Source organism: Helianthus annuus, chromosome 11 (genome assembly GCF_002127325.2).
Source record: "Helianthus annuus cultivar XRQ/B chromosome 11, HanXRQr2.0-SUNRISE, whole genome shotgun sequence".
Taxonomy (NCBI): domain Eukaryota; kingdom Viridiplantae; phylum Streptophyta; class Magnoliopsida; order Asterales; family Asteraceae; genus Helianthus; species Helianthus annuus.
In genome coordinates, this window is record NC_035443.2 from 186,901,882 (window position 1) to 186,973,970 (window position 72,089).

Here is a 72,089-nt window from a genome sequence, read left to right on the forward strand (position 1 = left end):
GAGCTTGCAGGCGGTTGAAGCGGCGGTGAAGAAGTTTTATCGATGGCTTCACAAACTGCAACCCAATCAGTTCCCTGAAGTACGACTGTGGCGGTGATGGTGGAGGGTGGAGGAGGGTGATGGTGGGTGGAGGTTGAAGATGAAGGGTGGAGGATGGTGATGAAGAAGATGCTCGGATAGTCCCTGTGGTTTGGCCTTTTAAAGGAAAGGGTATTTTTGTCATTTCACATCATTTTAACAGAGAAAAGTAACTGAAGTTAGACCCAGGGACTATCCGAGAACAAAACGGAAAACCTTGGGGACTATTCAAGTAGTTTTAGAAAGATAGGGACTATAGGTGAAAAAAGGTGAAACCACAGGGACTATCCGGGCATTTTTCTCTTATATAATCGTTTTATAATAAATAATTAGAGGAAACACGTTACATTGTGTATGAATATTTTAGTTGGTACGTGATGGATACATGCCATAATGAGTTATCGATATAAATTATTACAATAAATGTGGGAACGTGGGTTTGATATGAAAGGAAGAGAGAAGATCGACATTAACAAATAAACAATTCAAAAATAAAATATTTTTCAAATATAATAACATTATTTGACAAAGGTGTGAAAAGAAACTTTTTTTTTATTATGACGTTTGAATATAAGTCCACTTGTAATTAACAACTAAAATTAATGGATAGAGATAAATGTTATTTTATTCTCTATGGTTTAGGCTATTTTACCTGTTTAGTCCAAATATTTTATTTTTTTGCTTGTAAGTCCAAAAAGGTTGCACCATTGTCATTTTAGTCAACCGGATTAACTTCATTCATTTTTTCTGTTAACAAGAAAGGCAATTCGGTCATTTTATATGTAATTCTATTAACTATAGGTGCAATTCAGCCATATAAAACGATTGAATCACCCTTCTCGTTAACAAAAATGAATGAAATTAACCCAATGGACTAAAATGGCAACGGTAAAACTTTTTTGTACTTACAAGCAAAAAATAAGACATTTGTACTAAACTGGCAAAATGATCCAAACCACAGAGACTAAAATGGCATATAACTCTAATGGATAAATCTAATCAGAAAAAAAGGACTTCATTGTGGGATGACTAGATCACTTTCCCAATTTGGACTTATTTATTCGAGTAAAGTACTAAGTATAAAATAGCAAAAGCGAAACAAAATCAACCACGGCGATTTTGGCAATGGGTGAGATAGCGTGATTGGTGAGATCGAAGACTAAAATTATATTGTTTCATACTTTATTTGTAGTTTTGTAGAAAGGCTAAGCTTGTTGAATAAAGTTTCCTTCAACGAGTTATTTTCACTAAATTATATTGGTTTCATACTTTATTTCTAGTATTGTAGAAAGGCCAAACTTGATGATTATAGTTTTCAACGAGTTATTTTTACTAAAGAGGAGGGCATAATACACATTATATATTCTTATGTTCCTCTTAATTTGTAACTGCTTTTAGATGCATATTAGCCCTTAGATCAAGTTGAACTGTTTGGGTTATATGGTTTGAACGTAATGTTTAATATTTAGCAATAGAAGATTTCCCACGTGTATCTTTTCATTTGAATTTTTCTTCCTGCCCTAACCTTCGATGGTTATAATTTTCTTCTCCACCAAATGATATTGTGACCACCAACCAGAATGAAACCTGCATTCACTGTTGTTTCAATTAGGGATGAGCATTTGGTACCGGGTACCGGTACCAACCGTACCGGGTATATTCGGTACCGGTTCCCATTTTTCCTGTTTTTCGGTACCGGTACCGAACCGTACCGGGTATATGAGTTGGTGTTTAGAAAGTGATTACCCAGCATTAAATAATCAGAATTAGATAATCAGTTGTAATGAAATGTCCAGGAGATAGTGTTTGAATCTGTATTTTGCTGCTTGATATTGGTATAATCACTTTTGTCATTGTTAATTGTCGTTAAATTCAGATTATTGAAGGAATAGTAGAGAAAATAAACTTAGAATAGAATGATAGTATATAAGTTGCAGGCACAACTGGTATGAAACCAACTATTGAAAAAAGATCACCAGACCTCTATATATGCAGTTATGAGTATTTTGAAAGTGATTATGGGCTTATTGCATCTTTAACGCACTATAATTAGTTTTCAGCATTTGGATAACCTGCTTCTTTGACCCGTAAATTGCCGTCATGATTTTCTGATGATCTGCTACTCTTTTTGTGTGGTTAATGATATTTTTTTTCACTTTTACATTCTACATTTTCATTATTATGATAGTTTTAATAACATCTTGTGCGGTTATTTGCGTAAGATACTATCAAGAAAGGGTTGACTCCTAAACTCAGAGAAAAGTCAAAGCTTTGTATACCTGAGTCATTAATTGCAGGTGTGTTGTTGCGAGAATGAGCTTCACCATATGTGCTTACCTGAGTCATACCTAAGTCAAAACCCGACTCATGGTCTAGGTAAAAAAGTTGACCTTTTTATTTACAAATGAAATAGCTTTAATCTAGAGGTGGAAAGTTAGACCGTTTACTCGCAAATTGGTGGCTTGAGTTGTGTTTTATCCGAAATTGGTGACTTGAGTTGTGATTTATCGTAAATTGGTGGTTTGAACAGCCTGAAAGTCGGCCAAAAGTTTATTTTTTGTATATACATCTTTTAATTCATTTCCTTAATAAATATTGATACTATTATCATAATAATATCCTTTTTTGTAATCTCAACCAACCATAATGTAAGGGGCTTCTGCTTAATTATCACATAAGTCCCGCAATATTATTTTTGCATGAGTAAATTCTTTAAACTTTAAATCTTAATTGCCCTAATAACTATACAAAAAGCGCTTTTTATTGTAAATGTCCTGACTCGCCTATCTTGTCACCTTGTGTTTTTTTTTTTTTTTTTTTTTTTTTTTCAGAGGGGCATGTACAACATTCTTGTAGACGCTTTTTTAAAGATTGTAAAGGAAGAGGGGTCTGCAGAATTCTACTAGGGCCTCACACCAAGTTTATTTTAGGTCTCCTGTATGTTGCTACAAACTATTTGGCATACGATACATTTCGGAAGGCGTAAAAAAAAGTTGTGAGTGATGAAAAAATGGTTGATGACATGGCGGAACTTGATTGGTGCTTGTGAGTGATAAATTCTATCACTAGTGAACCACCCCCCTCCCCTTATAGTCCTGAATGGTGTTGCCAATTATAAGTAATGTTTATTTTGTGATATATGCAATTATATTTATGTTTTAACCTCACTTGTATGGTTAATCTTTCTAATCTACACATGTTAATCAAATTATTATACACAATATTAAAGTTATTACATATCTAAAATTATATGTTTAGTGTGAGAGGTCCCAAGAAAATTATTGGAAGCCCACTTACCATAATCCCTTCATAGACCAAACCAAAGAAACAATGAAATGTGAGCATCTGTAAAAGATAAAATTATTTATACATGGATTGTGACCGGTGAAGCAATTAAGAGGAGTTAATAGTATGTGGGCTTGCAAATGTAAGCATCGGTGAATGATAAACTATTTATGTGACGTGTAATACTATATTGTTAGTCCCTCCTTGATTGACTTATGTAGCTCAACACATGGGAGCAAGGCTCACACCATTTGAAAACAGGGCTAATGTGTTTCCATGACCTGTTCGCCTAGACTCGTGACGCATGATTTTGAGGGTTAACTCAGTTAAAATCCAAAAGGTGTTGACAAAATAGATTATGCAATTGGCCAGGGGATCGGATTTCACTTGTTAAATTGATAACCACATCTTCCAGTTCATGCTGATATTCATGGTGTCACTTTCTGTTTCCATGGGAAGTTCAAAGTACCCAAAGCAATTGGCTATAATGAGGGTGACTTGTTAGAAAGAGTACAATATTAAAGGAACAAAACCAAACCTATTTATTTAGAAAATACAAAGCACATGAAAAAAGAATATTACCCATGACCCATTAGCTGATGGATGACCGGTTGACCCGTGACCCGTTATCTTATGGATCGAAACCATTGCAAGGTATGGGACTTGTCCCACATCGGTTGTATATGGGCAATCAATGTGGGGTTTATATACCAAATGGACTCTCTCACCCACCAGACTAGTCTTTTGGGTTCACTTCTCTCGTTTTTTATGTAACACGTTAAACCAACCGATTAACCCAACATACCGTTCGGCCAATATTATCTAGTGTTGGATGATGCAGGTGGCAGTTGGTGCCAATATTATTTGCAGTTGACTCATTTGCAATATGTTGGGTGTTCTTGGATGGGGGCTCCGGTGTTATTGAACAAATTTTGGGTTAATGATGGCAATTGGGATAGTCTTGACACCCTGCAACTCATTATTTTGTGGAGAAAATATGGCCACATTTTGATAAAGGTCAAAGCTGGTCAAAGTAGCATAATGACTGTGATTGACCATATTTTGTTGTTGATTAATAGGGCTGCAAATAATCTATTTCTGGAAAAAAAAAATCGAAGAAAGTCAAAGTCAGAATTTGGTCTTAGTCCTAATGGGCCAAATTTGTATACTATGTTGATGCTAGAGATTGTGACAATTATAGAAAGTCAAATGCTTCTGATAGGTCAAAGTCTACAGCAGCTTGTGATAGTTAGCAGCTGCTGAGGATGTTGATATTCTGGGTAAAATCCTAGGATGTCAAAGAATAAGGCAATCGATCCAACAAAAATGTGGTGTTGTTCACTGTCAACTTTATAACGGGCCTTTACATTGGCAGGTAGAAAGGGTTCATTTGATAAAATGTCTTCCATCTATCTATTCTCTGGGTGTTTCTATGAGTTATGATGGGAGTCGATGTTGGTCAACCATTACTCGAAGGTCAAAATCAATGGCAGTTGGATCACAAGAAATGATGGTGATCTGTGTGACACGTACCATGCTGGTAATCAAATGCAAAAAGATCACTGATCCGAGTCGCGTGTTTCTTTTGTAGTACTTTAATTAGTTTCAGTTGTATAAACAAATTCTAAAATTGATGAAGTGGTAAATGTTGACGCAATTGGAAGTCTAATGTGTCTAATGGTGTGTGTAAGTCCAAATAAAAACTATGTTAGTGTGGTTAACGAATACGTTGCAAATATAGGAAAGAGGCATTGGGAGGCTATTAAGTGGATCCTTATATATTTAATGGTACTAAGGCTAGAGGGTGTGGGATGGAGCCCCTAAGGGCATTATGAAGACACGTAAGCGACATGTAGGATCCACGTCAGTCAGGGGGTTTTATCATGCCCCACTTTAACTTGCAGGGTGTGGGATGGAGCCCTCATCATCATTACCTAATTATTTTATATTTATATATTTATTTTTTAAATTAAATGGCAATTTTAATAACTAGATGTTAGACTAATGTCAATACTTGTTAATACACGTTGCTGTTTTGGTTAAAAATCACACAAGGATAATGCAACCAAACTCTATGTAAACGGGGTATGATGCTTGGTTAGTTGAAAAAGTAAAGGATCACTTTAGTAAGAAATATGCAAGTGACACAAAGATTTATACGAGGAAAAAGCCCTTGATCAATGTATGATCTCCGGCATAAAAAACCTCGGGTGATGGCAACTACCGATCACCAAACTTCAATATAAGAAAAAATGGTTACAACTTCGGATGATAATGAGCTGAGTACAAGGATCACTATAGTTTCGAGTGTCTAAGCGTGTGAGAAATGTGTTGTGTGTCTTCCGAATGGGGAAGAGTGTTATATATACAAGTGTGAGTGGCCTATTTTAGGTAAACAAACTAATAATCAGCTCATTACCCCTTTAGAAATAAAAGTAAATCTAGCCTAAATTATAGCCCTTAAATCATGCCAAGTTTCCATATCCTTCACAACGTTCATCTCTGATTAAGCATATGCCAAAGTTGTAAAGACGCGTCCCTTGATTGTGATGCTAAGAGCGGATCCTGCTAGACATCCCTGCAAAGTGACATTAAATTCAATGAAAGCAACTGTTAGCATGAGGATCCTATGATGGTCCGTGATCCTGATCCTGGAACTCTGCTGAGGATCACTATCTGCCAAAGAAACAAGGATCACTGGTTAGGATCACATGTAAGGATCATGTATTATAAAAATCCAGCCCTAACAATTGCCCCCAAAATATAAGGAGTTATATTGTAAATTAATGAGTTATATTTTTCTTTGATCTTATCTGCAACGGGCAACTCGGATAACTAGCCGTTGAAGTCGGACTAGCCGTTGCAACTTTTTACGTCATTGAAGTGACAATCCTGCAGATCATCATTATAAATAGGAGATAGAGTTAGGATCAATTTGCATTTAAATTCAAGAGCTACTCCCTTTATAATCTCGTCCGAAAGATCGATCAGGTATTCTTTCTTTTTTTTTCTTTCCTTCTCTTACTCTGTTCCTATTTCTTTTTCCATTCTATCGCGAATATGTTGCTCCGGAATTCTCCTCACAAGGATCACAAGAAGAACAGTCCCTTGAAAGGTCAAGGGATCATCAAGGACTCTCCCACTGAGAGGTGTTGCTTCACCGATGCTCACATCGATAGGATCCGTCACTGTTTTCCGGCGGATGCTATCTTCAAGTCTTTCACTCCCACCGCTTTAAGCGATTTTATTTCTGACACATGGGTAGCTTTTCCTGTTACTCCGTTCACCATAGGATATTCATATCCCTTTCCAGCTTTCACCCAATCCTTCTTTTCTTTGACCGGCATCTCTTATATCCAAGCCATGCCGATGATCTGGGGGGTTTTGTATACCCTTGAGAGGATCATTGAGCAGGAGGGGATTGACTTATGGATGTCGGAGCTGGCTGAGCTATATGATCTCACCACGTTTGGTTCCTGTCGATATCTGTTCAAACGGAAAGCCGGAGAGGATCATCCTGTTCTTAAGGTCACTAAAAATGATACAAATTGGAAGCGACGATTCTTCTTTGTTAGGAGGGATACCATCCCTAATGGGAAGGATCTGCCCAAGGAGTGGGCCACTCATGGTAGGATAGAGGATCCTGGAAGGATCACCATCAGACTTGCCCCTTATGATAAGGATCACTAATGTCTTTTTTGTTTTTTGTGCAGCTATATCTGTCACTCATCTCAAGTTGACCCCTGCTGCAAGAGAGAGAGAGTTCTAGCCTTCAGAAAGCTTGATCCTGAAACCAGAAGTTTTCAAGTCACCATCCAAGATTCACAGGAAGTATCTGCCGCATCTGCCACAATGTCAAGTAAGTATCCTCATTAAAAAATAGTTCTATGTAAGACTGTTAAATTAGTTAGGGTACTTATCTTATTTTGATTGTGTAGGCGCTGAGAAATCTGCTAAGTCTGCTAAGTCTGCCTCCAAGTTTGGTATTGATGATCTTGCCAATGTCAAGTCTTCTAGGAAGAAGACCCCTGCTGCTAGTCCCTCAGCTTCAGCCCCTAAAGCACCTGTTAAGGGTAAAGGAAAGAAGAGAAAGGCTTCTGAGGATCTCCAAGGATTTCCCCTGCTCCGCCAACAGTTTCTTGATTACGTCAATGAGGTAAGGATCATTGCCCTTGCCTGCGTATCCTCCTTAAATATCCTGCTTGCATATCCTGCTTCCTTGAGGATCACCTGGTCCTGAGCTTACCTTTTTCCCTTTTTTGCAGAAACTTGCTGAAATAGAGACCTACCTTGGCCACGTCGAGGATCAGGATAGCCAAATCGCCGACCTCCAACAAATGGGCGTGTTGAAGGATCTTAAGATAGCTGATCTTGAGAAGGAACTCCGGGCTACAAAGGATGAAGCTGCTCAAATGCTGATCAACATGGATGGCGAGAAGCAGGAGATCACCCAGGATGCCAAGGTCTCTGCCGCAATTGCTATGTATAAGATACAACTGCAGATGGCTGCGGAGGCTCAGGATCCTGCCTTCGACAAGAGCTCATGGGACGTGGAGGGCTGGAAGGCAAGGCTGGCAGAGTTGGAAGATGATGATGAGGCCGAGGAGATCCCTATGCTCGAAGGTGGTGATGCTGGCAAGGATCAGGGTGGAGAAGCTAGTGGAGCTGGTGGTGATGGAGCAGCGAAGGTTTGAGCTGCAGGATTGGGCGATGATGGATATTTCGAGACTAGGCCGGAGCCCAATTTTTTTAAGTGGTTTTTGTGGTTGTTGATGTTTTGAAACAATTTATGGTCTGTAACTTAAACAATAGTTTTTAGGGTTAAGGATCCTGGATCCTTTGGACAATAGGTAGGATCGCAAATGGTGGAGGGATCCTCTGTTTGGGGGATGAAGCCTTTGTGATCCTGCCGCTTTTAATTTCCTGCACCTGCTATGACCGCATAGACAATGGACACCCTTTGCCAACCCATGTGGACGGGCCACGTTTTGCTGGTAGAAACGTGGGTTGGCAATTTTGACAACTTTTTTGAAAGGGTTTAAGATCCTTTTGTTAATGAAATAACTTTAATCTTTCCGGCTTACCTTGTTTTGTTATCCTTTATTTATCCTCTTATTGTCCAATTGTTTTAGAAACAGATTTGTTAGAGTAACAAAAGTTGAGCAAATCATGTTTAAGAATATCCTATCATTGAAAATTTTCAAGGTAGTTTATTTCAAGGATCATAGGCTTTGTTGTCAAAGTGTGAGGGTTGTTCAGAATAATGAGTATAATCAAAACAGTCAAGGATCATACCTGAGGATCCAAGTTAGGATCCCAACCTTTAATTAGGATAACCGTAAGTAAGACTTTGACGGGTAGTAAGGATTAATGATCCTTAATTGTTTTGCCTTCGAAACCTGCAAAATGGAATATAACTTGGGACTAAGCCAATATATAAAAGATAAGTTACTAGCTGGGGACAAGCCCAAAGGATAACTGGGGATGATCCCAAAGGATCACTGGGGACAAGCCCAAAGGATAACTGGGGACAAGCCCAAGGATCGTATGTAAACTGGAGTATGGCCCTTACTGGCGACTATCCAGACTTAGTGACATGAAAATGTCAAAACCTTAGCTAACGTGAAAACGTTAGAAACCTTAGGAACGGATGTATGGTACGTCTACCATTATACGTAGGATCCTGGGTATAGCCAGTACGATGAGGTTGTCAGCCCCAAAAGTGGGTACTGGTCCCAAAGACGTGAACTATATCAGGATCATCGTGCGCTACAGGCGGAAACTGGGGACAAGCCCAAGGATAACTAGGGTTGAACCCAAGGATCTGAGGTGCTTTTGAAGATCTTTAACGATATGCTGAGGATACCTGGACTATCATGACTCAAATTCTCGTGAGATCAGGATGAAGGATACATGATCCTTATCCTTAGGTAAAAAATAAGGAAATGTAATAGTTTTAAGATAAAGATTTTACCAGAGTGAGGATCATCGACATTGTTGGGATCCTTCGGGGATGCCTTCAATGTAAGGATCATATGTATCAGAAGGATCCTGCTTACATGAAATACTTCTTTAAGTGAACAGCATTCCAGGCTCTTGGTAACAAATTTCCTTCCATGGTTAGTAATCTGTACGCCCACTTTCCTGCTTCGGCTTCAATCAAGTAGGGGCCTTCCCACTTTGGTGCCACTTTCCCATCAGCAGGATTGATGGTATTTTGGAATGCTTTTCTCAACACCATATCCCCGACTTGGAACTTCCTTATCCTGACATTGTTATTGTAAGCACCAGCCATTCTTTGTTGGTAGCTGTGTCTTGGCAAAATTTTCACAAACTTCATTTTTTCTTGAGTTTTCCGCAACGAATCACCAAAAAGCTTTCCAAAACTACAATATTCAAATAAAACACAATTAAGTGTCAATTCCAACGAATTTGTAACCAAAAATATATAAAATGGGGGATAATATGTATATTTATTGACATATCAAGAATGTTAGAGTGTTGGGCCTTGTGGCAAGACAAAGCTTCTGCAGAGGAACTCTAGAGGACATGATAGATCCTATACTAAAGGAAGAAACCAGTGAATACAATTTTGTCCTAAAGAGAGGACCCAACAATGAGTCTTTACACGCATTCATGAAAATTGCATATCAATGTGTGGCAGAAACTCAAGATCAACGTCCTACAATGAAAGTTGTTGTTAAGGAACTTGAGAAAGCACTATCATTTCAAGTAAGTCTACGTTCCAAAACATCAATCTTTTTTTATACACATGCAAAATGCTTGTTAATAGTATTCATATGTACCATAGCATTTGTACTCAAATCATTACATTTATATTGAAAAAACACCCTTCAATTTTTAACTTCTAGTGTTCTGGTCCTAAGCCCGTTCTTAACTATTGATGAAGTTATCAAAGCTTTTCTTTAAACTAACTCTTTTCCCTTAACTATTGATGAAGTTATTAATGCCCTGATGTAGCATCCCCCGGGGACTGCTATTCTCTAATCACAATTTTAATATTCATTTGGCTTTCTCATGGTTCCAGTTGAATTCAAAGGTTAAATCTGATGACTCAACTGAACCTGACTGTTGTAAGTTTGCTATCTTTTAAATTCTTAAAATGATTTATCAAGTGGAGTCTTAAGCCGGTTATATTGGGCCTAAGTTGGTTATTTCATTTTGGCTTGTAGGCTTTAACCAGATCACTTGTATTTGGGCTTTGGGACTAAGTGGGTTATTTGTCATATTAATAATCACTTGTTTGTGGGCTTAGATTAGTTGTTCTCATGGGCCTATCATATTGGATGTGGGATTCTACGCATCTGTGTAAGTTTTGTGATAAGAAACAAACCATTCCAGCTCAGGATGATGATGTATGTGATGATACCAGAAACTTTGGTGTTGTTGAGTTCAGCAAAGTAGATACACACTTGCTTCTGACTGTACTTCTCATTGGCCTATCATATTGGATGTGGGATTCTACGCATCTGTGTAAGTTTTGTGATAAGAAACAAGCTCAGGATGATGTATGTGATGATACCAGAGACTTTGGTGCTGTTGAGTTCAGCAAAGTAGATACACACTTGCTTCCGACTGTACTTCTCATTGGCCGTCCCGATGTTGGCAAATCCGAATTGTTTAATCGGTTAGCTATTCTAATATATGTCTTTTACTGTTATACTATAGGTGAATTAGCTAGTCAGTCAGACATGTCGGTTAACTTGCCAAAACAAATTTTGGTAAAACGATACTTTTTTTGGTACGGGTCAAAAAGGTTTGGTTGACCTGAACCTTTTTTTGCCAAAAAGGTTACTGTGTCAAGAATAATATACTTATCCAATAAAATGATTTAGGAGCCTTTCAGCCTGTTTGGCCCGTTTTATTTTTAAGCTACTCTTTTTTACCCATTTGACCTGTTAAATCATCACCCACATTAAACCATTTGTAAGTCAGTGGATATGGTATTTAGTTTTATTGATGCACAATGTGTGTTTGTACCTAGTAATTTCTTTTTGTTGTATTTAATATCATTCATTATATATGGTTGGTGTGGATATGGTATTTAGTTAGATTAGAAGAAGATAGAAGGGATTTTGAAATTGGGTTATTTGCGATTTAAGCTGTTGGGTTCAGCCGGGTTAGAGGCTGAGGCTTCGTCTGGTTCTGTTCTTGGTCGGACTGCAGAAATGACCGCAAATGTGTTGAGATAGTGTAAAGTCGCACTATTTCTTATTGATGCAAGGTTAGTCTTATCTTCATCACTATATCTTTTTATGTACACTAGTTTTTGACATAGAAACAAAATAAAATTGTTTTTTATGTGATGACTAGAGACGGGTTGCTGCCCATGGATTTGGACGTTGGAAAGTGGCTAAGAAAGCATGCTCCGGAAATGAGGATTGTTACGATAATGAATACAGCTGAATCACTTGATGATGTTTTGGTCTGCTAGTAAAGCCGCGCGTACATTGGGATTGGAAGATCCTGTTGCTCTCTCTGCAGAAACTGGTTTAGGGATGAATGATTTATATCAAGTTCTAATGAAGAGAAGTCAAAGCTACCACTGCAGTTAGCTTTTGTGGGCCGGCCTAATGTTGGCAAGTCAACCTTGTTGAATGCAATTCTGCAGGAAGAGCGTGTTTTGGTGGGCCTAGAGGCAGGCTTAACAAGAGATTCGGTCAGAGTCGAGTTTAAATTCGAAGGAAGGACAATATACATGGTAATTTAAATTTCTAAAGTTGGTAAATTATCATTGATAGATTACTTTTGCATTTTATTATTATTATTATATTCCAAAATTTGGTTGTTTTTAGGTGGACACAGCAGGTTGGTTGCAGAGGACAAAGTCAGAGAAAGTTCAAGTAGTTAACATATAACTGTTGTTCGAGAGTACTTTTGAGTTTGTGTTGCGTGTGTTCTTGGGCCTGATCCAACACACGTCACCATTAACCGAAGGGTAGACTGTAGCTTCATCTTTTTGAACCATAGTGTCATAAATGATGCAGGCTAGAAAATGTCAGATGTTGCTGCATTTGACTTCCCAGAGTTGACTTTTGACTTTTTATTCGATTGTAAAGTTTCAGTATCAGACTATCAGTTGGAGAGCTGTAGAGAGCAACTAACTATCATCAACTAAGATTATGGGCATTGTTGACTTTTTGTTGTATAACTTGACTTTTTTCCAACTTGTGTGCACCAAGATCCTCCTTTTCACTCAAAACTGAATCAGCTTCTTCATCAATTGATTCGGAAGCACCAAAATCCTCCTTTTCAATCAAAACTGCAACGTGTTCGTCACAGCTTCTTCTTCGAACATGCTCTCTTGAGCCTTTTCTCTAATTCCGGTGCTTCAAGATCCTTTTTTCCGGTCAAAATTGCAACAGGTTCCTTGACAGCTTCACGAATCTGAAATGGTTTGATCAATTTTCGTGCTTGATATCGTCACTGACACAACTACTGGGGAAATTCCACAATCGAATTCAAACTTTTCAGTGTTGATTTCTTCAACACTATCATGCTATCCACCAACATATGCAGAAACTTCAGGGGTCGTTTTGGTAAATACTGGGTGGAACGGTGGATGTATAGCACGCGAACTTGCTCTGACCCGACCCATTTGAACCGAACCCATTTGACATGTTTTCTAAAAGCTGTCCATTTTGACCCTTTACCCAACCCAACCCAGGCAGTCATGTTTGTTTGGACCCATTACACAACCCATCCCACATGGGAACATGTATTCTTTCTCATAAACATACCTGAGAACCCTGGTTGTATTTAACAAGAAAATAACTTTTTCTTACAATTGATGGTGCAAACTAAAGATAAAATGCGAGCAACTGGTTGTATTTAACAAGAAAATAACTTGTGTTGTTCTGAGACCAAATGCCAACAGTGCGCTGTTGGTGTGCAAAAAGATGGTTGTTCATTTGAGACAGCCCAGCCACTACTAGAAAACTACATTTTTTCCTACAAAAGTTTCCTACAAATTTCCCACAACTCAAATTTTTTACAATTTTCCTACAATTTTTTGACAAAAAAGAAAAACAAAAAAAAACCCAAAACTTTTCCACAAATTTCCTACAAAATTGCCACACAATAAGCATTTGTAGCAATTTCGTCACAAAAATTATAACCTTTTCGACAAAATTCCGACAAAAATTATAAAATATTATATAATTTGTAACTACAACAAAATAAATAATTTAAAAAATATAAAATATTAAATTTGTCAGAAATTTGTAGCAAATTTACACCAGTTGCAACAAATTTCCTACAAAAAAGCTATTATTCAACATATTAAGAAGAAAACATAATTTAAAAAAAATACAAATGTGAGATTTGTCGGAAAATTGTAGCAAACTGACACCAGTTGCTACAAGTTTCCTACAAACAAAAGTAATTTTATTTGTTATTTATCAATTTTAGAAAAATAGATAATTTTTAAAAATAAAATGACAAGTTTGTCGGAAATTTGTAGGAAATTGACAGCAGTTGCTACACATTTGCTACAAAAAAAGTTATATTATAATTTTAAAAAATAAAATAATAATTTTGTCGGCATTTTGTAGGAAATTGACAGCAGTTGCTACACATTTCCTAAAAAAAGGCTATTATGCAACAAATTAAGAAGAAAACATAATTACAAAAAACAAAATACTAGAATTGTCAGAAATTTGTAGCAAATTGACAACAGTTGCTACACATTTGCTATAAAAAAAAGTTATATTATAATTTTAAAAAATAAAATAATAATTTTGTCGGCACTTTGTAGGAAATTGACAGCAGTTGCTACAAATTTCCTACAAAAAGACTATTATTCAACAAATTAACATAGTTATAAAAAACAAAATACCAAATTTGTCAGAAATTTGTAGCAAATTGACAACAGTTGCTACACATTTGCTACAAAATAAAAGTTATGTTATTTGTTATTTATCAATTTTAGAAACAAAGATAATTTAAAAAAAAAAATTGTCAGAAATTTGTCACAAATTGCTACAAATTTTCTACAAAACAGTTGTTTATAGAAAAAAAAACTAAGAATGTTAAGTTTGTCAAAAATTTGTAGCAAATGAATATTAGTTGCTACAGAATTTCCTACAATTTTAAAAAATAAAATGTTAGATTTGTCGTAAAATTGTAGCAATCTGATACCAGTTGCTACAAATTTCCTACTAACAAAAGTAATTTTATTTGTTATTTATCAATTTTAGAAAAATATATAATTTTTAAAAATAAAATGATAGGTTTGTCGGAAATTTGTAGCAAATTAACAGCAGTTGCTACAAATTTCCTACAAAAAGGCTATTATTCAACAAATTAAGAAGAAAACATAATTACAAAAAACAAAATACTAGATTTGTCAGAAATTTGTAGCAAATTGACAACAGTTGCTACACATTTGCTACAAAAAAAAAGTTATATTATAATTTTAAAAAATAAAATAATAATTTTGTCGGCACTTTGTAGGAAATTGACAGCAGTTGCTACAAATTTCCTACAAAAAGACTATTATTCAACAAATTTAGACCGAGTTAGGGTTAAACAATGGCGAAGTATAGAAGGGGCGGAGAGGGGCGCCTAGGGCTGTAAACGAGCCGAGCTCGAGCTGGGTCTTGCTCGGGGTCATAACATTACTATGCCTTTTAAAAACTACGTCCATAGATCTCGGGGTCATAACATTACTATGCATGACCCTTTGAACTCGATTAAGTAGGTCCACAGCCTCTGGCGCCAGAAAACCAAAAGTATCAAAAGCAAATGGGATAAACACGTGCTGGTTGTCAAGGCATGCTTTCTCATGCTTGATCACCTTACCCGAAGCAGCCTGACCCACTGTGAAAGCACTACTCCCTAAGCCCACAAGCGGAGAAACCCCTGTTAGATCCACACATGCGTGTTTTCCTCCTACCCATCCAAAGACCAGAATGTCAGCTGGTCGAAGGGTAGATCTCCCTTCCAACGGGTCTGTTAAGAAATTAACGGGTGCCTCTTTCTTAGCAGAAATGCCAGCGCACCTGAATATGTCAAAAAGGACATCCCTAACCAAATCATGTCGGTATTTGAACCCCGGGAGCTCTTTACAATGAACGGCATGCTCACCAAAAGAATCCAAACACGCCTTATGACAAACCGGGCATACCTCATCAACTGGGAATAAAGGAATCATGAGGCGATACTTAAGAATAGTACGGTACTCCACCGGCGACATATGCTGGCCTAACCCATCTATAGGTATAGCAAGAAGAAAATCTTGTGCATGTGGTGCTCGGAGACACTCAAAAACGGCTCTTTGTCTAACGGTCAAGTCAAACTGTACTTCAATTTCGTGGACAATTTTACTAAAAAGAGCACTCGCCAATGCATGTTGGGCTTAAGGGGGGGCGGTGTCCTTATTAGTGAAACCGCTGAAGTCAAAGCTTGGAATCGTATCACGAAGACAGGCCAAAGCACAAACATAATCAGAATCCATACCGCATATGCCACTGTCTCTTAAAATGTGGTCCTGTAGCACCCACGATTGGGCCCTCGAGGCCACAAAAGCATAGGATGAAGCCTCTACAGCCGAATACAACCCCAAACCTCCAAACCTAATAGGTAAAGAAGCCAGTCGCCACTGGAGGTCTCCAAAGAAAGGACCTCCACAAACCACCAATTCCTCAATCGCCTCACGCAAATCTTTATCAAAGAACAACGCTGCGTCTTCCATGTGTACAGGTTGGCATGTCCTTAGGCCAAAGAAAAGTTTGGCAATGCCCATACAGGATCGAAGCAAGAGTAGTTCACTCTGCGGGTCACCTAATATCGGTAGAAGACGCATCAAATCTACTGCCTTAGCAGCTCTTTTCTTTGCCAACCCACTAATAAAGCTTGCGTCTCTACTAACAGCCCCCCCAAGAAGCTTCACCCCCACTAATGGGCTCCCGATGTCCTTAGGAAATAACCCTTCACGAAACTTGCTACCATCACAAGAAGGCCAAAATAGCTCAGTTTTCTTAATATTAAGTTCAAGACCCAATGCTGGACCCGATACCTTAATGATGTCCAACACTCTAGCCACCTCTTCTGAACCTCCAATGACAGTCCCATCATCATGATACCAAGCATGAAGGAGAAGCTTGCATTTGTCTCTAATCTGATGCACAAGGGGGTGCAAAACAAGCGCGAAAAGAAGTGGTCCTAATGGGTCCCCTTGCTGAACTCCCGTGGTAGACCAAATGTGCCCATCTCCAAGATACAATCTTGCTGGCTGCCCATATAGGAATTCCACCCACAAAGAAATAGAAGGGCACCTCATCCTGACCTCCCCGAAGTAAGGCTAATCTATCCACCTGGTTAAAAGCATTAGAAAAATATACCGTAAGCATTGCAAGAGACCCATCAGTGTGACGTTCACTTAGAACCCTATTAACGCTGTGCAAAATGGCCTCAGCGCCACCCGACACGCCGACTCCAAACTGAAAATCATTAAGGTATTTGGTCATTTCTTTACCAACACCCTTCATAGCAACCTTAGAAACCAAACGCCTCCATATAGTACCCACTGCAATAGGTCTAATTCCATTGTCGGGTTTTAAAAGCGGTGTAAGCGGAGCAGACGCGACAAACTCTGCCAAACACGATGGACATTTCCCCTAGCCATAAGTTGACTACCGCAGTGATAGCGCATAAGAGATCAGTGGCAATAGCAGACCCCTCTCCACAAAAAGCATCCAAAATGTGTTGTGCCCTCAAGCCATCCCTCCCACATGAGGTTCCTTTAGGAAACGATTTAATGCAGCAAAGAACACTATCCACCTCTGCTACAAGGGGAGGCTCAGAATATGTAGTACCTGGTATACCTGGTAAAATTCACTCTTTGCTTAATATTTAGTTATTATGTTTTCAAGTTGACTTTAATGAAAAAAATTACAGATCTTGATTATTATTTTATGATTTTTTTTTTCACAAGCACATACTTTTAACATTATAAAAAATCATTAATAATTACTAAGTTTCATATAATAGGTCACTTAATTTTAAAAACTAGATCATTTATGAAAAAGAAAACATAACAACGGAACAGTATTGAAAGACTTTTTTTTTTAAATAAATCTTATTTAATTCAAATCACAATTTTACACTTTTAATTTTTTTATTGAAAGATTTGATCATTTATGTTTTCAAGTTTATACACGTGCTTATCACATGTCCTTAAACTTACGAATCCACCACTTCATAAACGAACCAATCAAACCACTTCTTCACATCCCACTCGGATCCCCATCCTACGGTCATCAACCCCTCACCATCCACCAATCCAACGAACCAAAACGCTCCATACGCAAAACCCACACCAATATATAAACACAAACCCACCATTTTCCAAAATCATCAAAACAAAAAACTTAACAATCTACAATCAGCAATCATGTCAGGAAGAGGGAAAGGAGGTAAGGGGTTGGGAAAAGGAGGAGCAAAACGACACCGTAAAGTTCTCCGGGACAACATTCAGGGCATCACCAAACCGGCGATTCGACGGTTGGCGAGACGTGGGGGAGTGAAGCGTATAAGCGGTCTGATATATGAGGAGACGCGTGGTGTTCTCAAGATCTTTCTAGAAAATGTTATTCGTGATGCCGTTACCTACACAGAGCATGCTCGCCGGAAAACTGTTACTGCTATGGATGTGGTTTATGCGTTGAAGCGTCAGGGACGCACTCTGTACGGTTTCGGTGGTTAGTGTGAGGGAAGTTGGATCTGGAGTGTTTGGTTATTGTTTTGATATGTATGATAGTTAATGAAATGAAAAGTTAGATTTGATTTCATGATATCTGCAATTTATATTTTGGTTAATAGTGAGCTTTTTTAGCATGAATTTGAGGTTTTGGAAATGCATATGATTATAGGTTTTGACCAACAGAAGGTTGGTTAAATTTCTGCTTGAATCGTTGAATTAGATGTTTCATTGCTACTGCATTGTCTCATTAAGGCATTTTGTGGAACATGTGGAGGAAAATTTTTAATATTTTTACATGTTAAATTTCTAAGTTGTAGGAAATTTGTAGCTACATTAAAAACTATATTTTTTATTTGTAGGAAATTTGTCGCAATTGTTTTAATAATTTTGTAGGAAATTTGTTGGAAACCGTTAATTTTGTAGATAATTTGTCGCAAATTGTTTAGAGAAATTTTATAAATTTGTAGGAAACTTGTGGAAAGTTTTATGATTTGTAGGAATTTTTGTTGCAAGAAAGTTTTATAATTTGTAGGAATTTTGTCGTAGAAAAGTTTTAAAATTTGTAGGAATTTTGTCGCAAGAACGTTTTATAATTTGTAGGAACTTTGTCGCAGAAAAGTTTTATAATTTGTAGGAATTTTGTGGCAAGAACGTTTTATAATCTGTAGGAATTTTGTGGCAAGAATTTTTTATAATCCGTAGGAACTTTGTCGCAGAAAAGTTTTATAATTTGTAGGAATTTTGTCGCAAAAACGTTTTATAATTTGTAGGAATTTTGTCGGGAAAATAAAAAATTATGAATATTTTTTTAATAATGTTATTAATTTTAAAAATAAAATATCATAAAATAATATACAAAAAAGGCAAAAACGTGGAAGAATTGTCGGAATTTTGCAAGAAGAGCGTTTTGTCAGTATTTTGTAGCAAATTTTGCGACCAGAGATTTTGTAGGAATTTTGTAGCAGATTTTGTCGTATTTTTGTAGCTAATCCGGTTACCCACAATTTTATATCCTACGAATGTTTTTGTAGGAAATTTGTGGGTAAGGACAATTTCAGACAAATTTGCTACAAATTTGGTTGTCACAAACTAGACAATTTTCTAGTAGTGAGCAGATTATTGTGGAGCCATAGAGCCCCGGCTCGTTATCCTTCCACTGTCATGAGCGAGGGGTTTTCGCAGCTCTGTGAAGCCAGCCTTACGCAGTGCCCCCTGCTGCTTTATTTAGGAACCACGTGACCCAAGCCTTCGCCCGAGACACGTGGTCCAACTCACAACTTGGAACGGGCAAGCCAGCTTGTGCGTCAATGGAGCCAACCTGACTGGACCGAGCCACTGTCCAACCATCTTTGATACCCTCACTTTAGTTACAGACATGCGTTACCAAGCCCGGTGACACTTTATCTGCAAATGTGTTTTACAAATAGGAGGGAAGATTGTTCTTCAGTCGATGTGGGATAGAAATGGTACTTTTTGAATCTGAATGAGCAATTATAATTTACACTCATAGTAGCCGGACAGTTTACCATGGGTGCACTACTTCACACCGGCTGCAGAAGATGGAGTCGCATATTGGACTTGATGCTAAATTCAGGAAAAACAGAAGAATGAAAAGATGCCAAAAGGGCATGGTAGTTTGAAGACATATAAACTCCATAATATACATGAGATGGATGCCGGATAGATGACATACCCAGTGTTACGATAAGGAATTGTGAGAGAATCGTAAGAGAGAAACGGAAGTCAATTCATTATCCAGATACCCTTACAACTGATTGATTAACTACTTATAACAACCAAAACCGCTAACTAACTATTATCACTACTAACCCTCAACTAAACAACAATGACAAACAGACCCCTCACTACTAATCAAGCTTATTACATTTCAGAAATGACACTTTTAACCCTTCTATTACTTCATATGTAACAAAACTCCCCCCTTTAAAGATTCTTGACCTCAAGAATCTGTATTAAAATCAGGGTACCGCACTTTAAACAATTCAGCTTCCACCCACGTTGCATCATGACTTGGTAAATCCTTCCACTGTACCAAAAATTTAACGCTTGCTCGATTACCCTTCCGAACCAACTTCCTATCAATTATAGACAATGGTTGCAACACTTGAGCTTGATCATTATATAATAACACTGGCTGAGCTGGTGGTCCAAAAGCACGTTTAAGCAGGGACACATGAAATGTGGGATGTAACTGAGATCCATTAGGTAGATCTAAAGTATAAGCCACTGTACCAACCTTCTTGATTATCTGAAAGGGTCCGAAATATTTCTGCCCAATTTTAGAATACTTATGCAACCTCAAAGAGGTCTGAACATAAGGTTGGAGTTTCAAGTAGACCCAGTCTCCCAATTCAAACTGTCTATCACTTCTTTTTAAGTCAGCAAATTGTTTCATTCTATTCCTTGCTCTTTCTAAAGATTGTTTCAAGTTAGCCAACATTACTTCTCTATCATTCAGCCATTCCTCCAACGACTCCACAGTAGTACTACCAGGAACATAAGGTAATTGAATTGGAGGGTCAATGCCGTATAATGCTTTGAAAGGTGTCATCTTTATGGCTGAATGCCAAGATGTATTATACCACCATTCTGCCAAGGGCAACCACTTAACCCACGCTGTAGGATCATGCATTACCATACATCTCAAATACGTTTCCAGACACCTATTCAATACCTCTGTCTGACCATCCGATTGTGGATGATAAGCAGTGGATAAGGCCTGTTCAACACCCTGCAGTTTAAGGAACTCCTTCCAAAACAAGCTAAGAAAAATTGGGTCTCTGTCTGATACAATATTCTGCGGGCAGCCATGTAATTTGAACACAGAATCCAACATCAATTGAGCCACATTGACAGCTGAAAAAGGATGCTTTAAAGCCAAAAAATGTGCATACTTCGTAAAGCGATCCACCACCACTAGAATCACATCCTTGTTCCCAGACTTAGGTAACCCACTAATAAAATCCATGGATATATCTGTGAACACTGATTGTGGGACTGGTAAAGGATTTAACAACCCCGGAGAAGAAACAGCCTCATACTTTGCTTTTAAACAAACATCACACCTCTTGACCCAATGTTTAATGTCTTTGTCTGCCCTTTTCCAATAAAACATATTCTTGAATCGTTGTAAAGTTGGCTGTATTCCCGAATGACCACCCACTGCCGAAGAGTGACACAAAAATAAGATCTTCCTTCTTAACTCTTCATCTTTACCAATCCAGAGTTTCTTTTTCCTGGTTAGCAAAGATCCATCCCAGCTCATGTGTTTCTGATACGAACCTACGGTCGACCCACTTCTCATGGGCAGGCCCAGATGGGTATTCGACCCATTTAATTATTAGCAGGAATTAGTTTGGGGGGAACAGTTCTGGGAGCAAGTAGTGGGCAGTTTTTTAGCAGTTAATTACCTTTTATTTTATGTTAAATAGGGCAGAATATGTGTAGTTTGAGGATGTCGATGTTTATTATATAAAATTAGGGTTTTATACCTTTGAAATTGGAGACCTAATCCTTCTCGAATTGGATTATTCTATCAATTTTATCTTTCGATTTCAAGTTTCTATCATTTGGTTCCATTGCCGGGAAATCGAATGGCACTTACAACCCGGAATTTGGCAGATCAACTAGCAACCATTGCAACAAAATTAGATGCCATTCTGGCATCTTTGAGGGATGTTGTTGACGACATCAAAGCCCAGATGATCGGAGATGGCTGTAACATTGAAGAATCAGGCAGTGATTTGAAGAACACTGTAGAGAAGGGCATAAAAGAGACGGCAACAGATGAAGGACTGGATGGTCTCAAAGAAGAATTGCAGGCTCACGTGCATATCCAGGAGCCTCAAATCGTGTCTAATGCTGCTAGTATTGCCCTAAAATATGAGTCCAAGAACGATCCCTCTAAGCCCACTAGAAGTCTTACATGGAGGCCAAGCCCAAAACCTATCTCAGCCTATGCTAAAAATACTGCTCAGTTTATTACACAAAACCCAACACCCCAGCGCCAATCCCCTAGGACTACGGAGACAGAGAACCAAACTCGGTTTCTTAAAAGACAAGCTGCTGGTCATAGGTGCAAAACGGGTACATTCAACCTGCTGGAAACCACGGAAGGACAAGACGAGCCACTCAACACCAACAAAGAACCGAAAGAAATGGAGGATGCAGAATCTGCAATTAAGAATGATGTGTCTGTGGATGCTGGCGATATTTTCTTTATCAAGATTCAACAATATCACCAGAAAAGTTTGGCAAAACTTGACCCCCAACCCAGTACAGTCCTTGCCTATTGCTCGGTCTTAAACGCAGGCCATCCTATTCTAGAGCTACTTCGTTACTGGGGAAACCGACCACTAGAGGAAAAGACTTGGAAAAATTATGATTGCCTGGAAGAACAGTTTCCTGTCTTTCGACTTGAGGACAAGTCGTGTCTCCGGGCGGGATGTATTGATACGAACCTACGGTCGACCCACTTCTCATGGGCAGGCCCAGATGGGTATTCGACCCATTTAATTATTAGCAGGAATTAGTTTGGGGGGAACAGTTCTGGGAGCAAGTAGTGGGCAGTTTTTTAGCAGTTAATTACCTTTTATTTTATGTTAAATAGGGCAGAATATGTGTAGTTTGAGGATGTCGATGTTTATTATATAAAATTAGGGTTTTATACCTTTGAAATTGGAGACCTAATCCTTCTCGAATTGGATTATTCTATCAATTTTATCTTTCGATTTCAAGTTTCTATCAGTTTCATTTGTTCTCCGTGAGACAACCTTTGAATAAGTTCCTGAGCTTGTACATCCTTTGCCCAATGACCCTTAATCTCAGTCAATAATACAGGATCATAAGATGAAACTGACAATTCAAAGATGGCAGAACTGTGAACCCTGGAAAGAGCATCAGCCACATTATTCTCCACCCCCTTCTTATACACTATATGATAGTCATAACCCATGAGTTTACTCAACCATGTATGCTGAAGTGGTGTTGTAATCTTCTGTTCCAGTAAGTGTTTTAAACTTTTCTGATCAGTTCTGATAGTGAAGTGCTTAAGAACGAGATATTGGTGCCAATGTTTCACTGCAAGTAAAATGGCCAATAACTCTTTTTCGTATACCGATAAAGCGCATTGTCTTGCCGATAATGCTTTGCTTACATAAGCAATAGGATGTTTTCCTTGCATTAGTACAGCCCCCAAGCCTTTAGAACTAGCATCAGTCTCTACAATGAACTCCTGAGACCAGTCCGGTAATGCTAAAACAGGAGCTTGAATCATGGCCGTTTTCAATGCCTCAAATGCTTGTTGAGCTTCACATGACCAAACAAAGGCATCCTTCTGTAACAGATTGGTTAAAGGCTTTGCAATAGCTCCATAAGCAGACACAAATCTTCTATAATATCCAGTCAGCCCCAAAAAACCTCTTAATTGCTTAACAGTGGTAGGTACTGGCCAGTTTTTAACAGCCTCAATTTTGGAAGAATCGGTTGAAACCCCTTCCTTTGAAATAACATGACCTAAATACTCTACCTTCGACCCAGCAAAACTACATTTAGATTTCTTGGCATACAATTGATGATCCCTGAAGAGCTGCAATACTTCCCTCAAATCTTTTACATGTTGTTGTATGCTCTTGCTATATACCAGCACATCATCAAAGAAGATTAAAACTGTTTTCCTCAACAACTTTTTAAACACTGCATTCATTAACCCTTGAAAGGTAGCTGGTGCATTGGTTAATCCAAACGGAAGGACCAAAAATTCAAACAAGCCTTGATGAGTCCGAAATGCAGTTTTATGTATATCTCCCTCATTCATACGAATTTGATGATAACCGGATCTCAAATCCAGCTTAGAAAATACTTCTGCACCCCCCAACTCCTCCAACAATTCTTCAATTAGAGGGATAGGGAACCTATTCTTCACTGTTTGATCATTTAGCTTCCTATAATCCACACAAAGTCTCCATGTCCCATCTTTTTTTTTAACTAACACCACCGGAGAAGCAAATGAACTTACACTATGCCTAATGATGCCCATATCTAACATCTCCTGCACCATTTTTTCAATTATATCTTTCTGTCCCACTGGATACCTGTAAGCTCTCTGATTTATTGATACCGATTCATCCATCAACTGAATTTTGTGATTACATTCTCTATTAGGAGGTAAACTATCAGGGGTTTTGAAGACATCTTCATACTGCAGTAACAGCTCATCTACAGCTTGATTTTCCCCATCATTTACTACTTTAGCTTGATGTTGAAAACCACCAGCCTCCTCTTGTAGACTGAACAATTGTATTCTAACCATACCACTGTCTTTTTGCATCATAGTAGACAGCTTCTCTATTGAACATAATGACAAACTGTTCTTATGTATTCCCTTCAACTCAATCACTTTGGTGTCCACTTTAAACTGCATTGTTAGATTTTTAAAGTTCCAAACAATGTCATTTAGAGATTGTAACCATTGTATGCCCAACACCATGTCATAATTGTCTAATGGTAACACTAGTACATCAGTCTTAAACCAAGTACCCTGCATAAGCCATTGAAAATCTGGACATAACTGATGACATTCAATTTCTTTACCGTTTGCAACTAAAACCTTCATTAATGGCACTTCTTTGGTATGACATTGTAGTTTAGAAGCCAATTTTGCATTAACAAAATTATGAGTGGACCCTGAATCAATAAGAATGTGTATTTGTCTTGTACCGATTGTACCCACTACTCTCATAGTAGAAAACGAAGTTACTCCAGTCATAGCATACACTGAAATCTGGGCTTCTGTCTCTTCATTTTTCTTATCATCAGTCAACATACTCTCATCCTCCTCTTCATCCCCATGTATTTCTAGATTGTACAAGTGTTTAAACTTGCAATTGTGAGTGGGTGAGTATTTCTCACTACACCAAAAGCATTCTCCCTTAGCCCTTTTTTCTTCAGCCACTTTGGCAGGCACTTTTTTGACATTCTTCAACATCTTGTTACCCGGAGGTGTTGGTAACAAAGGTAAGGTACTGCTAGTGTTAACCAAACTCTTATTGTTCATACCCGACCCTATTTTGGTACCAGATGTACTTGCATTATAACTATTCACCAATTTCTTGTTATCTTTATCACCAAACAAAGTAGTGAATACTACATTTTGTTGTTTAGCCATTGATATTGCATCTCGCATTGTCTTAGGCTTAAAAATCTTAACCAAACAACGAATTTCAGGTTTTAAACCCCCCACATATAAACTAGCAGCATACTCATCCGAAAGTTTCACTCTATTTAATAACGAATCAAATTCTTTAGTATAATCGTGAAGTGAACCTGTTTGATTGAGATTTTTCAGTTCTTCCATTGCATCTTCTGATAACCTTTCAGAAAATCTGGTGATCGCTGACCTTGAATATTCCTCCCATGTTATGTCTTCAACATCTCTGTTCTGACTATCCACATAACCCTGATGCCATTCCAAAGCCGCACCTTCTAAATTGATGATTGCGTAATGAACTTTTGCATTTTCAGGGGTTTTATCAACAGCAAAGAAATGATTGCAGCGAATTATCCACCCTTCTACCTCCTCACCGTTGAATTTCGGAAAATCCAATCGACCAGTACGAACTAAACGTTGCTCTGAATGATTTCCCCCTCTTTCATTATTCAATTTGTTATTGATTTCTGCCATTTGAGACACTAAGGTAGTCATACTGATTTGTAGCATCTTTATTGCTTCTGAATTTTGGTCAAGAATCGCTTGTTGTCCTTCAATTAAACTTGCATTTCCAGAAGCTAATTTCTCGAGCCTCTCCATTTCTTGTTGTCTAGTAGCCATTTTTGACAAGTTAGGTCAAATTTGGGGAAAAATTTTGAATTACAGTGAAGCTGGAATCGATCAGCTCCAACGAACAAGAATTGACGAACAATTGATGAAGGAATTGATCGAACAAAGATCAATCCAGAGAAGAAATGAACGGGATGACGATTGATTCAATGAAGAACAGTGAATCGCAATGAAGTTGCAGAGTTTTTTTGAACGGAAGAGCTCCGATGAGGATCGGTGCTCTGATACCAATGTTACGATAAGGAATTGTGAGAGAATCGTAAGAGAGAAACGGAAGTCAATTCATTATCCAGATACCCTTACAACTGATTGATTAACTACTTATAACAACCAAAACCGCTAACTAACTATTATCACTACTAACCCTCAACTAAACAACAATGACAAACAGACCCCTCACTACTAATCAAGCTTATTACATTTCAGAAATGACACTTTTAACCCTTCTATTACTTCATATGTAACACCCAGTGTATTATTAACTATTGTTTTATCTTCCAACACGTTGAAAAATTGTTATTTGATTGAACTTTGTATCTGGGTTATTGTTTTATAACAAAAGCCTCCTTTTATAGGCTACAATCAAAGTAAATTCTACAAAAGAAGAACATGGTCTGCTCACTAACCCACTAATTAAAATTAAGTTTTTTTTTTGAACGGTTTTCTTTTTTTGAACGGACTAATTAAACTAAGTAACAATTAGAAGATACAGTAAAAAGAAAAGAAAAAATAAAAAACCATTCATAAGTGGCATTTTTTTTGTTCGGAATCGCTTATTGTTGGTTATTTTTGTTAATTAGATGTACAGTAAAGACCCTATAGAATGGGAGACGTGCACTTATCACCTAAAGTGCATTAACAAACTCCCCCTTGATAAGTGCATGGTCTTCATTGGACTTGAGATCTTTATCCTTTCATTGGTAACATGGGAGTCATGCACTTATCACCTAAAGTGTATTAACAATAATCATGCACACCATCTGTTTGATTAAATGCCTAAGTGAGTCATTGTTCCCATTTGATGCCCGAGACTTCAAATGCTTTATTTTTTTTAAGATTGTTTTATCTCTTGTTCAAATAACTAGATTAGATTTTGTGCATTTTGTGTTTATACGGCATGGGTTCTTCGATATTGACTATGTCAACGTGATAACCTCACAAACCCTGACAAAAACATATGGCCCCTAACTATGATTCCTAGATGTCCCAAATATAAAACACGTCCAATATATATATGTTACAACCAAGCTCTTCTACTCACTTATTGATTACTTCACACTTCACAATTTTATAATGTTGATTAGTTAATTGCACTCCTATTCACTTGATTGCAAAAGGGCTCATATATATCAGGAGGAACTAAGTGATGAACTTCTTAACCAACTTGGCAGATGTGCTGCTGCACGATAGTTTTAGTTTTGATTTTATTGGCTATAATTTGTCTTTAAATTTGATTACCATGCTAATGAACAAATAAAGTATTTCGTTGAAATTTAAAACATATTTTGTGTCGTTGAAGTTGATTTTGGCTTGTAATGTATTAGGTTGAATTTATTTTGGATGGTTTTTTTAAAGTCTTAAATAATATTTTAAACTACTAAATTTTGTGAGCTACGTATTAATTTTTTTTAAATCAGTCAAACCAAGCCGAGCCCAGCTCGTTTCAAACCCGAGCTGAGCTTGCCCTCAGCACAGCTCGGCTTATGAATAGCCCTAAAATATAGACTTAACTACACTAACTCGCTTAGCTACTACCTGAAATATAGACACACATAACAATTTTTTCATTCTCACGTCTATGCAATTGTATACTGCAGTCGTAGTATATTGCATCAGTAGGTTAAAAATTTAAAATCAATTGGAAAATAATCAGTTAACGTGAATAGCTGGGTCAGTATCTTTTTTAGGAAGTCACTTGATATTTCGGTTCGGTATTTATTGTTCGGTTAAGAAGAATGTTAGAAGATTTTTGTCAAGCTCAAGAAGTTGAACCCAAGTGATGTAATACCAGACTGATTAGTGACTTGGAAAGATAACAGAGTCACATATGTCACAATTCCGGTTATTGTTCCAGTTAAGTGGCCAGACTGAGATCATATGATTGTTATTGGCAAAAATAAGCAAAAGTTATTGGCTATTAAAGTGGGTGACCTCTGGGTCATCCTGAAAGTAGTGAGACTTGCTTCACGTGCTTTTGATTGTCATAAACATTTGATGCTTGTTGACTTAAGGGTGAGCAAAAACCGAACCATAACCGAAATAGAAACCGTTAACCAATAAAAATAACTGAAACTGACATAATCAATCGGTTATGCTCAAGCAAATATGATGAACCGAGCATTCAGTTATGGTTACACTTAGTGTATCTCTGTTAACAGACTTTAAGCGAAACCGAACCGAACTGAACCTTGTATGTTTGTGATTTTCTGCAATAATATATTGTTGTTGTGTACACACTATGGTAGTGTTTGGTATGCAGGAATGAGAGGTGGAATGGAATGGATGATTACGAGGGAATGAAGAAAAGGGTGTTTGGTTGGTCAATGGAATGGAATCACTCATTCCAAAATACATTCCATTCCCTCAAAATCATTCCTTCCACCCCCCATGTTTTTTTCCATTCCATCCCCTCTTGCACCATTCATCAACAACACCACAATCCACCACCTTCGCCACAACCCACCACCACCACCACCCACCACCGACGCCATCGCCGCCACCCTCCACCACCTCACCGCGGCAGTCACCACCGCCGCCACCCACTCGCCACCGTTATCACCCACAGCTGCGACCAACCTCCAACGACACTCGCCGCCACCGCCGCCCACCACCATCGTTAACGCCACTACCACCGCCACCACCAACCGCCGCCGCCGCCACCTCTGCTGCCACCCACCACCAACGACCACCTTGCCACCACCACCACTCGTTGTGATCGCCGCCACACCGCCGCTCGCCGCCGCCACCACCACCACCACCCATCGCCGCCGCTGACACCCGCCACCGCCACCTATAACCACCCACAATCATTACCACCACCAACCACCACCACCACTCACCGCTTATTTTATTACTCCGTTTTTCTTGCCTACCGAACAATACACAATAATAACTCATTCCATTCACACATGGTAACCAAACAAGACATGGAATGGTAATGATCCGTTGCATTCCCTCGTCCATTCCATTACCTCGTCCATTCCATTCCTTCGTTCATTCCATTACCCCGTACCAAACAGACCCTATATAATCATGTTTCTGCTATAGAGATATATACGATATGTGTTTGCTTGCCAGTTATTCAGTAAGCAATCAATAATTGTTGTGTTACAAGCTTTGCTACTATATGGGGATTTGTCCCAAAAGGATTTCCTGCATTTTGAGCATAAATGTTGTTGATGCAGATTTTGTGTCCGATGCTTGTCGAATAGATTAGTTATTATTTTACGCTGAATTTGTAATAGTTAGTGAGACGGTCTATCGAACGTGTATAGACCCGCTCGTTTGAAGTGGTCAAACGAGAGGGTTATTCGGTTGACCGTGTGTGTTTGCTAGACAAGTTATGGTTGCTTATGTTGGTGTCGAAGGATAGGGCATCGAAGGATTGTTGATATCCTTCGATGAGCTCGAAAGATATCCATCGAAGGTTGAAGATGGACCTCGAAGGATATGATATCCTTCGAGGCATGTGTATATCTTTCGAAAGCTGGATGGTCGACAGACAGATGATCTATCGACCAGTCAGTGTTATCCTTCGACTGTGCAACCTGTGTTTGGTATAAATACCAACACCTTGTCTTGTAAAACACAAGAGTGAGAGCACAAGTGTGTGCTAGAGTGTGATAGGAGGTTTGAGTCCTCACCGGGAGAAATCACCACTTGATTTCTCCCTGGATGTATACTTCTTTGGTATTAGTTCGGTTTCCATGTAATCGGGCCGACTTGTAATGTTTACTACCGGATTAATACAAAAGTTGTTTGTTTATCATCTCTTTATCTCTTCCATCTTTGAACATGAACATGAAAATCACGGATTGGATCCCGAAACACGGACCTACAATTGGTATCAGAGCCATGGTGCCCGATTTAGTAAAACTAACCGTTTACTAAGTCACATGTGCTCTAGATCTGTGATTCTTGTGGGTTTTTGTTCAAGATGTAAAAATGGTGAAAATGAGAAAAACTCAGATCTGGACCCGAATATCCAGATCTGTGATAAAACGAGCGTTGGGTTTTATGTTTTTCTCCTAAAAATTCAAGTTATCATCATCAAAAACCGTTTTCAAAACGTTTTCATCGAATCTGAAATTTACCCAGATGTCTGTGTTCTTGGTGTTCTTCACATCTTCATGTGTTGAAAGATGTGAAGAACTTCGAAAGGTCTGCCATTCAATCGAAGGATCAACCTCCACCCAAAAGCAACCTCGAAAGGTCAACCCAACTATCTTCGAAGGATCATTCTTGCTTCGAAGGGTCAAATTTTTGAAAGATCAGTTCTGACAGCAGCTGATGTGTGTCAGATCCAGATCTGACATGTGCCAGAAAAGTCAACTTCACAACCTTCGAAAGATTCTTTTCTCGAAGGATTATCTCACAACCTCGAAAGATCAAATCTGTTCGAAAGACAGAAACTGATCTGTGAATCATCTTTCGAGACCGAAAGATCTGTGCTCGAAACTTCCAACACCTTCGAAAGATCATTTCAACAGCTGTCACAGGATAATTATTTCAACAACTTCGAAGGATACATCCTTCGGTTGTGGAAACAGCTGTCACACAAGAAAAATTGTTGACTTTTGGGGTTGATGTTGTTGTCGGCTGTTGTTATCATCACACAAGAGAAGAAAATAAAGACAAAATGAAGATGATGTTTATCGGCTGACTTTGGGGAAAGAGATTACAACTGTTGTCGGCTAAATGGAAGTATAGGGTTGGTCAATTTTAGCGGTGGTGACTTTATCAAGTCAAAAAGTGGGCTATGGATACCTGTCTGTGTCTGTATTAATTGATAGAGAGCAGACAGAACAGTGACTTTTCGAAGGACATCGTACACAGTGACTTTATCAATAAATAAAAAAAAAAAAAAAAAAAATTGTTGTTTATTGCTTGTGTACACTGCCCAAGGCAACACCCATGTGCACCGCCCAAGTGCCTCAATTAAATGTGTGTGTTCTTGGCTCAAGTCACCGCCCCAATTAACCAATAAGTTGATTGTTTGTTGTTTATGATCACCGCCCATACAACTCAATTCAGCCAATACAGCCCAAAGCAAGCCCAATGCACCGCCAAGACATCAAATGATATTCGTTGTTTGTTGTGGGTATTCAATCTTTCATTTGGTCAACATAGGACAAAGGTTGACATCATCATGACATCACTAATGTGATGTCATGGTGATGTGTAAACGGGAATGGGTTTGTGGCGCTCCGTGCTTCGCGTGTCGAACTCTGGGACGCACGACGGAGGAATGTCGTGACGTCGGGCTTGAGCCGGACATAACCGTGTCGAAACCGAGTCGAACCGAGCCGAGTCGCGTCCACACAAAGTGTATCAATGTGAAAATCTAGCGCCTAAAGTTATATTTTGCTAGTTAAAAAAAAAAAAAAAAATCCATTGGAACAAAGGTTTTTGATGCAGAGTGGGGTCGGGTATTTGCGGAGTTGACTTGAACCGCGCTTCTAAATGTCAACGTCAAAACTCGTATGAATTTGGGAGCGCGCGGGGTGATGCAGCATGATGAAAACAAGAGATGATGAAAACTTGATGTTTGAAAATTGTGGGGTAGTCACGGTTACCGATGCAATGACAAAAATGGTAACGCGACTATTATGGGCCAAAAACAACACGATATGTTCGCTTCCGCGCATCAGTATTTATGATTGTTACCGGTTATTCGGAAATGTTCGAAAGGATTTTGTTTATTGTCATATTCTCGCATTTGAAGACGAACGTATGAATCTGGAACGTCTATACAGGTCCTAACGAGTCCACAAAGTCTTTGGATCTTTGGGGGGATACTAGTCCGATCCTACGGGGTACCAGGGGACGCTCTTATTCAACTAGATTATGCAAAGAAGAAAGTCATGTTCGTGAATTTTCGGAACCGAGAATATTCAATGAAGATTGATGACAGTTCCGCTCAGTGGAGGGAATTGGTGAACATTTGACGACAGTTTCTTTGAAGTGGAAAGAATCTGTTAAGGTTTAGAGATTTTACCAAAGAAATGGGGGGATAAAAATTTTCATTTGTTGAATTTCTTCGGTAAATTTCTAAACGCAATCACAGGTGGTAGAGTTTGTGATTTTCTGGTGAGACAAGGGGGTTCTGCGTGGAATGTTTTGCACAGACACATATTTGAGGATTTTAATTAATTCTCCAGCCAGCGTGAAGGGTTTTGCACGGAAACATACAGGTATCTAAAGTCGACAGTTGTTTCAAAGCGCTGTTTACTGAAGACCTGGGGAATCTTTATGGGAGTTGATAATTCAAGGCTGAAGACCTGCAGGATTCGGTTTTGGGTTTGATGTTTCTTTGGGATTTTACAGGGATCTGGGGGTAACTCAATTCGTTGAGTTTGCAAACGATGTACTTGGTCAAGCTGACTTCCTGGGTACTGATGCTGAAGATCCGTAGTGCATTACGTGGTCGACTTCACAAAGGCGAGACAATGAGATCTGGATGTAGTTCAACTAAGCGTGCCGTTTGGTTGAGCTTGCAAGGGATACACTTGGTCTAGCTGACTTTCCTGAGTGTTGATGCTGAAGATTAAAGTGCATTACTTGGTCGATTCCACAAAGACGGTTTACAGAAGACAGTTCACCAGAAATCTCTATCAATGTAGTATGCTTGAAGATCAAGACTTGATGCAATTGTTAAAGAATGGAACCCTTATCAAATGCCGGTTGGAGTATTGGAAGATCAGCGGAAGATCGGTCAATTGAGTCCTTTGAGGAAATTGCACAACACTCAACACGGATGCGCGCACTCTGAGGGGGAAATATTTTACAATGAGCATCAAGATACTACTTACCTGGATCATCGGTCAAGGGGGAATTCGTCAACACAGAGAAGATGAATACTTGACTGAAGATTGATTGCAGTTGCATTTTCAGCATTCGACAGCAACGGACAAGGGGGAATTTGTTGATGCAGATTTTGTGTCCGATGCTTGTCGAATAGATTAGTTATTATTTTACGCTGAATTTGTAATAGTTAGTGAGACGGTCTATCGAACGTGTATAGACCCGCTCGTTTGAAGTGGTCAAACGAGAGGGTTATTCGGTTGACCGTGTGTGTTTGCTAGACAAGTTATGGTTGCTTATGTTGGTGTCGAAGGATAGGGCATCGAAGGATTGTTGATATCCTTCGATGAGCTCGAAAGATATCCATCGAAGGTTGAAGATGGACCTCGAAGGATATGATATCCTTCGAGGCATGTGTATATCTTTCGAAAGCTGGATGGTCGACAGATGATCTATCGACCAGTCAGTGTTATCCTTCGACTGTGCAACCTGTGTTTGGTATAAATACCAACACCTTGTCTTGTAAAACACAAGAGTGAGAGCACAAGTGTGTGCTAGAGTGTGATAGGAGGTTTGAGTCCTCACCGGGAGAAATCACCACTTGATTTCTCCCTGGATGTATACTTCTTTGGTATTAGTTCGGTTTCCATGTAATCGGGCCGACTTGTAATGTTTACTACCGGATTAATACAAAAGTTGTTTGTTTATCATCTCTTTATCTCTTCCATCTTTGAACATGAACATGAAAATCACGGATTGGATCCCGAAACACGGACCTACAAATGTCATGGGTTCTTCGACATTGATTATGTCAACGTGATAACCAGCTATGCACACCATCTGTTTGATGAAATGCTTCAATGAAACCCACTTCTATGATAGATGAAGTATGGTTTGTATTGTTTTGAACCTGTTTAAAATCTGCAAAATGCAAATTAATCAACAATGTAAAAAGGTCTAGCATAACATGTATACCAGTCAAGAATGTCTGTTTATTCAATGTCTTACTTACAGTCACATATACATCCTCGTAAATCATCGGGTATCGTATATACAGCCTCGGTCTGCTTCTATGAACACATATTAGCATCATAATCACTTAACCAAACATCAGAATCAAACGAGTGGGTGTTAATTGAAGCCACTTGAGGGTTTTAAATACAAATGTATAAATCCAGAAACAAAATTTAATGTTTGAATGAACATACAAAAAGAACTTGATCATATCTTACTTTAAGAGATTGAATGGAAGGTAAATTGTTAATTTGACCAACATGAACAAAATTAATTATTGATATGCTGTGGTGTTTTTTTAATTAAATTCCATAATCAGAAACTCGTACTTTTGTTTTAGGTAAGAGGGAAGTCAATTCGGTAAAATTTTATAAATTTACTTACAACAATGGTGAAACGCCAGACCCAATATCTATGACTTAGTTTTTCTTCATGATATGGGTTTTTAATGGCCCAAAATCAAAAGAAAATCCATACCATTTAAAAATGACCACAATATAAATTCTATGCTTCCGGTTTCTCTAAAGTCCAAACCTTCACTTTCACATGCTTCTAATACACTTCACAATGCGGTTTAATTAGCCGTCCATCTTTGTCGACGCGTTGCCTTTCTTCCCATTGATTCCATTTTATAACTAACTTTTTGTTACACTTTCTAAGCCCAACAAATTACATCACATTCATAAGCCCAATCATTTTATTCATCACAACCGAGTTGATGGATCTATACCACTTCAAAAAATATATTCCCAATAAACATATTGAACCAATATCATATTCGTATTCGGATTGTACGTTGACCTTGCCGGCCCTCATACATGATTACCCCTCTCGGCCCATACATCATATATCCCATTACTCCAGTTCTGATTAGACTTGCATGTGGACCATTTATTGATATAAAAACCCAAAATTTTGTGGGCCTCATTCCAATTATTGATTTTCTTCATTCCGATTTGCATCCTAGTCGACAAAAAATGTCATGCCAATATCCAGTTTTAAACTAGGCTGAATCCTAGCCAACATATAATTGCACCATGCCGATTTATTAAGGGCTCTATACAGAATTTGCAAATCTCCATGAATAATATCCATATGGTGTAGGACCATTGCAATTCACACAACGCTACCAAAACAATCGGGATTAAATAAGGTCTAGTAGAAAAAAAATCCACTTAATCCGATTATTACAAGCCCAAAGGTCTATCACTCCCTGCTGCGTTAAAATTGTCTTCCAGCCAGTTGAGTGCGACTTCTGTTGACTTTTCGGTCAGCATTGACAAAAAAAGTCAACACTTTTTTCCCAGCTTCCAAAGAAACATAACTTTTAAGCCTAGGTATACTGTATAAAGTTTGGACTTTGGAATGTCTAAAGATAGCAAACCAAACAGGTGCATATATCCAGTGCTTTGTCTATTGTACTTCTTCTTCACAAGTTGCAGCCTGAGAATTCCATGTTCTATTTGCATGATAAATTGGGCTTACTTATGTGTCGGTCAAATCGTTTTACTACCAGATTAATGTTGAGACCACTTTTTGAAGTTAATGAATGTCAAGGTTGGAATATGGGTCCGAATAAAATTAAGAATTACAGTACTATGTTGATTCGCGCAGAGCGTCAACAACTATATTGGCGTATGTTTAATCTGGAGTCAACTGATGCAAAAAGTCAACAACACTACCAAAACAACCATACACTTCGGCCTTAAAGACAGTCCAGTAGAAAAAAGTCCACTTAATCCGATATTTACAAGCCCAGTGTTTATCAATCCCCCCAGTATTAGAATTATCATCCCTATATGGCATCAACATTTGACCAACAAGCTGAGTGTGACTTCTGTTGACTTTTTGGTCAACATTGACCGCAAAGTCAACACTTGTATTTTTTCCCTAGCTTCGAAAAACGAAGTCCTTTGTGAACCTTCTAAGGTTCATCCATTTACAAGGTATGTAGTGAATTACATAAGCTTGGTTTCAGATTACAAGCAGACCTTTGGAGAAATGATAATCCCCAAACTTACAACCGCTTCCAGACACTGTCATTTCACTGCTCTATATTACAAGCCCAAGTGAATCGCATGTGTTGTAATGAACATACCATTTTGTGAGATAAACAATCCATTGGTATTCTTTAAGAAAAATTGTGTTCTATGTATTACTTACATATTTGCCATCTGGATTTCTCATAACTATACCATCAACAAATCATATAAATACACAGAAACTGATTGAACAGCAGGAAAGATAGTATCAACTTAGTATCAAAAACTTCTTCTCTGGCAAAATCTGATAAAAATTAATAGATAAAGTTTTAAAAATGCCAATTACATGAGTTTAGTGCTTGACATAAACAAGCTTCGGGAATATCTATCCATCAGAAGTGCAAAAACAAAGTCAATAATAAGATAGTTTTAAAATAAGTAGAAATTTACTAGTGTAGGTAGAAGCTCTGTCAACCATCCAGGATTGTTTAGAAGATCCACTTGCCTATGTTATCAAGTCAGTCAATAGGTTGCGTTCTTCTTGTACCTCTGTTACTAAGCTTGTTACTTGGCTGCATATGCCAAGTGAAACCAAGTAATTTGATCTCATGAAACTGATTAAAGTACAGAAACGAAATTTAAAGCACCCAAAGATATGACAAAATACGGAGAAAGTCTATTTGGCAAAAATTCATATAGCACTTTTATCAAACACGTGGTGTGCATGCATATAAGATGAAGATAGAAAAAAGATGTCGATCAATTCATTGGATGGTACTTACAAATTAGTGTTATCCGCTCAGATAAGCTCATGTCACTAAAAAAATTCATTAATTATTTTATTTTTAAATACACATCTTTCACCCAATTTTTTAACCATTCAAGAGGTATACGATCATATATAGCTTGAATATTCAAGCTGTATATGGCCGTATACATTGTATACAATTGTATACACTTGAATTTTCAGTTTAATTCAGTTTCGCTACGCTAATCTACGCTATTCGATATACTATGCGATACCATAATCTAACAAGTTACATAATCTAAAAGACTATTCTACGAACGAGGCTTAGAAACGTACGGTAATGACCAAAGTCGGGATATATAAATACGAGGGACTAGTAATACATAACATAGTCAAATAATCAAATTGGATAACCAAAGAAGTGTATGAGTATTAAAATGATAAAAGTTCCCTTAAAGAATGTCAATAAAGTCAAAGTCAAACATAGCTATGAAATATATAACAAATAACGAAACAACATCTAAACTACAACAAATAGGAAATTGATAGAGATCTTTTCCATATTTTGTTGTAAACTGTTTTCGAACGTCATAAACTTCAAATATATTAGAACATCACGGAGCTGCAAAAATAACACTCGTGACACCTTCCTTCATGTCAATGGGACAAGTTCTATAAAACTACAACAAAATATCATTCAGGATTAATCTAAATAACATGGGAAAACCTGTAAATACAAAACCAATCAATAGTTCATGTGAAATGTTTCAACACAATTTTGCACTGTCCAAAGGATTATGTTGAGCAATTGATGGCCTAGATATTTATGATTTGGCTTCATTGCTTCTCCGGAATAACCCACAGATGTATAGAATTCTAGAATCTTCCAGAAGTTGGCATGCTCATTGAGTAATAGAGATTCGTTTCCATATTTATCAAACTTCCCGGCGCTAGTTTGCTCATGGAAATGATAGTAAACGGCCATTTACCCCTCTTGTAGAGCCTTCACACACTCCTTATACAAGCTCCTCCCCGTGGTTGTGAAAATATTTCACAAAATGAAGACATGATGAGTGAGACATAAACACAAACATCTGGTGTGCAGAATATAAACCTAACAAAGTTGATAGAAGAGAAACCCGCATGGCCATCTTAGAAAGCAGCAAAATGGAAACCTTGAAGGTTGTTATTGGCGACTATAACAACATCGTCTTCAATCTCCAATTACTTTGCCAATTGGACCCAATCCACCCCTCTGGTTCTCCTTTTGGTATGATTTAACAAATTGATGGCCTGCTCCTGAAGACTCTAAAAGCTTTATTTTTTTGCTATCTTTTGTTCAGATAACTAGATTACATTGTGCATTCTGTGTTTAAATAACATGTAATCTTCGTATTTATGATGTTAACATGATAACTTAACATGCACACCATGTGTTTGATGAAATGCTTGAACGAAACCCACTTCAACTATATAGAAAATATCAATTGTATTGTTTTGAACCTGTTTCAAATCTCCAAAATGCCAACTAAGCAAACATGTAAAAGTAGGTTTAGATTCTTAGCTTTCTTTCTTAGTTGACTTTTAGTTTCACTTTTAGCATCTCGTATAACATATAACAGAAAATATATACCAGTCAAGGATTTGTATTTATTCAATTTTATACAGTCACATATGCTTCTTCTTCAGGTATGGGTTCTGTGTATTTGAACAGCAGCTACTTAGGACTTGTTTAGATCTATCTAATTGTTTATTAAAAAAATCTAGGCGAGGCTTGAATTATCATTTGCAGAATTTAACTGAAATACACATTGTTTTAAGAAGTTAATTGGTTCACATGTGGTAAGTTTCTGCACGCATACCACCTATTTGATAAAAATCCTGTGAGTTTTTTACTCCTTAAATTAGCATAGTTGGGTTAGAGAAAAAGATTATGGTTTCTGATGGAAAGAATGATTGGATTTAAAAAGTTTTCGGAATATATGACATGTGTGTAACGGGAACTTTGATTATGGTGGCTTTAAGGTGTTGTAAGGAAGATAAGGATGCAAGCCCACCATGAGACATATGCTGCTACATCTAAGAGAAGATGATTAATAAGATAATTTTTAAGTTATGATTTTATTAGCCAGACTTATCGATAAAAACTAAGGAATAATATTAGCGATCTACTTAATATCTGCTACAACAGCATCCCTTTGTCAACAACTTCATCATTGTCGAAAATTATGAGTTCGTTGCAATGCAAGAAATATTCACTGTTTCTTGTGATACTGTTATATTCTAAACGTTATTTGTTAATGCATTGCCATCGTTACGTCGGACAGAAACTGCAGTAAGGCTATTAAGCGAAATTAGGACTTACTAATGGACCAAGCTTATGGGTTGTGCAATGAATTAAAGACTACACCAAATATGTCATTCAACTTCTAAACCTGTTTATGTAGATAGCTATTGCAATCTAGTAGACATGCTTATGTAGTTCAACCACTGGAGTATGAAAACCGAGTGGCTCACGTGCTTGGCATAGTAAAACAAATTGATTCTGAATTTAGGAGACATGGCTTTTCAATGGGTGTAATTTTCATGAATCATCCATGTCACATGTATATTAAAAGATGTGATTTTTACAGTGTATATGTTGATTTGAATTGAATAAACGACAGAACACCAAAGGGTTGAAGATTAGGATGTTTGAAATTAGTATATTAAAGGGCGGGAGGGGGCGGCCGACTTGTAAATAATATATTTTATATTACTTTTCATATATACATTCTAAATTTTCAACTGGATGCTCTATAGTTGTTATAAAAACTTAAAACTCTAAGTTTGGGAGCATCGAATTGAGCATATTTCCTAAAAATCCCTACATTTGCACATTTTTTATGAGATTTATAAATTCTGTTTGTTTTTCAATATCTTTTGAAACTCACTTTTTAATGCTTTAAAACCAGATACACCCACTACATCAGTTGTATTATATCTTGGATTTTATAAATTCCTAAAAGTTATTCTTCTACTCCTTAAAACTACAAATTATGTCGAATTTTGAGTTATGTGGGATATTAGGATTCAGGATCGGAATGAAGATAAGAGGGGTCTACCGTGTATATTGGCCAATAATATCTAGTGTTGGATGTTGCAGGTGGCAGTTGGTGCCAATATTATTTGCAGTTGACTCATTTGCATTATGTTGGGTGTTTTTGGATGGGGGCTGTTTATTCTGAATCTGGTGTTATTGAACAAATTTTGGGTTAATGATGGCAATTGGGATAGTCTTGACAGCCTTCAACTCATTATTTTGTGGAGAAAATATGGCCACATTTTAATAAAAGGTCAAAGCTGGTCAAAGTAGCATAATGACTGTGATTGACCATATTTTGTTGTTGATTAATAGGGCTGCAAATAATCTATTTCTGGAAAAAAAAATCGAAGAAAGTCAAAGTCAGAATTTGGGCTTACTTAGTCGTAATGTGTCAAATTTGTATAGTATGCTGATGCTACAGATTGTGACAATTATAGAAAGTCAAATGCTTCTGATAAGTCAAAGTACACAGCAGCTTGTGATAGTTGGCAGCTGCTGAGGATGTTGATATTATGGGTAAAATCATAGGATGTCAAAGAATAAGGCAATCGATCCAACAAAAAGGGGGTGTTGTTCACTGTCAACTTTATAATGGACCTTTACATTGGCAGGTAGAAAGGGTTCATTTGATAAAATGTCTTCCATCTATCTATTCTCTGGGTGTTTCTACGAGTTATAATGGGAGTCGGTGTTGGTCAACTATTACTCGAAGGTCAAAATCGATGGCAGTTGGATCACAAGAAATGATGGTGATCTGTGTGACACGTGCCATGCTGGTAATCAAATACAAATAGATCACTGATCCGAGTCGCGTGTTTCTTTTGTAGTACTTTTAATTAGTTTCAGTTCTATAAACAAATTCTAAAATTGATGAGGTGGTAAATGTTGACGCATTTGGAAGTCTAATGTGTCTAATGGTGTGTGTAAGTCCAAATAAAAACTATGTTAGTGTGGTTAACGAATACTTGGCAAATATAGGAAAGAGGCATTGGGAGGCTATTAAGTGGATCCTTATATATTTAATGGTACTAAGGCTAGAGGGTGTGGAATGGAGCCCCTAAGGGCATTATCAAGACACGTAAGCGACATGTAGGATCCACGTCAGTCAGGGGGCTTTATCATGCCCCACTTTAACTTGCAGGGTGTGGGATGGAGCCCTCATCATCATTACCTAATTATTTTATATTTATATATTTATTTTTTAAATTAAATGGCAATTTTAATAACTAGATGTTAGACTAATGTCAATACTTGTTAATACACGTTACTATTTAAAATAGTTGTGCTTAGAAACTTCATCATATTTTAGGTACAAAAATATAATAATACACTAGTATTAAGCCTCTGCGTTGCAGCGGTTGTCTTAAAACTGTCTCAAGTAGTATCAGCGCTATACCATTATCAGCGATCACCAACACTGGAAAACTCGTAAAAACAAAATAAACAAAAACGGAAAAAAAAAAATAAAGCCGAGCAAAAAGCAGACGTAAAATCTTTGAATTACGCACGCTCGTTACAGAGAAATTAAATTGAAACTTAAAACATAGAAAAAATAACTAAGTTAATCCAAGACCCGTGCGTTGCGACGAACATGTCAGACGGAGAAAAATAGATGTGTTTTGACGGGCCAAACAGGAAAAATATATGAAAAATGTTGAACCCCTCACGCACGTTGCGATGCGTTAACTCACAAAATTTAGAACGAAACGAAAGCTTGGGAATGATGAAAAGTATGGTGGAACAAAATTGAAAATTAAAAAGAGTTGGGGTTAAATTGGAAAAGATGAAAAGCTTTTGATTAATAAGTAAAAAAACAAAGGGTTTAAATTGCAAAATTATAAAAGTTTTGGGTAATATTCTTAATAATTAAAAAACAAAGGGTCTAAAACAAAGGATATTAATAATTTATTAGATATTAGATTTAGATATTTATAATATTATTAATTGGATTTATTAATATTAAAATAAAGATAAAGATAAAGATAAGTGATATTTATATATATTGGTTATTAGTATTAAAAAAATATATTAATTAAATAAATATAAATAAAATTTATATGGTTGAAGGAGAGAATGCCATGTGGCATTATTTCTCGAGACATTGTATCATGTATTTCATAGATTTGCTTAGGGGCGTGAATTTCTGACATGACACACGAACCTTACACGAAAATCGCTTGTTTGGTTGAGTTTTGGGTCGAACCTGTGGACACGTTTAGCTAAACGGGTCATGTTCACGTTGACTTGGCGGGTTGGCCCATTACCACATTTATCTTTTATAAATTTCTGAAAGTAAACTTCATTTAGTAACTTAAGCGATTGAGTATTTTATGCATGAACTAGTATTAAGCCCCTGCGTTGCAGCGGTTGTCTTAAAACTGTCTCAAGTAGTATCAGCGCTATACCATTATCAGCGATCACCAACACTGGAAAACTCGTAAAAACAAAATAAACAAAAACGGAAAAAAAAATAAGCCGAGCAAAAAGCAGACGTAAAATCTTTGAATTACGCACGCTCGTTACAGAGAAATTAAATCGAAACTTAAAACATAGAAAAAATAACTAAGTTAATCCAAGACCCGTGCGTTGCGACGAACATGTCAGACGGAGAAAAATAGATGTGTTTTGACGGGCCAAACAGGAAAAATATATGAAAAATGTTGAACCCCTCACGCACGTTGCGATGCGTTAACTCACAAAATTTAGAACGAAACCAAAGCTTGGGAATGATGAAAAGTATGGTGGAACAAAATTGAAAATTAAAAAGAGTTGGGGTTAAATTGGAAAAGATGAAAAGCTTTTGATTAATAAGTAAAAAAACAAAGGGTTTAAATTGCAAAATTATAAAAGTTTTGGGTAATATTCTTAATAATTAAAAAACAAAGGGTCTAAAACAAAGGATATTAATAATTTATTAGATATTAGATTTAGATATTTATAATATTATTAATTGGATTTATTAATATTAAAATAAAGATAAAGATAAAGATAAGTGATATTTATATATATTGGTTATTAGTATTAAAAAAATATATTAATTAAATAAATATAAATAAAATTTATATGGTTGAAGGAGAGAATGCCATGTGGCATTATTTCTCGAGACATTGTATCATGTATTTCATAGATTTGCTTAGGGGCGTGAATTTCTGACATGACACACGAACCTTACACGAAAATCGCTTGTTTGGTTGAGTTTTGGGTCGAACCTGTGGACACGTTTAGCTAAACGGGTCATGTTCACGTTGACTTGGCGGGTTGGCCCATTACCACATTTATCTTTTATAAATTTCTGAAAGTAAACTTCATTTAGTAACTTAAGCGATTGAGTATTTTATGCATGAACTAGTATTAAGCCCCTGCGTTGCAGCGGTTGTCTTAAAACTGTCTCAAGTAGTATCAGCGCTATACCATTATCAGCGATCACCAACACTGGAAAACTCGTAAAAACAAAATAAACAAAAACGGAAAAAAAATAAAGCCGAGCAAAAAGCAGACGTAAAATCTTTGAATTACGTACGCTCGTTACAGAGAAATTAAATCGAAACTTAAAACATAGAAAAAATAACTAAGTTAATCCAAGACCCGTGCGTTGCGACGAACATGTCAGACGGAGAAAAATAGATGTGTTTTGACGGGCCAAACAGGAAAAATATATGAAAAATGTTGAACCCCTCACGCACGTTGCGATGCGTTAACTCACAAAATTTAGAACGAAACGAAAAGCTTGGGAATGATGAAAAGTATGGTGGAACAAAATTGAAAATTAAAAAGAGTTGGGGTTAAATTGGAAAAGATGAAAAGCTTTTGATTAATAAGTAAAAAAAACAAAGGGTTTAAATTGCAAAATTATAAAAGTTTTGGGTAATATTCTTAATAATTAAAAAACAAAGGGTCTAAAACAAAGGATATTAATAATTTATTAGATATTAGATTTAGATATTTATAATATTATTAATTGGATTTATTAATATTAAAATAAAGATAAAGATAAAGATAAGTGATATTTATATATATTGGTTATTAGTATTAAAAAATATATTAATTAAATAAATATAAATAAAATTTATATGGTTGAAGGAGAGAATGCCATGTGGCATTATTTCTTGAGACATTGTATCATGTATTTCATAGATTTGCTTAGGGGCGTGAATTTCTGACATGACACACGAACCTTACACGAAAATCGCTTGTTTGGTTGAGTTTTGGGTCGAACCTGTGGACACGTTTAGCTAAACGGGTCATGTTCACGTTGACTTGGCGGGTTGGCCCATTACCACATTTATCTTTTATAAATTTCTGAAAGTAAACTTCATTTAGTAACTTAAGCGATTGAGTATTTTATGCATGAACTAGTATTAAGCACCTGCGTTGCAGCGGTTGTCTTAAAACTGTCTCAAGTAGTATCAGCGCTATACCATTATCAGCGATCACCAACACTGGAAAACTCGTAAAAACAAAATAAACAAAAACGGAAAAAAAAAATAAAGCCGAGCAAAAAGCAGACGTAAAATCTTTGAATTACGCACGCTCGTTACAGAGAAATTAAATCGAAACTTAAAACATAGAAAAAATAACTAAGTTAATCCAAGACCCGTGCGTTGCGACGAACATGTCAGACGGAGAAAAATAGATGTGTTTTGACGGGCCAAACAGGAAAAATATATGAAAAATGTTGAACCCCTCACGCACGTTGCGATGCGTTAACTCACAAAAATTTAGAACGAAACGAAAAGCTTGGGAATGATGAAAAGTATGGTGGAACAAAATTGAAAATTAAAAAGAGTTGGGGTTAAATTGGAAAAGATGAAAAGCTTTTGATTAATAAGTAAAAAAAACAAAGGGTTTAAATTGCAAAATTATAAAAGTTTTGGGTAATATTCTTAATAATTAAAAAACAAAGGGTCTAAAACAAAGGATATTAATAATTTATTAGATATTAGATTTAGATATTTATAATATTATTAATTGGATTTATTAATATTAAAATAAAGATAAAGATAAAGATAAAGATAAGTGATATTTATATATATTGGTTATTAGTATTAAAAAAATATATTAATTAAATAAATATAAATAAAATTTATATGGTTGAAGGAGAGAATGTCATGTGACATTATTTGTAGTCTTTTATTAATATTTAGATTTTTAAAAATAATCTGTTCAAACTAGACTTTATATTAATACGTCAACTTAATTGTAGTGTTATCTAATGGGCCACCATGTGAGTTCTGAGTTCTGACAACTAATTATTAAATTCAAAAACAAAATGAATACTTAAATCTTTTTTAAGATGACATGGCAAAAAAATACCTACACATATATAGAAATGTACAATGTGTAGATATTGGACACATAAAAAATAAATTTTGAGGGCTCCGAGCTCCATCTAAAGCTCAAGCTCGTTGGAAGTTTTTCAAGCTCCGACTCGGCTCGTATTTTATTTATTAATTCGTTTATATTAAGAGTTAATTACATAGTTAGTCCATGTGGTTTGCACAAAGTAATATACTTAGGTACTAATAGTTTAAAATCACCTTCTACGGCATTAACTTTTCATTTTGTAACGTTTAGAGGTATTAACGTTAATTGTTTGTTAAACTATTAGTACCTAAGTATGTTATTTTGTGCAAACCACAATGAATAACTATGTTAATACCCTAGAAGTTATTACCTAGCAATTTTGGCCCATGGGGTATGTTTTGGGCTGATTTGGACTTTAAAAGAAAAGTCATGGGTTGTTTTGGGTTAACATTTAAATTTAAAGGAGTCAGAATGGGAATATCAGATTTTAATTAATATAGATGGGAAACTAAAAAAATAGAACGGGTGAAGACTATTTGCAATAGGCTCTTTTACTCTTCTTTAGTCGAACCCGAGTCTCATTTAACAGGGGGAGAGGAAGGAAAAGAGACGAAAATATGAAAAAACCATGTTCCCGAGATTTTTTAAGGATAGGAGGGGAGAGAAAAGGAGGGAAAAGAGAAGAAAATTTGTCCATATATTCATCCTCCCAAATTATAGAGATTAGGAATGAAAATTCTATCAATTAATAAATTACCCTCCAATCTAATAAATCTCATCTTCAGTTATTTTAGATAAATTTGGCGCAAACTTTTTCATTCCCTCTCACTCTCTGACTTCTACTTCTGAAAGGAGAAACTGGGACTCCGACCATCACTCGCCACCGCAACGGATCTCCCTCGCAGAACCACCGTTTAGCGCGGCAATCAGACCTTCAAAAGTTATCTCTCAAACCCCATAACCAGTTCACACTCAATCCGCCCTAATTTTCGGTCATCGTCTGTGGTTCAATCGAGAGGTAAAATGTTGTTCTTTAATCAATTAAGCAGACAAGCAGATGCTGGTTCTGAATTGTTTTTAACAATTTGAATAACCGAATTTAAATGGAACAGAAAGAAATTTCAGATTTTGATGATACTGTTTGTGTATCAGAGTGAGAACATGGTTGGGTTCTATGTGTGCATTAGTTTGATGAATTCTTGGCTTAAATATTGAATTTAATAATAAAACTTGTTTATAAATAATGAATGTCAATCTTCCGTTAGTTGCTTTGAGAAAGATTTGAAATTTTGAGTTTGGTGCAGAATGCATGCTCGACTTTTATGGTTTTATCTAAACGATTGATAAAGTATAATGGGTAATTGGCTAATTGCTGGCTATATATGTTATATGTTTCCAGTAGTGTGTATAATAATTGAATCAAATCTTGAAATAACTTGCTCAAGTATCATCTCTTGATTCTTGCTTAATTGTTTCGTTCTTTGATGTTTTATTGTTATTTCGATAACTTTTTTATGTATCAAGTATCATCTATTGTTGATTCTGATTTTACTGAACACTATTCTTAACACGCAGCCTATTCCTACCTGCTCGAGGCATACCATTTGAGAGCCCATTCAACAGCTGATTTACAGCATATTTAGGTGTGTGTTTTATCTTTTGGCCTTTTACTTTTGATTCTTTTAGTACTTGAACATACAAAATAATCATGTATGTATTTTTAGAAGACCAAAAGGGGCTTGCGGTGCAACTTATTGCCCGTTTGCGTTCTATTTTGATGTATTAGATGGTTTTTTTCCGTATTTGATCTAATGGTATTAAACAATCATCAAAAATACGCTTTGAGAGACAATGAACAAAATAAATATAAAAAAAACTGTGAAGAGACTACCACATGGTCTACATATCACCAAGCAGCTACTTAGTCTTCTGATCAAGCCATTGACTTTCTTTTTGACCCATGTATCTATTATCTATGTTACCCTTTAATTTCATTATCTTAATATTCCGATGAGCCGGAATTATGAGACTCGAGAATAGGCACACCAGCCTCTGTGAACTAACCAACTTTAGCATCAACAAAAAAGAAAAAAACAGGTCGCTAATCGATCAAACAGCAATGCAAAGTAGAAAAGTAACAGATTACAATACCCAAAGTTGTTAATCCGATGATCTGCAGAGATGGTCAACCGGTGACTCTGATCAAGAGCTAATTAAGTTAGCCAGAAATCTATCATAAGTATGAAAATAAAGTCGTCTGGTGGTCCACCTCTCTTACCAGATCATATATTTAGGTTGGTTTGAAGTTTAAATAATCTGACTTTGATCTTTGTATTCTCCTGCCCTAGAAGCTGATTACATATAATCAAGTTACACGCCACAACTCATTTGCTCAGCCCTACATCAGTCGCTATGTCATGACATATTTTAGGTTAATTAAAATGTTTTATGTTTAAAGGGTATAATGGTACATATTCGAAGTTTACCAACCCGGACACGTTTTAACCCGACAAAATTGCCCCTTGATGTACAATCACTTAAAAAAAAACATTTTCTTAACCGACCCGACCCGAAACCCGTTTTGACCCGAACCCGTTTTGACCCATGACCCGATACGACCCGTTTGCCAGGTCTATTTTAAAGCTCGAGCTCAAACTTGAAAGGACCTGAGCCTGGCCTCATGATTAGTTTTTTAGCTCAAGCTTGGCCTGGGCTTGGCTTGCTTGTTGTTTTATTAACATGATTTTTATAAATTTATTGTTTATATATATATATATATTATCATAAATTTATAAATAATAACTATTAATGTATAAATGTGTAGCATGTAATTCTAATTGTCTTAATTTTGTAAATGTAGGCGCTTGAAGGGAAAACGACAAACTTGAAAGATCCTTAAAAAGCAGGTAATTGGCAGAGTTCTCTAACAAGAGTTTACTCTTATATGTTTGAATGTTAAATTGGGTTAGATAAGTATGGATGTTTTATTGTTTACTTTAGTTGGTGTTTAACTTTGTTCAAATTTGGGTCCCTTGTGTCGACTTTGTTCAAATTCAGCGATTGTGAATTCAGTTGATTGTCTCGATAAGTTTTAGTTTTTCTTTAAGACCAAAATCAGAACATCGATATCAGATCTGTTTCATGTATGTTTAGATCGGCTGAAAGAATATTTTGAATCGAAATCAGATCTGAATCGGTTTCAGTTTGATGATTAAGATCTGAGTTTGGTTCGAAGAAGGAACTAAATCAAAGAAAATCTTTCAGTTGTTAGTGTAAGATTTTCAATTTCCAGTCGGCTGCTGAACATAATGATTTTATGCAGCTTTCTAGGCTGCTGTCCAACGTCTCGCTGACTGATGAAGGGGATAAATGGAGCTGGTCTTTGGACTCAAATGGGTTATTTTCGGTCAGTGGGTTGAGGAGGTGCTTGGTACAAAACAACCAAACGGCTGCAGCTACTGTCTATTCGTGGAATCGATGGATTCCGCTCAAGGTTAACTTTCTAGTGTGGAGGTTAAACTTGAATAGACTATCAACGCGGGTGTCTTTGTTAAGGAGAGGCATACAAGTGCCATCCGCTTTGCTTTGTGTGAGTTGTGTCGAGATGAAGAGGAGTCTACCGAAGGCGTTTTCTGCACGTGCCCGTTCACGCAAAAGGTTTGGGATGGAATTGCGAGGTGGTGCAGACTTCCAGCCATTTTTTTTTGGCTTGGGTGATCTGGTAAATTATCATGTACATGTGCTGGGCTCAAAAGTCTGGAAACAATTGATATACTCAGGTCTTTCAAACGACGATTTGGTGTATTTGGTCGAGCAGAAATAACTTGTTGTTTGAGCGGGGGAAGTGCTCGCCTAAAAGGGTGCTGGAAGAAACAAAGACATGGGGTTTTTGTGGATAAAACATAGAGCCAAAGCGACGACATTGACATGGGAAAAGTGGAGTGATTTTGATGTTTCTTGCTTTGGTGTGTACTGTGTAATGTTGTTGTACTGGTGTATGCTACTTCACGTGGTTAACACAATTTTGTTGACCCGTTTTATAATAAAAATTAGTTGGCCGTTTACCCAGACAAATGTTATATATTTACGACTAGTTACGTTTCGACGCTCGTTACCGACATACGATCGTTACGGACGACTCGAACGATAAAATGAAAATATTATATAATTACGACTCGTTACGGATTCGACGCGTGTTACGGACCTACGCTCGTTACGGACGAAATCGACTAAATAATAAAAATATTATATATTTATGACTAGTTACGTTTCGACGCTCGTTACGGACCTACGCGCGTTACGGACGACTTCGATTAAATAATAAAAATATTATATATCTCCAACTGGTTACGGATTCGACGCGCATTACGAACGACTTCGAGTAAAAAAATATTATATAATTACGGCTCGTTACGGACTCGACGCGCGTTACGGACGACTTCGACTAAATAATAAAAATATTATATATTTATGACTAGTTACGGATTCGACGCGCGTTACGAACCTACACTCGTTACAGATGCCTTCTATTAAATAAGAAAAATATTATATATTTACGAGTAGTTACGTTTTTACACTCGTTACCATGGTTGTAAAACAAGGTTTCTAAGGCCGAGTACTCCTCGAGTAGTCGCTACAAGGCAGGCTGCCGAGGCGACTTTCTTTGACTCCGCCTAATTACTCGGATTCGGTCAAACGTGGTCAACCTCGGCCAGAATTGGATATAATAGGTCAACTCGGGCCTATTTTGACTTAAATAATAATATAACGTAATTTCTATGCCTATCATATTAAAGAATGAATATCATTTTCACGTATTTTGTTATAAATATTAGTAAATTTATGTTATTTGACATATATTTAATCTCCAAAAAGTAATTTCTTTATAATTTATCATGTCCGAGTACTCTCCGCGTAGACCGAGTACTCTCAACTCCCCGGTCGACCGACTAGGGAACGCCTAGCGACTTTTGCAACCATGCTCGTTACGGACCTGGGTGCGATAAGGACGACTTCCACTAAAAAAATAAAAATATTATATAGTGGTTGAGGGTGCTGGTGAGTGGAACAGAGGTCACGGGTTCGACCCCGCCTTCCGTGTTTTCGCTGCACTTCTGTTTTTCCTTTTAAAACCCAATATATGAAAACCATAGTGTATGTATAAGTTTAATAAGAGATGCAGTCTAACACCAAAAAACATCAGCTGACCAGTGGTGAAGGGTTGTAGCTATGCATACCTTTTTTTTTTTGTTATAAACAGGTATATGAAACAGCACAGCAATTGCATAAGTTAATTAAAAAGCAGTTTAATTATGAGTTAGACACATAGCCCAGTGGTAGGACTGTGTGCACACGACATCTAAATTGCTAGTTCGAATCCGGGCAGACACAGTTTTTGTGTTTTACTTTTAGTTCAATTCCTTTTCAATTATTTTTTGTGTTTTACTTTTAGTTCAATTCCTTTTCAATTATAACTTACATAATTAACAGTTTATATTTTTTTCATTTCATTTCCTTTCTATAATAAAACCTTCAACATTTAACACAAATAATTAACAATTTGTTATAAAAATATTATATAATTACGGTTCGTTACGACTAGTAACGTTTTGACGCTTATTACGGACCTACGCGCGTTACGGACGACTTCGACCAAAAAATAAAAATATTATATAATTACGGCTCGTTACGGACTCGACGCGCGTTACGGACACGACTTCGACTAAATAATAAAAATATTATATATTTACGACTAGCTAGTTACGGATTCGACGCGCGTTACGGACCTACGCTCGTTATGGACGACCTGGACTAAATAATAAAAATATTATATATTTACGACTAGTTACATTTCGACGCTCGTTACGAACATACGATCGTTACGGATGACTCGAATGATAAAATGAAAATATCATATCATTACGGCTCTTACGGATTCGACGCGCGTTACGGACCTAGGCTCGTTACGGACGACATCGACTAATAATAAAAATATTATATATTTACGACTAGTTACGTTTCGACGCTCGTTACGGACCTACGCGCATTACGTACAGCTTCGACTAAATAATAAAAAATATTATATATCTCTGACTAGTTACGGATTCGACGCGCGTTACGGACCTACGCTCGTTACGGACGACTTCGACTAAATAGAGTAAATTGCTAAAATCGTCCCTGACGTTTGTCACATTTGGTAGATCCATCCAAAAAATGTGTTTTTCTCATATGAACCACTGAGGTTTCAAAAAAGTTGCTAAATCCATCCAAAATGACTAATACTCTAACAATACTAAGTTGATAGAGGGGTAATTTTGTCATTCTTTTAATTTATTTAATTTACCCTTTTTTTAACAGGTTATTACACGCCCCCACCCTTTTATGGTTTGGCTTGTATTTTAACAAGAAAAATAAGGTAAAAAGAGAACAAGTCAGATCGGTCAAGCGGGTTGAAAGCGTTCAAATTGTATTATCAGTGCACATAACCTCATATATGGCTGTAACTTCTTGCTGTAGTTGATAATAAAGCTTACCAGTATACGACATGTTGTGCAGCGCTGGCCAGCTGTACCAACAGCAGGAAAAAGACAGAACGAACATCGAGTTTAGATCGGTCGAGCGGGTTTATATGCGTTCAAAGTGTAGATCGGTCAAGCGGGTTTATATGCGTTCAGAGTGTAGATCGGTCAAGTGGGTTTATATACTTCCAGTAGTTGATAATAAAGCTTACCAGACTACGACATGTTGTGCAGTGTTGGCCAGCTGTACCAACAGCAGCAAACAAGACAGAACGAACGAGTTAGGGGCTCAGATGATAAAAAAAATTATGCTAAAAGGGTAAAAGTGATATAATCACAGGGGCCTACAACATCTCTATACTATATATAATATACATATTGAAAGGGAAACTTAGGTCATTTGCCACTTCCCTTAAAATTCATTTAATGCATAATGTACACTCATTATGCACATTAATAGATAAAGCTTTTGGTCCAACTGATGTTATAGCCCAGTGGTTGCAACGGAGGTGGGAAGGTTTACCACCTTGTGGGTTCCTGCTCGGAAGTGCTCAGGTTCGAATCCCACTTCTCCTGAGCTTTGGTCATCTATAGCCCTGAACTGTTTAAAAAAAAAAAAAAAACTCAGCCATAAAACACACCACACGGATACTAATCCCAAATATCTCATCCACCGTCCACTCAAATCACAATCAGACGGCTATCATTCTCCCTTCACACAAGTTTCTAATTTTTCAAAGCTCACAGAAACGTTACTCTCAATTCTCTCTCTCATTGTTCTTCGTCTCTACACAATGAAGTTTTGGAGGCCAAAATCTATTTCATTGCATCTAAATTTTGAAATCCCGCTCCTCATCCCAAACTTTAATTATCCGCCTTCTTTACATTTGCAAGGAGAGAACCAGAGTAAAAAAGTGAGTTAGAGATAGGACCTGATCGGCGGCTAGGGTTTCGAGGTTATTTTCTCAGGCCACGACAAGGTAATATTAGGGATGCGTGTGAAGGCTGATACATGGGCGGCTATAAGGTTCGGACCACCCGGTAGGTTCAGTTCCCAAATGGTGCATTTGCAAGCAAGTTACCACGAAGCTGCTTCATCGTAAAGTTCCCAAATTATGGCACAGGTCAAATCCTATTTCAAACCGTAATTTCAGTAACCTCTCCGTTATTATTCAATCCATAATGGCGTAATTTTTTTTCAATTTTTTGAAATGTATGCACTCGGTACGATTAAGTTGATATGTGTTCGGTACAGATTGATTTCGTTAATGTCTTCATGATCTGTAAATTGTTTAATTTAGGGTTTCAGTGTTGTGGATAACTTAAATGAAATATGAATTTATGTTTTCGCCCAATATTTAGTTAGTGATTTGTTATTTTCTTATTTTTTTTTACTAACACGGCTAATCTTATTTGTTTTAGTTTTTGATGAAATTTGTGTAAAGATGATGATTTCTGGATGATTGGAACTAGGGATGAGCAAATCGTTCCCGGTACCGGTACCAAAATTACCGAACCGGGTACTTTTTCGGTACCGGTACCGGTACCCACTTTTGGGCATTTTTGGTACCGGTACCGGTTCGGTACCAAGCTAATCCCTAATTGGAACTTTTAGTTGATGAATTCTAGAAGGAATGTGAGACTTATATTTTAGTTGTTTGTGTTTTAACTTGAAAAAAATTATGAGCCAAGTGCAATTCATAATCTTGATATTTATGTTGTTAAAATTTCTTCAGTATAACTAATATGAGTTATATGAATTTGGTTGTGTATCTGTGATTCCTGTTCTGTAATTGCAGGGTGAAACTTGATGATTAATCTAAGCTTTTAATATTCTGTTGTTATTTCATGGTTGGTGAATCGATACATGATGGTTGAAGTGTAAGTGTAAGGGCGATTGTTAGCGATTAAGGAGTCAATTTATGTGACTTTTTTTTCTTGTTTTACCAAAGGGTAATGATTAAGGAGTCACTTTGTGTGACTTTTTTTTTGCTTTACCAATGGCTGATGACAACCATAATCAGCTTGCTTCCGGTTTAGCTTTGATATTAGATGGTGAATATAGGATAGAGAGTGGCCAAAACGACCGTCGTATCTTGTATTGTAAGATTTGGTGAGCATTTAATTCTAAAAGAAGCAAACTAGCCTTTAATTCTAAATCAATTTAGTTTTGGGATGATCAGGAACCAAAGATGGGCAGACAATGGTTGTACGAGAAGGTGACAAAGTGTGTGCTTTCAGATGTCTATGTGGATACAATAGGTGAGGACTACCAGTTTACATTAAATTTATTGAATTTTAAAAGGAACAATATATATTCACTATCTCTTTTCATTGCCTACTTAGCTACTCATTTGCGTGAAAGATGGAGTGCAAACCAAAACGCCAACGCCAACAAAAAGAAGAGCCTATTGGGGAACTCCAAAGACACCAGTGAGGATGATTCAGTCTGAGGTTTGTTTAACTTTATGGTTATGGATGTTCTATATATAATATATCTATGTATTTGGTTGAACCTTTGTTTGTTTGTCTTTAATTTTGCACCACACAATTTATTAATATATTCTTTGTTTTAATATCAGATCAAGCATTTTATCGAAAGCTCAGTTGCGTCTAGCTAAGCTGGATCAGTTAAGGCAAGCAGCCAGAATAGGGGTTGAGGTGCGTATTAAGAAGGAATGTGCAAAGCTAGGGACAAAAGTGGAATTGCGCGTACGTCAAGCAGAGACAAACAGAATGAGAATCTTGAAGTGGAATTGCGCCAATGGAAACCGCCCTGCTCGACTGGGCCATCAACCTGATGGCTGATGTCGTCCAATACGAGCATCTCAACAAGATGAATTCGCACAATATCGGAATGGTTTTCGCCCCAAGTATGATCTAGGTTCGTTATTTTAATCTTGAAGGTTTGGCCATTTTTTGCGACTTTCATCCAAAGGTTTGTTTTTTCGCGTCTTTGTCCTTGGGTGTATTTGTATTGACTATTTTATACTGATCTAACATTGCATACTCAGGTACTGCAATGTAGTCCAGAAGATGCTAATCTCTTGTAGTGCAACTGGAATGTAGTCCAGATGATGCTAATGAAAAATTTAAGAGCTTTAAAAGGTCGTTTTTCTCTGGTGTTTTTTCTTGGCTTAAAGAAGTGTATTTTTTATGAGAATGTATTAAAATCTATTATGGATGATGCATAGTTATGTTGAAACGTTAAAAGGGAAGGGATTTTTGGCAAGCTCTTCTTTGTGCGCGTAAGAGGCGGTTCTACTAGATTTCAACACTCCAACAACGAGGGGATTTATGGCGGATCAGGTGTTGGAGGGTAGCAGCGGATCTGGTATAAGGTAATTACCCAGTTACTTTGTTTAGTTTTGTGTCGACCCATATTTTAAATTTTGAATTTGATTATTTTTTGTTGAAGGTTTTGGTTTGATTAGGAACTATGTAAAAGCAGGTTAGGCTCCTCGATTATATTGGCAGGAGGTACGTCATATATGGGTTTACGTATGATAAATGAGAATGGGAATAGGTTTTAAAAGCTGCCACCCACCTAAGTGTCGTTATTTTAACTTGATTTCTTTGTATTTCATTTTTTCTTGTTTATAATGATCTCTCTCTCTCTCTCTCTCTCTCTCTCTCTTTTTTTTTTTTTTTGCTGATTTTGATTGTACAGAATGAAAATGGGCTGCAAATGAGTGATAAGTCGATTACAGAGACTGTACTTGGAAGAAGCTCTCTTCGTTTGCACGAGTGGGGACGTGATCCGGTTAGTTCTAGTAGCACAATGGGTGCTACTAAAAAATCAAAGCTTCTTGCTTACGAAGAGCCGTGGATGCTTACGATGAGCTGGTGGAAGAACTTGGAACCGTGAAAGGTAAATGTGCAATTATGGAACAGGCGTTGATTGAGAATAATATCATGCCTCGTCCATCAAGCACACTAGAACAATCCCAATGTGATGCATTAGAGGGTGTTGAAAACATTGATGAGTGAAAGCGATTTAGTAGATTCTATAACTCGTTATTAACATGTAAACACTTTTAGTTTTGTTTGTTTTAGTATTTAAATTTCTATAACTACCACTTTTATTTGGTTGTTTGTAAGATTGATGTTTATTAGTTTAATTAAGAATCGTAATTTGTTCACGAATGTTTCCATATTGCTTTGGTATTTGTTTGTAAATATTGAATATTTTTATCTACATATAGTGTGGTTAATTTCTACAATTTAAATTATATTTACCAACACATCAATGTTTTTTTCAACACAAATTAAGATCAATACCTACACATTTTCAACATTTACCTACACATAATATTACTTTTACCTACACATAAGATTACTTTTACCTACACATATATTCATGCCACGTCAGCTGCCACGTCGGATGCTACCTCAACTGCCACATCAGATGTCACGTCAACTGCCACGTCGGATTCCACGTCAGTTGCCACGTCAAATGTTTTCTAAACAAATTGTTGTACTTTTAACCACACATATAAATGACTTTTAGCAACACATATATGTGTAGGTATGGCTTGCTATTTGCCTACATATAACTTATGTGTGGGTAATGACTTATATCCACAGTCATGAGCCTACACATCATTACACTTATTTTATATGTAGGTAAAGACAACTGACAACACATTATATGCTTTTTCCCACATATACTTTGTGTTGGTAAAGAACCAAATTTCTTGTAGTGGTACCTTAGCGAGATTTTGATCGTTTGTAAGATCATGTGGCAAAGTGCCGTTTTTTGATTAGGAGTTCTTTTACTGACGGAATTTAGTATTCGTATCATCGTGCCCAAATTTATATTTTTCAAAGGTCTTGCCTTGGAAATTGTATGTGATACACTTTGATGTCTTATGGACGTGAAATTTTAGGTTTCATGTGTTTTCTGGTGCATTAGCACAACTTTAGATGTTTCTTACCTGCGTTAATAATTTATGATAACGCATTGGTAATTCTTATATTTTTGGATGGTGTCCCAACTTAATGGGTTTCCAGTATTATTTTGTTGCATGAGTTACGAGGTAGATGATCAAACGAAAGAATGTTTGACATCGAAATTAAAGATATATGCGAGAGATTCCTGATAAAGAAATCTATATTTATTATTGACACATATGCTTGTGTTTTATTCTTAATCAACTTTTGGTATTCCTTATAGATATACATATCTATATTATATATTTCACATACTGTAATATATATACCTTTCATAAGGTTAAATGTATATAATAGATTCATATTTCCAAAATAAGTCAGATATCAGCTCATGATATTATTTAGGGAAATCTTGTCACTTGTTTGACATACTATATACCCCATCTTATCCGATTCGCGCCGGAGAGGTAATCTCAGTATATCCGGACAAGCTGGAGAGTCTGCTACTCTATACCCAGTTTTGCCGGAGAAAATTTTCCATTTCCCATAAATAGTATCTTTTCAAGATTTTAAAAGTGCCTCTTTTATTAGGGCTTTTATCCAGAGTCAAGGAAATTTATATTTCCATAACATATCTTTATTCTAAACTAAGTAATATCAATAAACAAGAATTAATAGCAATTAAGTGCTATTACCTGCCAACCGTCATTCTTATAGCATACCACTATCCATTACTTTATACTTTATATAAGAAATTTTATTTTGAAGCTTATATTAAGGCAAAATTCTTAAGTTCAAGTCTAAATATCATTCAGAGTGCTATCAGATAATATTAAGTTTCTAATTCTCCGTTTAAACTTAGGTATTATTATAACACCTAATTGCGTAAACAAGTGGCTTAGCTTATACTAAGGCATCTTTTCTTATGTTCAAGTCTAACTGCTATCGGTTGTGCTACCATTTAACAGTAATCTCCTAACTCTTTTTATTTAAGCTTAAGTATTATTATCACAACACTTATAGGCTTAAAGCAGTGGCTCTGATACCACCTTTACTGTCACGACCCCAGACCCCATTCTGGACGGAATCGGGAGCCGCGAGCAGTTCAGTGGTACCGGTGATTATTTTTGAAAAACATTGCAGCAGAAATTTCATCAGGACCGTGAGTTAGGAAAAATATCAGAGTTTACAAACACCGGATTTTAAATAGATGGAATAAATTCCATGTTTTACAAAGGTAGCTTTTAATACGGGATAAACCCAAAAACAATATTTCTTAAGTTGATTTAATTAATAAAATAAGCCACTTCTTGAAGTCCTTCAGTGCCGGATCCAATCCTTACTCCAATATACTGTAATTACCTGAAACGCGTTTTAAAAAGGTTTTGTCAGCGGGGAAATACTGAGTGAGTTCATTCAGGTTTTATGCAAAACAGATTTGTTATAATTCACAGTATTAAGAGCAATTACAATGTTTCTAATTATCAAACCAACTACCCACGGTACTTTACCACTCGACCCACTGGCCCACCTGTCCAGTGGTGTCTGTGATTATGGTCATATCACCCATTGGCTGCCCCAATGTTGAAGATTATCAAGTAATGTATACAAAACCCCACATGCCGGCTGTAATATGGTGACTACAAAGACTTAATCCCTGTAATTATAACTTTGAAAATAATTTGGAGTTTTGTAAAACAGTGGATAAAAAGAGAATGACTCACTTTATAAGCATGCAAGATTGAGTTAACAAGCTTCTTGATTCTACTTCTTCCGATAATTAAGCATGCATTTTATTATTCTGGATCTTTTGATGATTTAATAGTTTGTTTGATTGTGAGTGTGTAGTTGGGAGTATTTTTGGTAGTTAAACATATAGTTTAACAGAATGGAATACGTATTTGTATAAAACCCAAATCAAACCTTAACGGTAGTCACGAGATTCGAACCTTAATGAATTTCACAAAGTGTAACACTTTGGATTCCGTTTACCGAAATCAAAAAGTATAGTACTTTGGCATCCGTTTAACGAACTCTCAAAGTATAGCACTTTGGCATCCGTTTAACGAACTCTCAAAGTATAGCACTTTGGCATCCGTTAGTTGGTTCCTGAATTGATCGGACAGAACATCGCATCGGTGATTATTGGTTAGAACACCAACGTATAGAGAGAAGAAGAAAAGAAATGAGCAAAGAAAAATGAATCCTAAGCTTCCTATTTATAGGTAGATTTATTCCTTAGCTAGGAAGTTTCCTTAACCATTAAGTTTCCTTAACTATTAAGTTTCCTTAACTATTAAGTTTCCTTAACTATTAAGTTTCCTTAACTATTAAGTTTCCTTAACTATTAAGTTTCCTTAACTATTAAGTTTTCTTAATTATTAAGTTTGCTTATCCATTTAACTAAATAACTTACTTAGCTTAATTAATCTTGCTTAGCTTAATTAATATTGATTAACTGATTAATTAATCACACTAAACTTAATTAACAAATTAATTAATCTACTCAGCTAACTTAACTGCTATGTTTATCTAACTTATTAAGTTTACTTAGCTACTAAGTACTCTAGCAGTTTCCTGATTACGAGTTCTACTTTCTAGACACAATGGAACTCGTATTAGTGTACTAACTCAATTCAACTTTAACGACAATCACGAGATAAAAACCCTCACAACGATTTACAAGTGCAATACTTAACAATTCAGCGGATTCACAACGAATGACAGAGTATAGCCCGAGTTCGGACAACACTCAAACATTCAAGTCGAAATCACGATGAATAACAAAGTATAACTCAATTTGAGCAGCACTCAGACAATCGTTGGATAGTTATAATCGATCGGATAAAGTATCGTACCAGTGATTAGAGTTATTACCCTAATAACGATTAGAGTTTAGGGATTTAGAGGGTAAAATCCCGAGCTATTATTTACAAAAATAAAAGCTGACGGAAAGAAAAGAATTGAACAGCGATCGAGTTAATACCCTGATTGCGGCAGCGTTTCGAGATTTGGTGTGTGGTGTGGACTGTTATTGATATAACTCGACGTACACATAGATTCTGAGCGTCGTTTCAACTTCATTGTTCAAGTCCCAAGGTCGGCTATTTATAGTGATTTTTGGGACTCGCTTACGGACCGTATGCCATTTCCCTTACGGTCCGTAAGCTAAGCAGTCTAATTATAGGCTGCCTAGGCTCGGGACTAGCTTGGCTGAATCAACTAATTTGATCAATCAGATTTAAACAACGTTTTATTTAGATAATCGTCCAACTAGGGTTTACCCCCCTTGAGTTTTAGGTGCCCTGATCCTGATTCCGATTGTTCTGAAAATTTTAGGGTTAATGCAGAATTACTTGGGTGTCTCAATTAGGGTTTTCTTAATAGATAATTACTATTCTAATTATGGAGTTTAGTGAGGGTTGTTATAGTAACGACGCCACGTGTACCACTACACCTGCCGTGACAGAGCAGACCAAGAGGATATTCCCCTTGGTCGGACAGCTGGCACGCGCCCACAGCTGGCACAGCTGCTCCTTCCTTCTTCACCCTCCGGCTATAAATAGGACCCTTCATCATTCAGGTTCAGGATCTTTTACGCTCCATACTCACTCTATACACACACTGTTTATTTCTCTCAGAATAGTACTTATTCTCACGCCGGAGCCTGGTTAAGAGGAAAACCCCCTTCTCCCCCTCTTAACGAGACTAACGGTGTTTACTGTTTTGCAGATCTCCAGCCATTGTTACGAGCAAGAAAAGAGGTTGAACCCCACAGACGAAATAACCCCATCGATAAACCCTGTGTTAATCGGTGTTTCAACAGCTTCCTTCATGTCAATGGGACAAGTTCTATAAAATTACAACCAATATCATTCAGGATTAATCTAAATAACATGGGAAAACCTGTAAATACAAAACCAATCAATAGTTCATACGGAATGTCTCAACACAATTTTTGTCAAAATGTATGAACAAGAAAGAGTGTTACCTTGTTTTCTACAAATTTCAGGTATTTTCAGATCCCTGTGACACATACATTCAGTTTGTCACATAGATTCTTAACAACGTTCCTTGCTGACATGTGATTTTCATTCTTACTATACAGCAACAACTGTAAATCTTCAATATGACTGTCGTCTAAGAACCGTTGATTTGAAGGAGCTGGACAATCTTCGGTCAGTTCAATGCACATTGAGTAGAAGAGTTTATCCAACGAATTGGTGAAAGTGGAAAATATCAGCCAAGAAAGGTAAACAAATGTAAAGACGTGTAAACAATCTATGTTAATAGTATATTACCAGTAAGTTATGAGGACATCAGCAAAAAAGTTTAGCTGAACAACTGCAGGAGCTAGGCCTGAAAGATCATTTGAACCTTGAATTGTATATAGATCTTCCGCAGCTTCTAGAAAGTCCTTATGATATGCACTGTGCCATAAATTTGCAATGTCCAAAGGATTATATGTTGAGTAGTTGATGGACAAGATATTTATGATTTGGCTTCATTGCTTCTCCGGAATAACCCTCAGATGTATTGACTTTTAGAATCTTACAGAAGTTAGCACGCTCATTGAGTAATAGAGATTCGTTTCCATATTTATCAAACTTCCCAGCGCTAGTTTGCCTTGTTGCTTGAATATAGGATACTACAACCTTCAAGATGGATGCTAAAACATTATATCAGCACATTAAGGGCCTACTGTTATTTGTTTTTGTAGGTCCCCTCGGAGGATCAAGATAAACCTACTTCCTTGTTGTTACACACACACGAGTGCGGAAACCAAGTGTATATGCAAACCAAGAACACACAAACACAAGAAAGATTTCAAAGTTTAAAGCTCAAATGTATTAAACCAGTAGAGTTTCGTTACAAATATTATAAGAATGCTCTCAAACCTACTGGGTGTGCTCTCTCTTAGAAATGGAAAACATGACTGTCTATTTATAGCCAAATTCCCAGTAACATCACCAAGGATGTTACTGGGCCACTATTGGGCCACGAAAGATGCCAATCCACGAAACATAATGGTCCTTCGTGGACATGTTTGTTGGGTTATTCGGTTTGTTTTACGGGTCACATGGGTCGGCACGTTATCGGGTCGTATGGGTCAAGTTCGGGTCAGCAGTAAACTGGGTCTAAAGTGGCTGAAGAAGCTGGTCAATGTTGACCGAGATTGCTGGAAACAAACTGTTGAAAAATATACATTGAAGATATGTACGTTGGTAATTTTGGAAGAGTGGGTCAGTAGGTTTTACCGGTTCTTTGGGAGGATCAGAATAGTCGTTTTACATGTTTCCACGTTTGTTTTGTATGGCTATAAATTAGCCTTTGTTTTGTGAATATTATAACCCTTTTTCTAATTATAACAGTAGCTTTCTTCTTCACATATTACATTCATATTACGTGAGTTGTGTGTGTGTGGAGTGGGACCTGAACCAACAATGTTAACTGATTCTCAAACAAATCCCACGAATAACTAAAACTCATGAATAAATGGTTCTTCGTGGAATGATTCTGTGCATTTGATAATCCACGAAAGATGTCAGGCCCAATAAGCCCAACAAGCCAGAGTTCTTCGTGGATTTAGAGACATGCATGTGGTTCTTCGTGAGTTTCAGCCACATGCATGTGTTCTTCGTGACATGCTAAAATGGATGAACCACTATTTTTCGAGTAACATGCATTCTTCGTAACATCCATATTTCATGACATCCATATGATGAAATACTATCTTTCGTGAACATGGTGACTCCCACGAAGAAGTGGTTCTTCGTGGGTTGGCTGCAAATAGACACATACAGAAACTAACAACAAACATACAGCAAGAGACTAAACACTGACAATTAACAGACTGCACACTTGCAGCTGTTTTACAACACGCACAAAGTAAACGTCGTTCCGAGTCAAGATAGGAGGATACCTTGACTTCGGTCTTCACTTCGTAACCGAACCGAGCCGCACCCACACAAATATGTATAGACAGTTTTATAGGCTGAATGAACCTTGGAAATGATAGTAAACCGCCATTTTACCCCTCAATAAAACACACTTTTTTGAAAAGCCTTTTGAATGCAAGTTTTAAATTACAAAAGAACTCATATTAGAATCGAGATTAATTCTCCAAGAAAAGGCAAAACACTTCATTAAAATAACACATTCTTATGCTAAATTCCTAATTATCCTTTGATAATTTGTTCTGCTGATTGTGAAATTCACCATCTAAAACTAAATATTGACCCCTAAATTATCTATGAGCCAGAAACAATTTTTACTGTAACAATAAGAGGATCGATAAAAGTTAGTTTGGCATCAGCGTTGTGAAACGCCTCTTGTAGATCTTTTTTTAATCCCAATGAAGTCTTTTGTTATCCAACAGTTGCCCTCTTGTAGAGCCTTCACACACTCCTTATACAAGCTCCTCCTCGTGGTTGTGAAAATATTTCACAAAATGAAGACATGATGAGTGAGACATAAACACAAACACCTGGTGTGCAGAATACAAAGTTGATAGAAGAGAAACCCGCATGGCCAGCTAAAACAACAGCAAAATAGAAACCTTGAAGGTTGTTCTTGGTGACTATAACAACATCGTCTTCAGTCTCCAATTACTTTGCCAATTGGACCCAATCCACCCATCTGGTTCTCTTTTTGGTCTGATTTAACAAATTGATGCCCTGCTCCTGAAGACTCTAAATGCTTTATTTTTTTGCTATCTTTTGTTCAGATAACTAGATTACATTGTGCATTTTGTGTTTAAGTACCATGTAGTCTTAGTATGTATCATGTTAACGTGATAACTTAACATGCACGCCATGTGTTTGATTAAATGCTTGAACGAAACCCACATCAACTAGATAGAAAATATCGGTTGTATTGTTTTGAACCTGTTTCAAATCTCCAAAATGCCAACCAAGCAAACATCTAAAATTAGTCTAGATCCTTAACTTTCTTTCGTAGTTGACTTTAGGCATTCTGAGATGTTTTGAAGTTTAGTTTCACTTTTAGCATCTCGTATAACATATAACAGAAAATATATACCAGTAAATGATGTGTATTTATTCAATTTTATACAGTCACATATGCTTCTGTTTCAGGTATGGGTTCTGTGTATTTGAACAGCAGCTACTTAGGACTTGTTTAGATCTATCTAATTGTTTATTAAAAAAATCTAGGCGAGGCTTGGATTATCATTTGCAGAATTTAACTGAAATATACATTGTTTTAAGAAGTTGATTGCTTCACATGTGGTAAGTTTCTGCACGCATACCACCTGTTTGATAAAAATCCTGTGAGTTTTTAACTCCTTAAATTAGCATAGTTGGGTTAGAGAAAAAGATTATGGTTTCTGATAGAAAGAATGATTGGATTTAAAAAGTTGTTGGAATATACGACATGTGTAACGGGAACTTTGATTATGGTGGTTTTAAGGTGTTGTAAGGAAGATAAGGATGCAAGCCCACCATGAGACATATGCTGCTACATCTAAGAGAAGATGATTAATAAGATAATTTTTTAGTTATGATTTTATTAGCCAGACTTTTGATAAAAACTAAGGACTAATATTAGCGATCTACTTAATATCTGCTACAGCAGCATCCCTAATAGAATCGACAGAAATATTGTAAATATAGAATAGATTGTCATAATTATAGGAGAGATTGATTGTAAACTTATTCTCCAAGAAAAGGAGATCTGATGTATACTCTATATATTGTTATTCATTGATCAATAACAGGCAACGATTTGAACCATAATTCTTACATGGTATCACACGCCTAAAGATCCTCCTCTTCGAAACCCTCTGCTGCCGCCTTCCTGTTTCTCTTTTTTCTTTCCAATGGCTGAACACAAGATTCATCCCGCTTGCACCGTGTCCAACATTAAGTCTTTCATCCCCATTCAACTCGACAATGAATCCTCTAATTACATAACCTGGTCCGAGCTCTTTCGGATCCACTGCACTGCGTTTCTTGTTGATGACCATCTCCAGCCCCGTCCCAAACCTACTGAAAAATCCTCCTCGGCCGACAAACAGACAGCCGATAAACCTGCTCAACCCGTGGCAGATTCTTGGGAACGCCTAGACGCTATTGTGCTTCAATGGCTTTATGGCACGATCTCACCCGACCTCCTCAAAACTGTCATGAAGCGTGGCACCACCACTTACGCAACATGGACCACCCTTGAATCCCTCTTCCAGGATAACAAAGGTATCCGTGCCTTATACCTCAAACAGAAACTTGCCACCACACGCCTAGAGAATTTTTCTTCTGTGTCTGCATACTGCCAGGAAGTCAAGGTTCTGGCCGATCAGCTTACCAATGTTGATGCACCCGTTGATGAGCAAACCCTTGTCCTCCAAACCCTCTCAGGCCTTACCGAGCAATACGAAAGTGTTGCCACTATCCTGCAAAACACCAAACCTCTGCCTTCCTTCTTCGAGGTTCGTTCCCAACTCTGTATGAATGAAACTCGGAAGGCTCATAATGCTCTCCACTCCTCCTCCACTGCTGCCACCGTGCTTCATATGTCCTCCACTGCTGCCACTGACAACCGCACCATCATCTCCACTCCTGACACCCGATCCGACACCACCTCCCGTGGTCGCGGTCGCTCCCGAGGGAGGGGCCGTGGCCGCTCAAACTCACAAACTACCCGCAACAACCACACCTACCAACCAGCCCAAGCTTTTAACCCATACATTGTCTTCCCAAATTCATGGACTCAACAGCAGTGGGCTACCATTCTGCAGCAGGCTCAAAGGGGCTCCGGCCCATTCTCCTCTCAGAACACTGGGCCACCATGTCCCTATCCATCAGCCCCACCATCTCATTATGGCCTAGGTATTCTCGGAGCTGCTCCGGCTCAGGCTAACACGGCATACATGCCTACACCGACTGACATTGCTCAGGCACTTTACACACTCTCTTTGAACCAACAGCAGGACCCAACTGGTTATATGGACACAGGTGCAACGGGACACATGCAACTACTAGGTAATCTATCCCCGTCTGTTTTTAATACTTGCACTACTAAACAAATTATTGTCGGAAATGGCATGACCATTCCCGTTGTTGGACAAGGCGACCAAATCCTACCACCCCCCTTCCCCCCTCTAAAACTTAATAATGTCCTTTATTCACCTAACCTTATCAAGAACCTTATCTCTGTTCGTCGCCTCGCGACTGACAATTTAGTTTCTATCGAATTTGACCCATTCGGTTTTCTTGTGAAGGATCTCAAGACCAAGGCTCCTATCCTACGATGCAATAGCTCGGGCGACCTCTACCCTCTCACATCGGACATCACCAAGTATCTCCCAACACCTTCCGCCTTCATTGCAACTACTCAAGACCGTTGGCATCAACGACTTGGACACCCGGGCCATAACTTATTGCATTCGTTAAAGTCTTCGTCATCTATTAGTTATCTAAAACCAAATAAATTGCTTTGTCAATCTTGTGTGTTTGGCAAAAGTGTGAAACTTCCGTTTTATGATTCTCCTAATGTTACTAAATTACCTTTTGATATCGTGCACAGTGACTTATGGACCTCCCCGGTACTTAGCACCGGCGGTCATCATTATTATATATTGTTTCTTGACGATTTTAGTGATTTTCTTTGGACATACCCACTTACAAACAAATCCCAAGTTTACCAAACCTTCACCCATTTTTACAACCTTATTAACACACAATTTGAACGGAAAATCAAACAATTCCAATGCGACAACGGCACAGAATATAAAAATAAAAATTTTCAACAATTTTGTCACAATAATGGAATGATTTTTCGCTTCTCTTGCCCCTATACTTCTTCTCAAAATGGAAAGGCAGAACGCAAAATTCATACTATAAATAATATGATTCGTACTCTTCTTGCCCAAGCCTCCCTGCCCCCCAACCTCTGGCACCACGCGCTCGAGGTCGCCACCTACCTTCTCAATATTTTACCAAAAAAATCGCACAACTTCCTCACCCCCACAACTCTTCTTTACAACTGCCTTCCTACATATGAACACCTTCGAGTGTTCGGTTGCCTTTGCTTTCCTATCTTGCCCTCTACCACCATACATAAACTAGCCAATCGCTCAAAGCCTTGTGTCTTTCTCGGTTACCCATCTAACCACCGAGGGTACAAGTGTTTTGATCTTTCCACCCACACCATCTTCGTCTCTCGACATGTCCAATTCGAGGAAACTATCTTTCCTTTCTCACACCAAAAACCCACTTCCTTACCCACTTATGACTTCCTTACCACCCCTCTACACCCACTTCTATGGCCACATGTTGGTTCAGCAACTGCTGGCCCAACCGATTCCGCAAACCCATCGACCACGGCCCAACCGCAAACCCCATCCCCATCTCATCAGCCACCTCCTTCAACCCAAACACAAACCGGCCCAATTACCGCCCCTTTCTCACCTCCGCCCCTGTCCCCCACATCCCGTCCTTAGCCCACTAAAACATACTCTCGTCGTCAACCTTCCTCCCGTACCCCTTCGGCCCCACTCTCACAGTCAACTACTTCCTCTGCCCCTTTAGCCCCCCTCCACCTCCCGAAACCCTCCCTTCCGACCAGCTTAACACCTCCACTAATACCCGTTCCATGCGAACCCGCTCCATGGACGGTATTTCCAAACCTAAACAGTTTCTTAATCTTAACACTACCACCGTCATTCCCGTTCCTAAAAACCCTCAGGTAGCCTTGTCCACACCCGAATGGCATAAAGCGATGACTGACGAGTTTAGTTCACTTATTAAGAATGAGACTTGGGAGTTGGTTCCTCGTCTACCACACATGAATGTGATTCGCAGTATGTGGCTCTTTAAGCATAAATTTCGGTCGGATGGTAGCCTTGAGCGTTATAAGGCACGCTTAGTTTGTGATGGGCGTACGCAACAGGTAGGTATTGATTGTGGTGACACCTTCAGCCCGGTGGTCAAACCCGCTACCATTCGAACGGTTTTGTCTCTTGCTCTCTCTCAATCATGGCCGATTCATCAACTGGATGTTACTAATGCATTTTTACATGGACATTTGCATGAGACCGTCTACATGTATCAGCCAATGGGTTTTCGTCACCGTCAGTATCCCGATCATGTATGCCGACTTAAGAAATCTCTTTATGGGCTAAAGCAAGCCCCTCGGGCGTGGTATCAACGTTTTACAGATTTTGTCCTTCAACAAGGGTTCACTCAGTGCAAAACAGACACATCTTTGTTTATTTATCATCATGGCAGTGATATTGCTTACCTTTTAATTTATGTAGACGACATTATCCTGACCACTTCTTCTAATACATTACGCGACAGGCTCATGTCTACATTATCAGGAGAATTCGCCATGAAGGACTTGGGTCCTTTATCATATTTTTTGGGTATATCTGTTACTCGCACGGGCAACTCCATGTTTTTGTCACAAGCAACATATGCAAAGGACATCATCAGTCGAGCAGCTATGGATTCTTGCAAGCCTGCAGCGACTCCAGTTGATACACAGTCCAAACTTTCAGCCGAAGGACCCCAGTTTGATGACCCATCTTTGTTTCGCAGTCTTGCAAGAGCTTTACAGTATCTTACTTTTACCGGACCGGATATCACCTACAGTGTCCAGCAAATATGTATACACATGCATTCTCCTCGGGTTGAACACTGGAATGCCTTGAAGCGGATCATTCGTTACATACAGGGTACTCTTGATTTTGGTCTTACTTTGGGCCTTCCACATCTCTTTCTCTCCGTGCTTACACTGATGCTGACTGGGCTGGCTGCCCTGACACTCGGCGGTCTACCTCAGGTTACTGTGTCTATGTTGGCGACAATCTAATTTCTTGGTCTTCTAAACGACAGTCCACCATCTCCCGCTCCAGTGCTGAAGCCGAATATCGTGGAGTTGCAAATGCTGTTGCTGAAATATGTTGGCTTCGCAATCTTCTCTTGGAGCTTCATCGCCCTCTCTCTCAGGCGACTGTTGTCTACTGTGACAATGTTAGCGCTATTTATCTGTCCGGGAATCCAGTTCAACATCGACGGACCAAACATATCGAGCTCGATATTCACTTTGTTCGTGAGCATGTTCAGAAAGGCCTGGTTCGTATTCTCCACATCCCCTCTCGGTTTCAAATAGCTGACATCTTCACCAAGGGACTTCCAAAAATCCTGTTTGACGACTTTCGGTCCAGTCTAACCGTTCGCCTTCCTCCCGCTTCGACTGCGGGGGTGTAATAGAATCGACAGAAATATTGTAAATATAGAATAGATTGTCATAATTATAGGAGAGATTGATTGTAAACTTATTCTCCAAGAAAAGGAGATCTGATGTATACTCTATATATTGTTATTCATTGATCAATAACAGGCAACGATTTGAACCATAATTCTTACAATCCCTTTGTCAACAACTTCATCATTTTCGAAATTTATGAGTTCGTTGCAATGCAAGAAATATTCACTGTTACTTGTGATACTGTTATATTCTAAACGTTATTTGTTAATGCATTGCCATCGTTATGTCGGACAGAAACTGCAGTTAGGCTATTAAGCGAAATTAGGACTTACTAATGGATCAAGCTTATGGGTTGTGCAATGAATTAAAGACAATATGCTTTTGACTCTTGGGTGTTAGGTTTTGCTTAATGGTTTGGTTATGGATGATCGAGTTTGGGGAACTATTCGTAACGATAACATAAGGTGTAAGATATGATCTATTTCGCTTAATGTTTCCTACTTCATTTTCATGAATATATGATTTGTTTTTTCCTTAGTCTCTTGCCTACACCAAATATGTCATTCAACTTCTAAACCTGTTTATGTTGATAGCTATTGCAATCTAGGAGACATGCTTATGTAGTTCAACCACTAGAGTATGAAAACCGAGTGGCTCACATGCTTGGCATAGTAAAACAAATTGATTCTGAATTTAGGAGACATGGCTTTTCAATGGGTGTAATTTTCATGAATCATCCATGTCACATGTATATTAAAAGATGTGATTTTTACAGTGTATATGTTGATTTGAATTGAATAAACGACAGAACACCAAAGGGTTGAAGATTAGGATGTTTGAAATTAGTATATATAGGTTGAAATCATGGACGAAGCTTTTAAGGGGCGGGAGGGGCGGCCGACTTGTAAATAATATATTTTATATTACTTTTCATATATACATGCTAAATTTTCAACTGGATGCTCTATAGTTGTTATAAAAACTTAAAAAACTCTATGTTTGGGAGCATCGAATTGAGCATATTTCCTAAAAATCCCTACATGTGCACATTTTTTATGAGATCTATAAATTCTGTTTGTTTTTCAATATCTTTTGAAACTCACTTTTTAATGCTTTAAAACCAAATACACCCACTACATCAGTTGTATTATATCTTGGATTTTATAAATTCCTAAAAGTTATTCTTCTACTCCTTAAAACTACAAATTATGTCGAATTTTGGGTTATGTGGGATATTAGGATTCAGGATCGGAATGAAGATAAGAGGGGTCTACCGTGTATCGGCCAATAATATCTAGTGTTGGATGATGCAGGTGGCAGTTGGTGCCAATATTATTTGCAGTTGACTCATTTGCATTATGTTGGGTGTTCTTGGATGGGGGCTGTTTATTCTGAATCTGGTGTTATTGAACAAATTTTGGGTTAATGATGGCAATTGGGATAGTCTTGACAGCCTTCAACTCATTATTTTGTGGAGAAAATATGGCCACATTTTAATAAAAGGTCAAAGCTGGTCAAAGTAGCATAATGACTGTGATTGACCATATTTTGTTGTTGATTAATAGGGCTGCAAATAATCTATTTCTGGAAAAAAAATCGAAGAAAGTCAAAGTCAGAATTTGGGCTTACTTAGTCGTAATGTGTCAAATTTGTATAGTATGCTGATGCTACAGATTGTGACAATTATAGAAAGTCAAATGCTTCTGATAAGTCAAAGTACACAGCAGCTTGTGATAGTTGGCAGCTGCTGAGGATGTTGATATTATGGGTAAAATCATAGGATGTCAAAGAATAAGGCAATCGATCCAACAAAAAGGGGGTGTTGTTCACTGTCAACTTTATAATGGACCTTTACATTGGCAGGTAGAAAGGGTTCATTTGATAAAATGTCTTCCATCTATCTATTCTCTGGGTGTTTCTACGAGTTATAATGGGAGTCGGTGTTGGTCAACTATTACTCGAAGGTCAAAATCGATGGCAGTTGGATCACAAGAAATGATGGTGATCTGTGTGACACGTGCTATGCTGGTAATCAAATACAAATAGATCACTGATCCGAGTCGCGTGTTTCTTTTGTAGTACTTTTAATTAGTTTCAGTTCTATAAACAAATTCTAAAATTGATGAGGTGGTAAATGTTGACGCATTTGGAAGTCTAATGTGTCTAATGGTGTGTGTAAGTCCAAATAAAAACTATGTTAGTGTGGTTAACGAATACTTGGCAAATATAGGAAAGAGGCATTGGGAGGCTATTAAGTGGATCCTTATATATTTAATGGTACTAAGGCTAGAGGGTGTGGAATGGAGCCCCTAAGGGCATTATCAAGACACGTAAGCGACATGTAGGATCCACGTCAGTCAGGGGGCTTTATCATGCCCCACTTTAACTTGCAGGGTGTGGGATGGAGCCCTCATCATCATTACCTAATTATTTTATATTTATATATTTATTTTTTAAATTAAATGGCAATTTTAATAACTAGATGTTAGACTAATGTCAATACTTGTTAATACACGTTACTATTTAAAATAGTTGTGCTTAGAAACTTCATCATATTTTAGGTACAAAAATATAATAATACACTAGTATTAAGCCTCTGCGTTGCAGCGGTTGTCTTAAAACTGTCTCAAGTAGTATCAGCGCTATACCATTATCAGCGATCACCAACACTGGAAAACTCGTAAAAACAAAATAAACAAAAACGGAAAAAAAAAAATAAAGCCGAGCAAAAAGCAGACGTAAAATCTTTGAATTACGCACGCTCGTTACAGAGAAATTAAATTGAAACTTAAAACATAGAAAAAATAACTAAGTTAATCCAAGACCCGTGCGTTGCGACGAACATGTCAGACGGAGAAAAATAGATGTGTTTTGACGGGCCAAACAGGAAAAATATATGAAAAATGTTGAACCCCTCACGCACGTTGCGATGCGTTAACTCACAAAATTTAGAACGAAACGAAAGCTTGGGAATGATGAAAAGTATGGTGGAACAAAATTGAAAATTAAAAAGAGTTGGGGTTAAATTGGAAAAGATGAAAAGCTTTTGATTAATAAGTAAAAAAACAAAGGGTTTAAATTGCAAAATTATAAAAGTTTTGGGTAATATTCTTAATAATTAAAAAACAAAGGGTCTAAAACAAAGGATATTAATAATTTATTAGATATTAGATTTAGATATTTATAATATTATTAATTGGATTTATTAATATTAAAATAAAGATAAAGATAAAGATAAGTGATATTTATATATATTGGTTATTAGTATTAAAAAAATATATTAATTAAATAAATATAAATAAAATTTATATGGTTGAAGGAGAGAATGCCATGTGGCATTATTTC

General features: G+C 37.3%; 2 protein-coding genes, 2 long non-coding RNA genes and 1 pseudogene across 6 annotated transcripts; 4 read left to right on the top strand and 1 right to left on the bottom strand.

Annotated features, from left to right (window-relative positions):
- The first annotated feature begins 9,912 nt into the window (after window positions 1–9,912).
- LOC118484223 lies at window positions 9,913–12,447 on the top strand (annotated as a pseudogene).
- A 2,284-nt stretch (window positions 12,448–14,731) lies between these two features.
- Window positions 14,732–17,730, bottom strand: LOC118484224. Its single transcript, XM_035980225.1, has 5 exons — window positions 17,581–17,730; window positions 16,728–17,003; window positions 15,827–16,618; window positions 15,512–15,682; window positions 14,732–14,773 (listed from the first exon to the last, which is right to left on the bottom strand). The coding sequence occupies exons 1-5, from the start codon at window positions 17,728–17,730 to the stop codon at window positions 14,732–14,734; spliced, it is 1,431 nt and encodes a 476-aa protein (XP_035836118.1).
- A 49-nt stretch (window positions 17,731–17,779) lies between these two features.
- LOC110925023 (histone H4) lies at window positions 17,780–18,091 on the top strand. The gene has a single exon (XM_022168996.2). The coding sequence runs from the start codon at window positions 17,780–17,782 to the stop codon at window positions 18,089–18,091; it is 312 nt and encodes a 103-aa protein (XP_022024688.2).
- A 27,783-nt stretch (window positions 18,092–45,874) lies between these two features.
- LOC118484346 lies at window positions 45,875–49,200 on the top strand. Its single transcript, XR_004873392.1, has 4 exons — window positions 45,875–46,120; window positions 46,678–46,745; window positions 47,963–48,008; window positions 48,425–49,200. It is a non-coding gene; the product is annotated as an uncharacterized LOC118484346 (long non-coding RNA).
- Window positions 49,201–52,271: 3,071 nt separating this feature from the next.
- LOC110869137 lies at window positions 52,272–55,762 on the top strand. 3 transcript variants are annotated; one of them, XR_002552954.1, is made up of 8 exons: window positions 52,272–52,744; window positions 53,804–53,882; window positions 53,967–54,074; window positions 54,203–54,558; window positions 54,635–54,728; window positions 54,815–54,961; window positions 55,039–55,100; window positions 55,291–55,762. It is a non-coding gene; the product is annotated as an uncharacterized LOC110869137 (long non-coding RNA). The 3 variants fall into 3 exon arrangements; XR_002552955.2 differs by having other exon boundaries at window positions 54,203–54,504; XR_002552956.2 differs by having other exon boundaries at window positions 52,342–52,764.
- The last annotated feature ends 16,327 nt before the right edge of the window (window positions 55,763–72,089 follow it).

What these genes read in the sequence shown, in the direction of transcription:
- LOC118484224 (XM_035980225.1), bottom strand. Translation starts at nt 17,730, where the DNA reads ATGGTGGGTTTGTGTTTATATATTGGTGTGGGTTTTGCGTATGGAGCG. An exon ending in GGTCTCTTGCAATGCTTACG is followed by an intron (nt 16,619 to 16,727) that starts GTATATTTTTCT and finishes CTATATGGGCAG; the next exon opens with CCAGCAAGATTGTATCTTGG. An exon ending in GCGGTATGGATTCTGATTAT is followed by an intron (nt 15,683 to 15,826) that starts GTTTGTGCTTTG and finishes ATTGAAGTACAG; the next exon opens with TTTGACTTGACCGTTAGACA.
- LOC110925023 (XM_022168996.2), top strand. Translation starts at nt 17,780, where the DNA reads ATGTCAGGAAGAGGGAAAGGAGGTAAGGGGTTGGGAAAAGGAGGAGCA.